Source organism: Hyperoodon ampullatus (assembly GCF_949752795.1).
Source record: "Hyperoodon ampullatus genome assembly, chromosome: 6".
NCBI lineage: Eukaryota > Metazoa > Chordata > Mammalia > Artiodactyla > Ziphiidae > Hyperoodon > Hyperoodon ampullatus.
Genome location: NC_136919.1, coordinates 121,183,562 through 121,255,650, shown reverse-complemented (window position 1 = coordinate 121,255,650; position 72,089 = coordinate 121,183,562). Strand labels below are relative to the sequence as shown.

The following is a 72,089-nucleotide window of genomic DNA, read 5'->3' as shown; positions in this document are numbered from 1 at the left end:
CATCGGCAGGCAGACTGTCAACCACTGCGCCACCAGGGAAGCCCGACATTGGTGAATTTTTAACAAGAAATAAATCCAGTATCTTTCATCTCGAATTTAGATGTGGATTTGTTAAAATTTAGTTGGATAACACATCATATGCAGGTAAATAAACCGTACTGCTCATTATACTCAGTGTCACTCTGGGTCAAATATTATAACAAGGAAGAGACTTTGTATAAACCCTATTTTTTAATATCATAGCCATGTTAACTAAAATATTTGGCCTCTTAAACATTCCCCAGCTTCACAAACCAACATTGCACATGGTTTAATGATTTAATGAAGGTGATCTCATGCACTCACACACACACAAACACACATACACACACCCTTTCTGTCTCCCCTTGACTTTTTAGATAAGCCTGTGGGCTAGTTGAGTTTGAGAAATGAAATGACAGAGTTTAGTTCCTCTGAGGACTTCTTACACTTCAAACTATTTAAGAAAAGGGAAATATAAACCTATTTAAATTACTGTGTTTAACCTGAGAATAACCCATAAAAAAGACCCAGATAGATATGTAGAAATTGACATATAGAGCTACAGATATTTATATATAGATACGAATGTATATGTAAATAAAACCCACTGGTAGAATCAGTGGGAATATCTCTCAGTGTCTTACCAATGATTTTAATCTGAAATGACATTTTCCCATCTGATATTAACATGAATTATTGAGGTTAGGATTTTAGTCAAACTCTGAGTTTTATAGTGATATTAATTTTAAAAATTGACTTATTATATGGACTTGTAGTCTCATAAATAGAGCCACTGTTAACAAATTACCCACTAGCAAATACGGAATGCAGAATTAAAGTATAAAATTATTATTTCTGGTTCCATCTAAACAAATTCATTGCTTTTGAAATTAGTGTTGAGTCATATAATTAATAAAAAAGCAAGTTCATTTTTTGATGTATAAGCAATCTCTTCATAAAAATTGATTACAATAATCATGCAAAAATGAAAACAGGAGCTTAGAATTTAGCATTATTTTCTAATTTACTCTATGATTTATTATAATCTCCTAACCACTCTACACAGCTAATGATCAGCTGACTTTCCAGAGAAAATGGCTTTGTTTAAGACACAGTACTGGAAAATACTTTAGATTCAACCAAAATGGTAGGAAAATCGCATAAAAACCAGCTGCTGCTAGGTTCTGATGTCTTCTCAGAGATGTGGAGAAATAGTGTTTCCCCCTCCCTTACAATAAGAAAAAACCTTGAAAAATAGAAATTAATAATTTTTTCTATTAGATAATAAAAATTTCAATGGAAAACATTTTAACTAAAATCAGGAATGTGAAAAGCACTCTCGGGGAGAAGCAGGATCCAGCAATTTTCTTAGTTGAGACATAAGATGCTGAGTGGCATATAAGCTGGTAAGAAGAATCAACCAGATTTTAACTAATTGCTCAAGTCTGAGGGTAGGTGAGCCTGAGAGAGACACGAGCAAATTAAGTTTGTACCCTTCTGCAAACTCCCCCTCCAGGAGCCCCACAGGTACTCACAGGGAAGACTGGAAAAAAATCCTAAGGAAGTTTCCCTCCAGGTGCTGTCTAGGGAGTGAAACAGGACATACCAATATCCAAATACCAAATACCTAATGTCCACCCATCTCATCTTTCTTATCTGCCCTATGGAAACAAAGCCTTAATATGCAAGGTCCTCAAAACCTGATGCCCAAGGACACAGATGGGAACCCACTATAGTTATAGAAAAACGAGGAGAAAAAAACCCCTACCCCTTGTGAAGGGTGAACTCATACTAAGCCCAGCATTACCTCTGGAGAAGGGCCAGGATCACTCGTGAAGACCTCAGATCTGGGTCCCGCTGTTTATAGTACCTGCTTAGGACTGCAGCTTAAGGAGAACATCAGAGAATGGACCTTCCTGCCCGCCCCCCTGCCCCAGCATCCAGCTACCATACTCACAAGATTTGAGTAAAAATAAAAGTGGAATATAGCTGAGAGAGAGGCAAGAGAGAGATCCTTTCTGGTGAGAAAAAGTGAAGAATAAAATGTGAAATTTCATATAGAAAAAGAGTAAAGCTAGAATTTGACAGTAAAACTGTATTAAATCCTGCTTAGCAAAGGCAGGAGACTATCCTTGAAAATTCTTTCTTAAAGACTCTTCCTTAACTCCTCAAATGTGTACACTTTGAACAGAAAGGGTATTGGAAAAATAGTTGCACCATTTTTTTAGCTAAGATACAAAAGGAAAAAAAAATAAAGTGGGGCAATTAATGAAGTTTCTCCAAGGGGGAATCAAGTGACCAATTTCCTTTTATTTCAAGGGCCAATTTCTCTAAATACTAAAGAAAAATCTTGCAAATTTTTGACTAATAGGCTGTATGACATCTGTCATATTTCCTGAAACTCTTACCCAGCCTCTCACAGGGAACCAACAGCTATCATGTGCTAGGTACTTTCAATACCCTTCAAACACTTTGCCTGGCCCAGCTTGTCAACCTCAGACCTTTAAGAGAGAAAATTCTTTCCTCCTTTGTGATATCACACCCACTAACTAGATGGGGTGAGATGAAGGATTTACTTTAAAATAGATGCTCTCCTGATGGCCTATTCCTGGACATTCCTGAGGACTCCTTGATCATAATCAGGTCAGAGATAATTTAAACATTGGTTTCCCTGTACCCTTAATAGAAATTAAATGTCTAAGGAATAATCATACTTCTGGGCATAAATTATGCTGATTTTCCAACATTATTTGAGCTGAACCTATCAGACTGAACTCTCCAAATATCTCCCCAGGTTTGGACCATACCCTCTAAAACCAGAACCAAAAGTACTAAAATCAAAAAGATAAAAACCTAACAGAGAAATGAATCATTAACCCTTGTATCATTCTTTGTAATACTTCTATTCTCTAAGTTAAAAAAGAAAAGGAAAAAATAATCCAAAGGGCAGGGATATAGATCTGTTCAAAATCTCAGGAGTATAAATCTAATAATCATTTCCTACTTCCTTATAGTACCAAACCCAAATATTCTTTTATTTTGGTGTATATGTTATAGCTATAAATCTGTTTTCTGTTCTTTAACATCTTTTTTATTTAGTTATTTCTTTGCTCTCTCTTCGGAAAATCAATAAAGTCCTCAACCAAGACCTGAGTTACATTCCTTATATTTTTATCTCATATCTTGGTCATCTTTTTTGGACTCAAGTTCAGTTGAGCTCTAGAACTGACTCCATCTATCTATTTAGTGTTTCTTCTCTAATAGGCTATACACTTCCTGAAGAGAAGTAAAAATTCTGTCAAAGTAAAGTGTATTCCTTGGGTCATAATTTATGTCGAGGAGGCAAATTTCTCAATTCTGAAAAACTGTAACAATTCAGAATTTTTCCTGGTTAGTAACCAACATACATTTATAATATCACAATGCCCATGGATTAGGAATCCAGGCACAGCTTAGATGGGCCCCCTGCCCAGGGTCTCACAAGCTGAAATCAAGGTATCGGCCACATTGCTGTTCTTGTCTGGAGCTGGAAGGCCTCCTCCAAACTCGTTAGGCTATTTATAGGATTTAGTTCCTTGTGGTTATAGCATTGATGTCCTCAGCTCTAGAGGTTGGCACCCTCCACTGGCAGTTTTCAACCTGGCTGTTTCTTTCTCTTTGAGGAAGAGCCTCTTGCTTTTATGGCTTTCACCTGATTAGGTCAGTCCCACCCAGAATAATGTCCCTTTTGAATCACTCAGTCAACTAATTAGGGATCTCAGCTACATCTGTAAAATATTGTCCCCTTTGCCATATAACAAAATCTAGTCACACAAGTGCCATTTATCATGTTCACAGGCCCTACCTACATATAAGTGGGAAGGACTATACCACGGTGTGAACATCAGGGAATCTGCGGGAGGGGCTATTTTAAGCATTCTACCTACCACACCAATTTACAGGAATTGCTCCAATACTGTATGACTTAACCATGTCTTTGTTAACCAAATCTCTTACCTGGGAATTTAAACATGAATAGGCAGTTTGTGCTTTAAAAAATCAGCTCTTCAACAGCCTCTCACTATGGGCCTACCTTGTCATAAATCTTGTTACCTATTTGTACATAAGAGATTTGGACAAGCCCTTGGTGTTCTGACTCAACTTTATGGAATCATCACAGATCAATACCAGGCAACTGTTTTTCTAGTATTAGCCCAGTATCAAAGTCCTCCTCATTTAAAGCTGATTGCCAACATGGTGGAGACTACTGCTAACATAATTTCTTTTAGGGTCTGTCTTAAACCTAATGGTTTACATTGCCAAACTTTGCCACCCACTGAAACAATGCAATATTTACCAGTAAGAAGGCTTATTTCCTATCAAGTCATATTTCTTACTGCATTTCCATTCATCCTTGTAATACTTTAAATTCTACTTCTCTTCTTCCACAGAAGGGAAGTTCATGACTCCCTAACTGCTGTTTTTCAAATATCTAATAGATTTATCAAAACACTCCTAATAAGTTTATTAAAACATCCCTAGAAATCTAGATTTAATCTTACTCTTCAGTCATCTCTTAATAACAGAGCCAGAAAATATCAGGCTGAATATATTATAGCAGATCTCAACTCACCACTAGAATATGACTCCTTTCCAGAGGCAAAATCTGCCCAGGTGACAGAACTTGTTGTGATCCCAATAGCTTCCTGGCTAAATAAAAAGAATAGGATTTTATATATACACTAATAGTAGAAATACTTTGGAAATAGTCTATTATTTCTGAAAGCTTTAGAGAAAAATAAAGGTGCTTAACCTAAGTAGGAACCCTAATTTAGAATGGTCAGCATATTAGGGACATTTTAATAGCTATAATTTTTTTTTAAGGAGTTGGCTGTTTTCAAGATAGAAGCCCATTCAAAGAGAGATAGCCAAGCAAAAGGAAATGACCTTGTCGATCACTGTGCCAAACAGGCAGTCACCACCAAGATCCCAAACCTCACAATACTAAAAGAGACCATGACTTTGGAGAAGTTCAAAGAGAATATTATGAAATACTATATGATGCCAGCCTTTGGTCCAGAGTAAGAAAAAGCCATTTATTATGTGGAAGTAACTCTTTCCACACTTAGAGTGGCTGCCTGTGGCCTCAGAGAAAATCTTGAAAAATTTTACATGATATATATTACCCACACATCTAGGATAAATTGGCCACTGTACTCAATCAACGTCAGTGAGGAAACAAATTTCATTGCCTGTTGTTAATGAGTGGTACACAAAATTTAAAATACTTCTGGACAAACCCATGAGGGCGTTTTAATAAAAAATCGTTGAATGCTCCCCAGCAACTGATATTGAGTTGGGAGTACAAAAGCCTACTGGCTATAATCCAAATTATTATCCAAAAACTGAATACGGATGTGTTACCTTGTTAAAGATGCCTGCCTCAAGGACAGTAGCTGAGGACATCACCCAGCATCCATTTTAGCTCATCAATTTCCACTCTCAGAAAGACTTAGTTAAATGAATTCAAGAGTGAGATAATCTGGACCTGGATTTTAGGACCAAAATCTTAATCACCTAAGGGGAATTTTGGATTTTTCTTCTCTGCTCAAGCCTCTTCATTTCATGCTTTACAAAACAACCAGAAATAGGATGAATTCCACATGCTACGGTTCGGAGGCTAGCCAAGGGCAACTAGACAAAGCCACCAACTCTTATTCAAAAATGTCACTCAGTTGGACAGGTGGGTAGTAGTTGAGAATACAGCCACTTCAGATATAATAGTGGCTTTTGAGGGTGAATCTATGTGATTTGAGGAGAAAATGTTTGAATCCCTACAAATCTCTCTGGCATTTTTAATATTACTAAAATAATCTGAGAATGAATGAAGTCCAGCAAGGAAGTACAGACGGTTCCCAATTTATGATGCTTTGACTTATGATTTTTTGACTTTACTATAGTGAGAAAGCCATAAACATTCAATAGAAACTGTATTTGAATTCTGAGGTTCGAACTTTTTTCAATATTTGGTCTGATCCTCTCTTGTGATGCTGGGCAGTGGCAGCCACAGCTCCCCATCACCCACGTGATCACGAGGGTAAGCTAACCGAAACCTACCTACCACCATTCTCTACCCACACAACCATACTGTTTTTCACCCTCAGCGCAGGAGTCAATAAATTACATGAGATATTTAGCAAATGGGCATTGTGTTAGACGGTTTTCCTCAACAGTCGGCTAATATAAGTGTTCTGAGCATGTTTAAGGCAGGCTGGGCTAAGCTATGATGTTGGGTAGGTTAGGTCTGTTAAATGCATTTTTGACTTAAGATGTTTCCAATTCACAGTGGGTTTCTCAGGACATAACCCCATTGTAAGCAAGGAAGATCTGTATTTTCTTTAAAGACAAGATTTATATATGAGAATGTTCTGGAAAGAAACTTATTTTTTTTAACAGTGGGGGTGATTTCAAAGTTAAATATATATATCATTGCTCAAAATGAAATTGTGAAGAATGAGGTTAAAATAAGACTAAAAAAGGTGAAGAGCATGTTTGATGATGTGATATCATTTTCAAATATAGGATATTTGACTCCCAGAAGCCACTTTAAAGAGAAATGGTTAATGGTCCTTAAAATTCACTTCTACATAGTGTTATATTGTTATACACTTAACTGTAATACTTTTTTCATATTAATATGTTATATGGTGCTTTTCCACAGAGTACTAAAAGATATAGAGTGACATCAAAAGACAAAAGTTACAAAAACTACTATTTATTATACTAACTACATACATGTTCCTGCAGGAGTAGTTGTTATGGTTTTAGTAATTATTTATTAGAGACTAATGTAAGCCACAGAGCAACCAAGGCTCTCCCCAAGTGTTCCTTTGACTCATTCTCTAGCCTCAAATCTCCTAGACCCAGCACTTTGTACTGTCATACTCAAATACTTTCAATTTTCTATTCTTGCCATTCTTTTTTTTTATTAAGGCAAATTTTATTTTATTTAAGGTTGTTATTTTTACTTTATTCATCTACTTTATTTATTTTTTACTGCATTGGGTCTTCGTTGCTGCACACGGGCTTTCTCTAGTCGCGGCGAGCAGGGGCTACTCTTCGTTGCAGTGCGCGGGCTTCTCATTGTGGCGGCTTCTCACTGTGGAGCACGGCTCTAGGTGCGTGAGCTTCAGTAGTTGTGGCACACGGGCTCAGTAGTTGTGGCTCATGGGCTCTAGAGCACAGGCTCAGTAGTTGTGGTGCACGGGCTTAGTTGCTCTGCAGCATGTGGGATCTTCCTGGACCAGGGCTCAAACCCGTGTCCCCTGCATTGACAGGCGGATTCTTAACCACTGCACCACCAGGGAAGCCCAAGGCAAATTTTATTATTTTTTTAAATTGAGGTATAGTCAATATAAAACATTAGTTTCAGGTATACAAAATAGTGATCTAACGCTGCAAAATGATCACTACAATAAAACTAGTTAACATTGATCACCATACATAGCTGTAATTTTTTTTCTCGCAATAAGAACTTTTTTTAAATCTATTTATTTATTTATTTATTTATGGCTGTGTTGGGTCTCTGTTGCTCTGCGCGGGCTTTCGCTAGTTGCGGTGAGCGGGGGCTACTCTTCGTTGCAGTGTGTGGGCTTCTCATTGCGGTGGCTTCTCTTGTTGCGGAGCACAGGCTCTAGGTGCGCGGGCTTCAGTAGTTGTGGTGCACGGGCTCAGTAGTTGTGGCTCACGGGCTCTAGAGCACAGGTTCAGTAGTTGTGGCGCACGGGCTTAGTTGCTCTGCGGCATGTGGGATCCTTCTGGACCAGTGCTCGAACCCATGTCCCCTGCATTGGCAGGTGGATTCTTAACCACTGTGTTACCAGGGAAGTCCCGCAATAAGAACTTTTAAGATCTATTCTCACCATCTTTCAAATATGCAATATGGTATTATTAACTATAGCAACAATGCTGTATATTATATCCCCATAATTTATTTATTTTGTAACTGGAAGTTTGAACCTTTTGACTCACTTCACCCATTTCATTCATCCCTCACCCCCTGCCTTTGGCAAACACCTATCGGTTGTTTTTATCTATGAGCTTCTTTTTTTCTCTGTATTTTTGTTGTTATTTTACCTTCCACATATAAGTAAAATCCTATAGTGTTTATCTTTATTTGGCTGACAGTTCACTTAGCATACACACAGACACACACACACACACTTCTTTATTTGCATTTTCTTTATCCATTCATCCATCAATGAACAATTAGGTTATTTTCATTTCTTGGCTACTTAAATAATGCTTCATGAACATGGGAGCGAATCTACTTTTTGAGTTAGTGTTTTTGTTTTCTTCAGAAGTGGAATCGCTGGATCACATGGTAGTTCTATTTTTTGTTTTTTGAGTAACCTCCAAACTATTTTCCATAGCGGCTGGACCAATTTACATTCCCACTGACAATGCACAAGGGATCCCTTTTCTTCACATCCTCGCCAACACTTGTTATTTCTTATCTTTTTGATAACAGCCACTGTAACACATGTGTGGTGATATCTCATTGTGGTTTTGATTTGCCTTTCCCCAATGATGAGTGATGTTGAGTACCTTTCCACGTGCCTGTTGGCCATTCGTTTGTCTTCTGTATGTATGTTTAGGAGCTACTCAGTCAGTTTTTAGGTTTTTTCCAGAGGATGTTGTTCCATATGTAGCTGTACATTCAGTGTGTCTGTCAGAGGAGGTGAGTTCAGCATTTTCTTGCATTGCTGTCTTGAACCCCATTGTGAAACTTTTTTATATGCTCTGTGCATGAAATTTTCTTCAAGCAGAAGCTTCTGATAAATTCAATTTCTTTGACAGATTAATAGCAATTGAGATTTTCTATGTAATCTTAAATTACTTTTGATAAATTGTATGTTTCCAAGGAAATTATTCATTTCATGAAGTTATTCATAATATCCCTTTTATCCCTTTAATGCCTGTAGGGTCTGAAGCGATATCACCTGTTTCTTTCTTGAAACTGATAATATATGTTTTCTCTTTTATTTCTTGATTATTCTCACTAGAGGCATATCATTTTTATTAGTTTTTCCAATGAAGAAAATTTGGCTTTGCTAATTTTCTGTGTCTTTGGTTTCTACTCTTTATTATTTCCTTCCTTCTGCCTGCTTTAGGTTTAATTTACTCTTTTTCTTCCCTGACTGAGTCTTTCTTATTAGAAATTTCCTAATAATAGCATTTTCTAGTGTTTTCTAATAGCATGTGTCTAATATTTCCTAATAATAGCATTGCTTTAGCTGCAAACTACATAATTTAGATGTTTTATTATTCATTACCATTCAGTTTGAAACAGCTTTTAAATTTCTCTTGAGATTTCTTTATTGACACATAGATTATATGGGAGTGTACTGCTCAGTTTGCAAATGTTAAAGGTTTTTCTAGATATCTTAGTATTTTTTATTAGTTTCTGCTTTATAACAAATAGATATCTTAGTATTAACTTCTAATTTGATTCTGTTATAGTAGATAACATACTTTAACTATTTCAATATTTTGAAATTGACTGAGTCTCAGTTTATGGTCCTATATATGGTATATTTTACTGAATGTTCCATGCACACTTGAAAAGAATGTGTGTTTTTCACAGATAGGGCATAGTGTTCCATCAGTGTCAGATCAAGATGTTTGACAGGGTCATTCATATTTTCTATGTCTTTACTGTTTCTGTGACTATCAACTTCTCATATAAAGTACGTTTTCAGACCACTATACAGTTAAGCTAGAAATAAAAAATAAAATAGAAAATTAGCTGGGAAATTTCCAAATATTTGGGGATTTAAAAATTGCCAATAGCTCAAAAAGATGAAAAAAAAAGAACTTAGGTTTAAGTATAACAAAATATGTTCAGGATCTAAGTGTGAAAAACTAAAAGACTCTGATTTAAAAAATCAAAGCACATCTATGTAAAAAGAGAAGTATTTCATGTTTATGGATTGAAAAAACTAAATATTATTAAAATGTCCATTATTCCCAAATTGATCTATACATTCAACACAATTACAGTCAAAAACCCAAGAAGTTATTTTGTAGATATTTACAAACAGATTCTAAAGTTTTTAAAAAAGGCCAAAGACTTAGAATAACCCACATAATTTTAAAGAACAACAAAGTTGGAGGACTATGCTATCTGGCTCACTATAAAGTTATAGTTAAAAAAATAAAAAAGCACATGGTATTGGTGAAAGAATGTGCACATTAATGAAACAAAATAGAGAGCCTAGAAACAAACCCACACAAATATAGTCTACTGATTTTTGTTACAGTAAGAAAGGCAAATCAATGGAGAAAGATCATCTTTTGACAAATGGTGTTGAGAATACTGAACATCCAAAGACACAAACCTTACAACTTCCATAAGTATTAACTCAAAATGGATCATAAACATACATATAAAACATGAAACTATAAAACTTCCAGAAGAAAACATAAAACAATGTCTGGATGCTTTGACAACAAATTTTTAGATATAACACCAATAGCATGATTCATAAAAGAATAAAAATGACATATTGGATTTTATTACAGTTAAAAATTCTGCTCTGTGGAAAACACAGTAAAGAGAATTTTAAAAGTTAGTCACAGATGGGAGAAATTATATACAAAACATATGTATGATAGAAGATTTGATCCAAATACAAATCACCCTAAACACTCAACAATAATAATACAAACAACCCAATTTAGAAATGGGAAAAAAATCTGAACAAACACTCTATCAGAGAAAATGTACAGATGGCAAATAAGCAGAGGAGGGGATTCTCAACACCATTTGTCATGAGGAAATTGCAAATTAAAACAATGAAATACTCCTACATACCTGTTAGAATGAGTAAAACCCAAAAAGCAGACAATACAAATTGCTGGTAAGGACGCAGAGCAAGAGGAACTCTCATGCATTACTGGTAGAAGCACAATGGTACAAACACTTTGGAAGACAGTTTGCAAGTTTCTTGCAAAATTAAACATAGTTTTACCATAAAATCCAACAATTGTACTCCTCAGTATTTATGCAAGTAATTTGAAAATTTATATTCATACAAAAACCAGAACATGAATGTTTATAGCAGCTTTATTCACAATCACCAAAAACTGAAAGAAACCAAAATGACCTTCAATATGTGAATGAATAAACATACTGGTTTTATCAACACAAGGGATAGCATTCAGTAATAAAAAGAAATGAACTATGAAGCAACAAATAGACATGGATGAACCTTAAGTACATACTACTAAGTGAAAGAAAATCTGAAAAAGCTACCTAATATATGATTTCAGTTATATGACATTCTGCAAAAGGCAGTAAAAAAACAATAAAAGAACTAGTGGGTGTTAGGAATTTAGAGGAAGTGCATAATTCCCCCTTCCTTAGATGTGGGCTGTGCAAAGTGACATCCTTCCAAAGAGTACAACATGAAAAAAGGGAAAAAAAGAGTAACTGTACAGTGGAGAAGCTGGACAAACACGAACAAGCTAGATGATCACCATCAACAGTGATATCAAGTTGACAGGAGGCACACTTGATATGATGTGATGAAATGGAACTTTACCTCTGTGGCCTTCCTTACAAAAACATAATCTCAATCTAATCATTTAAAAAATCAGATAAGCCTCAATTGAGGGGTATTCTGCAAAACATCTGCCCAGTACTCCTCAAAACTGTCAGGGTCATCAAAAACAACAATGCCACAGCCAGAGAAATCTAAGAAGACATGATGTCTTATCATACATAACATGGTGTCCTAGATGGGGTCTTAGAACTAAAAACAGACATTAGGTAAAAATTAAGGAAATCTGAAATAAACATGGACCTTAATAATGTGTGAATATTGGTCCAACAGTGAAAAGTGTACCATTTAATGTAAAATGTTCCTTATGGGGAAAGAATCGGCATGAGCATATATGGGAACTCTGTACTATATCTGCAGTTTTTCTGTAAATCTAAAACTGTTCTAAAAAGCGGTTTATTTTTTTTAAATACTATTAAAATATCATGGCTGTCTTGCCTGTTTCATATGTTCATGCCTCCAAGGCTAAGAAATATAGAATTAACTAAATGGATCTTTTGTTAAAGATGAGATGAAAGGAAATACCTCACAATGAGACAGGGGAAATGACTTTAAACTATGCAGTTTTCCCTTTTAAAACTGTTCAACTCAAATGTTCTCAGAAAGATTTTGTTTTACATTATTAAATCTGAAAGAGTTTTCATACCTCTTGTACTTATGCCAAAATTAAGGAGCCAGGAAAAGTATCCATTTCAAAGGAAAAAGGAAGTGACTATCCAGTTTGTTATGCAAGATCCTGTGCTCCTGAAAAACAGAGAAGTGAACAAAACAGAAGATAAAATGTTAGAGGAAAATTGATGACAAAAATTACCTTAAAAGGCTTAGAAAAAGCTGGAAATTCATAGTGTGTATTTTCTGTTTTTCTTGCTTGCTGAAAAAGAAACAAAGTATTAAGGTGCAGATGTTTCTAAAGATACGGAATCACACGATAGAAACGCTGCTTCAAATAGACATTCTTTAATGAAAATCAGCTTCCCTCCAAAATCCATTTGTTTAGAAAGTTATTTCCTGTTCAGTATAAAAGAAAGAATATTTTGTAGACATAATTAACTAGAAACTTGTGAAATCATTTGTTGGTTTTATTTAAAAATAATAAAACTATTATTTATCAAACATTTAATATGATAGGCATTGTCCCTAATATTTAACCTGCGTTATCTCATTTAACCACCAAAACCATCCCAGAAGGTATACATTTCATTTCCATTTTACAAGAAAAGAAACCAACTCTATGAGAATTTAATCAACATATCTAGTAAGAATAAGTCCTGGTATTTGAACCTAGCAATAATGCTTCAGACTGATGCCCACTTTGTAACACTGTCTCCTAGTCATGGGTAAATAAGACTACTTAGCCTACAGAAGCTTTGCTTCAATCGAAAGAGGATATAAATTTGTAAATATTTATGCATGCATATAAATCTATAAAGCAAATATTAACAGACCTAAAAGGAGAAAAGGACAGCAATACAAAAATAGTAGAGGACTTCAATACCGCACTTTTATGAATGGGTGGATTATCCAAACAGAAAATCAAAAAAGAAGCACTGGACTTAAAAAGACACATTAGACCTATAGGCCAATATCCCTGATTAAGATAGATGTAAAAATCCTCAACAAAATATTTACAAATTGAATTTGGCAATACACTAAATGGATCATACACCACGATCAAGTAGGATTTATTTCTGGGATGCAAGGATGATTCAATATACACAAATTAATCAGTGTTTTACACCACATTAACAAAATGAAGGATAAAACTCATACGATCAACTTAATAGATACAAAGAATCATTTGACAAAATTCAACATCTATGTATGATAAAAACTCTCAACAAATTGGGTATAGAAAGAACACACTTCAACACAATAAAGGCCATATATGACATGCCCACAGCTCTTATCACACTCAGGGGTAAAAAGCTGAAAACTAAAAGCATTTTCTCTAAGATCAGGAACAAGACAAGGATGTCCAGTCTTGCCACTTTCATTCAACATAGTACCAGAAGTCTTAGCTGGAGCAATTAAGCAAGAAAAGAAATAAAAGGCATCCAAATAAGAAAGGAAAAAATAAAACTATCATATTTGCAGATGATATATTATATGTAAAAAATCCTAAAGACTCCACCAAAAATTGTTAGAACTAATAAGTAAATTTGCAGGATACAGAATCAATACACAAAAATTTGTTGCATTTCTATACACTAATAATTAACTATCAGAAAGAGAAATTAAGAAAATCTCATTTCCAATTACATCAAAAAGAATAAAATACCTAGGAATAAATTTAACAAAGGAGATGAAAGACCTGTACACTGAAAACTATAAAGACATTCATGAAAGAAACTGAAAAAGACAAAAAAGAAATAGGAAGGTATTTTATGCTTATGGATTGGAAGAATTAAATTGTTAAAATGTCCACACCACGCAAAATGATCTATAGAGTTGATGCAATTCCAATAAAAATTCCAATGGCATTTTTCACAAAAATAGTACAAATCCTAAAATTTTTATGGAACCACAAAAGACCCACAATAACCAAAGCAATCTTGAGAAAAACAAAAAAGCTGGAGGCATCACACTTCCTGATTTAAACTATATTACAAAGTCATAGTCATAGTTTTCAAGAACACAATGGGGAAAGAACAGTCTCTTTAATAAATGGTGTTGGAAAAACTGGACAGCCACATGCAAAAGAATGAAACTGGACCACAATCTTTTACCATACACAAAATCAACTCAAATTGGATTAAAGACTTGAATGTAAGACCTGAACCATCAAACTCCTAAAAGAAATCATAGGGGGTAAGCTCCTAGACATCAATCTCGGCAATAACTTTTTGGATTTGACACCGAAAGAAAAGACAATAAAAGCAAAAATAAATTAGCGGGAGTGCATCAAACCAAAAAGTTTCTGTACTCAAAGGTAACCAATAAAATGAAAAGGCACCCTACTGAATGGGAGAATATATTTGCAAATCATATATCTGATAAGTGGTTAATATACAATATATATATAAAAAACTCATACAACTCAATTAAAAAAAACAACAACAAACAACCCAATCTAAAAATGAGCATGGGAACTGAATAGACATTTTTTCCAAAGAAGACATACAAATGGCCAATACATACATGAAAAGGTCCTCAACATTGGTAATCATTAGGGAGATACAAATCAAAACCACAATGAGATATCACCTCACACCTGTCAGAATGGCTATTATCAAAAACACAAGCAATAACAAGTATTGGCAAAGATGTGGAGAAAAGGGGACACTTGTATACTTTGGTAGGAATGTAAATTGGTATAGCCACTATGGAAAACAGTCTGAAGTTTCCTCAAAAAATTAAAAATAGAACTACATAATCCAGTAATTCTACTATTGGGTATTTATTCAAAGAAAACAAAATCACTATATCAAAAAGATATCTTCACTCTCATGTTCACTACAGCATTATTTACAATAGCCAAGGCATGGAATAGTCTAAGTGTCCATTGATGGTTGAATTGATCAAGAAAATGGATGTGTGTGTGTGTGTGTGTATCACACACACACACACACATATATATATATATATATCACACAATGGAATATTTTTCAACCATAAAAAAGGAAGAAATCCTGCCACTTGTGACCACACGGATGAACCTTGAGGGCATTATGCTAAGTGAAGTAAGTTGAGAGAAAGGCAAATACTGTATGATCGCACCTATATGTAGAATCTAAAACAAACAAACAAATGGAACTCATAGATAGCGAGACCGAATTGGTGGTTGCCAAAGTCAGGTGGTGGGGTGTGGGCAAAATAGATAAAGGCTGTCAAAAGTTACAAACCTCCAGTTATGAGATAAGTAAGTCCTGGGGAATAGTGTGCAGCATGGTAACCATGGTTAACAATACTGTATTTTATATTTGAAAGTTGCTAAGAGAGTAGACGTTAAAACTTCTCAACACATGCACAGAACTTCTAAATATTTGTGGTGATGGATGTTAACTAGACTTGTGGTAATCATTTCTCAGTATATACGTATATCGAATCATTATGTTGTATGCCTGAAAGTAATGTAATATTAAACGTAAATTATATCTCAAATTTTAAAAACACTTTTACTAGTTATTAATAGGATTAAATTATGTCAATACTATTTATATTGTTCAAGTTCTGAATATGAGGTATATATTTAGCTATGAAGTTTTGATCATGTAAAATATGAGTAAATATAATTGTTTCCCATTAAAATATCAGTTTTTAAACTCAGAGAGTATTGATAATATGAGAATTTAAATTTATTTAATAATAATAGTGATAGCCAAATTGATTGTAGTATTATAAAACTGTAAATGAGGTTTTTTTTGTAGAGCAAATTGGGAAAACAGTAGTAAGAACATAAGAATGCACATCTACTCTTTACGGTATATAGTTCTATAGATTTTGCAAAATCCATAGTGCCATTCATCTACTACTGTAGATGAATGAACTACAGTAGATTGAACTGTATACAGAACAGTTCAATCCCTCCAAAAATTCCTTCACGTTGTGATTTTCTGGTCAATTACTCCCCACACCCTCCAGCTCTTGACACCCACTGATATGTTTTCTATCCCTATATTTGTTGCTGTTTTTGGAATGTTATATAAAGGAAACCATATACTATGTAGCTTTTGGGGTCTGGTTTCTCTCACCTAGAAAAATTCATTTAAGATTCATCCATGTTGTTGCATAAACATTCAGTGCTCATTTTCTCATTGCAAGCATGCTCCATAGTATATTTAACCTATTGAGGGCATCTGTACTGTTTCAGTTTTGGGTGACTAGATATAAAATCTAGTATAAACAAACATTCAAATACAGATTTTTGCATGAACTTAAGTTTTCAATTCATTACAGCAAATACCTAAAGTAGGGTGGCTGGGTTGATGGTAATTATATGTTTAGTTTCATAATGAACTGCCAAACCATTTTCTAAAAGGGCTGTATTATTTTGTATCTCTACCAGCAGTGTATGAGTGTTCCACTTTTTCTGCATCCTTGCTAGCACTTGATATTTTTGGTATTTTTTAGTCATTCTAAGAAATGTGTTGTGGTATCTCATTTTGACTTACTTTGCATTTAACTAATGAATAATGATACTGAGTATCTTCCATATGCATATTTACCATCTATATATCTTTTTTGGTGGAATGTCTGCTGAAACATTTTGCCTATTTTATAATGGGTTTTGTTTTTTTACTGTTAAGTTTTAAGAGTTCTTGATATAATCCAGATACAAATCCTTTATCAAATACATTATTTGCAAATATTTTCTCTCAGTCTGTGACATGACTTTTCATTCTCTTAACAGACTTTTCCAGAGCAGATGTTTTTAATTTCATTAAGTTCCAATTCATTGTGTGTTTGGTTTTATTTTACAATCATGCTTTTGTTGCTGTATCTAAAAACTGTTTTCTAACAAACAATTCAATCAAAAATGGGCAGAAGACATATAAATAGACATTTCTCCAAACTAGATATACAGATGGTTAATAAGCACATGAAAAGATGTCCATCATCACTAATCATTAGAGAAATGAAAATCAAAACTATATGATGTAACACCTCACACCGGTCAGAATGGCCATCATCAAAAAGTCTACAAATAACAAATGCTGGAGAGGGTGTGGAGAAAAGGGAACCCTTCTACACTGTTGGTGGGAATGTAAATTGATGCAGCCACTATGGAAAACAGTATGGAGGTTCCTCTAAAAACTAAAAATAGAGTTGCCATATGATCCAGTAATCCCACTCTTGGGCATATATCCAGACAAAACTATAATTTGAAAAGATCCATGCACCCCTATTTTCATAGCAGTGCTATTTATAATAGCCAAGACATGGATACAACCTAAACATCCACTGACAGATGAATGGATAAAGAAGATGTGATACACACTTACATACATACATACACACACACACACACACACACACACTGGAATATTACTCAGCCATAAAAAATAATGAAATTATGCCATTTGCAAGCAACATGGATGGACCTAGAGACTATCATACTAAGCGAAGTAAGTCAGAAAGAGAAAGACAAAGACCATATGATATCACTTATATGTGGAATCTAAAATATGACACAAATGAACATACCTATGAAACAGAAATAGACTCACAGAGAGAACAGACTTGTGGTTGCCAAGTGGGGGTGGGGGGGAAGTGAAGGATTGTGAGTTTGGGATGAGCAGATGCAAACTATTATATACAGGATGGATAAACAACAAGCCCCTACTGTACAGCACAGGGAACTATATTCAATATCCTGTGATAAACCATAATGGAAAAGATTATGAAAAAGAATATATATATATATATATATATATATATATGTATTATATAACTGAATCACTTTACAGCAGAAATTAACACATTGTAAATCAACTATACATCAATAAAAATTTTTAAATAAACTTTTCTAAATTCAAGGTAACACAGATATTTTCTTCTAGAAATTTAAAATTTTTACATTTTACATGTATGTCTGTTTATGTATATTACATTTTATTGGTTCTGTTTCTCTGGAGGACCCTGATTAATACAGTCGTCTTATCAACATTTACAAAATCTTGCTAGGATTTTGATTGAAATTGTGTTGAAATCTATACATCTAATTTGGGAGAAACTGAAACAACAATATTGAGAAATTATAAGCACGGCATATGTATCTATTCATTATGTCTTCTTTGATTTCTTTCATTAGTGTTTTGTGCTTTCAGTTTGCAATTTTTTTTTTCTCATTTCAGGTAGAATACAAAACAAATTCTCCCTTCAGTCTCATGATTTGTGAACAAAAACTAAATGAAAGCTCAGAGGATGACTCTCTCAGAAAGTAACTTTGCAATACTCCTGTGATTGTAAGAAGACAAATTTGACTAGACAAATCTAGTCCTCTCTGTGTGGGCTCAGACCTCTTTGGCAGTGGAAAGGAGCAGGTAAAGCAAACGAGCAGAGGGTAGCAAAGTCATTAAAAACCACACCCACTAAGTGTACGCTAACATTTGTTACTTGAGGGTTACTTCTAAATAGCATTGTCATCAAGTAGGAGAAATAAAAATGTGAATAAACACATATTTGGCTTATTGACATGGGTCTAACCATACATACATAAGAAACAAAAGGCAAATATCAGTTTCAAGATATTGTTCAGAATTTTAATTCTCAGATGCAAACTTCTTTTTAATTCAAAATTCAAACTCCTCTGTTGAATGTATCCTGTAGGCAAATTCTTCCCAAATTTAAACCTAGTTCCTTCCTTTCTCTTAGAGCCACATGAATATATACATATATATTTTTCTCATACCTAAGTCTCCAAATATCGTTGACTGATTTTTTATTGACAAAAATGGTTTTTTGACAAAAAATGTTTATCCACATCTCCTAATTCCTACATTGTATTTGCACCAACCAAAATTAACCAAGACCACATACATATTTCCTTTTACACTGGGAATCCCTTAAAGTCTAAAGTTCCATATTTTGTCATTAATTGCAAGTTTGTCTCTATTTTAATTTAAAAATCTCTCATGGTTAGTACTCATCATCATTTATACATAATCTCTCTCTCTCTCAAAGTGAGTGAATATGCATCTATGTGTGTTGGGGGGCGGGGAGAGGAGAGAGAGAGAAAATATTTTGGTGAATTAATGTGTTTTTCTCCATTTATATTTTATTTTATTTTTTCCACATTTCCTTTCATTGAGATGACAGCTATGTTGGTTGGCTTCAGCACCTCATGAGGAAAGAGTATAATCAGAGAGTAAAGATGTAAAATTCTTAGCTTATAACTTCAAATGTTACAATTCAGGGGTAAACTAAGTAAAGGTTTGTTTTTTTTTAATGTTTTCAGGACTCTCCTTTTCCTTTTTGAGGATATTTAATAATGTTGATTTTGGCTCCTTGGCCTAACCAATCTGCCTTGTCTGTTATAGGCTGTTCAATTTGTTTTATTTATTTATTTATTTTGGCCATGCCACGGGGCTTGTGGGATCTTAATCCCCCACCCAGGCATGGAACCCGGGCCCTCGGTGGAGCCCCACCCACTGGACCGCCAGGGAATTCCATGGATTTTGAATGATATTAAGCAGAACTATTTTTCCCAACATTCTCTTCCCCTTTGTCTCAAGCTAAATGGAAAACTTCCAATGAGATGAAGGGAAAAATTTGAGGAGGACACAAAAGGGTTAGATACTACTAAAACGTGAGAAAGGAGTTCCTCCATTACAAAATTAGCCAGAAAGCATGGAGCAATAAAAAAAAAAAAAAAAAAACAGGAATCAAGAATAGGTAAGACCTGAGCTTCCCTGGTGGCGCAGTGGTTGACAGTCCGCCTGCCGATGCAGGGGACACGGGTTCATGCCCCGGTCCGGGAGGATCCCACAGGCCGCAGAGTGGCTGGGCCCGTGAGCCATGGCCGCTGAGCCTGTGCGTCCGGAGCCTGTGCTCCGCAACGGGAGACGCCACAACAGTGAGAGGCCCGCGTACCGCAAAAAAAAAAACAACAAAAAGAATAGGTAAGGCCTACGGTCCATTCATAACTGACGGTCCAGGAAAACTGAAAGTCTCCACAAATCCCCTAGGCTTAACCAGATGGCCTTGGTGCAACCTTACAGTTAGATACTATATGGTTTGAAGAAGAATCTAGAAAAGAAAGCACATCGGATCATAAAACTAGTGGCCAGACGGGGGTTGGTGGGTTACGTCAGGTGATATTAAGAGGGTCTCTGGCTGAGAATGAGGAGCATAAGAACCAGGAACCAGCAGTGCACAAAACACAGTCACAGAACCAAGCCTTTGTTCCCTCCTCACTGTGCTGAGCCATCTACAAGCCGCTTAGAATTGGGAGAAAGTTCCAGAGAAAAGGAAGGGGGCAAAATATTGAGTCCCCTGAGTGGAAATTTGAGATGAGAGAAAACACTGAAGTAGCTAAGTGTAATTTGAGTTGCCTACAATTATCTCTCTGACATGAGGGAGAAAAAGCCCTCGAGATATCAGTGCAATTATAGAAAATCAAGAAGTCACATGCCTACCACACTATTCTTTTTTGTTTTGTTTTGTTTTGTTTTGTTTTGCGGTATGCGGGCCTCTCACTGCTGTGGCCTCTCCCGCCGCGGAGCACAGGCTCCGGACGCACAGGCTCAGCGGCCATGGCTCACGGGCCCAGCCACTCTGCGGCATGTGGGATCCTCCCGGACCGGGGCACGAACCCGCGTCCCCTGCAATGGCAGGCAGACTCCCAACCACTGCGCCACCAGGGAAGCCCGTGCCTTATCAATATTTAAAAGCAAATTCTGTGCAGTTTCTAGAGTCATCCCTTGATCAAAACACTAATCACTTTTGTTGTATGACTTTCTATTTCTCCCTATTAGGCCCTTTTCTAATCACCCCCATCCATGTTATATTTTGTTTTACTTGTAGGGCTTATGCTCTAATGGTTCAACTCTGCCAGAAGACAGATACTTAATGATAAGCTCTGAACACTAAGCAGCTCAGAATAAGGAGCCAGACCATCTGTGACTCCCAACCCTGCCTGCCTTCTTCTCTGGACCAATAATGGTAGCTTCATAATGACTGTGATTAAAGCCCTGTTGTACATGAGGATCATACTCTTGCTATACTGGCTTGGGGTGTTGCTGTCTTTTTCAGGACACACCCGGGCTGAGCACCCCCAATATCACAGTCCTCCAGAAGTGGTGATTCCCTTGAAGGTAACACACACTGGCAGAAGCATGAAGCCTCCAGGCCAGCTCTCTTACAGCCTGCATTTTGGGGGCCAGAGACACGTTCTCCACATGAATATCAAGAAGCATTTGCTGCCCAGACACCTCCCAGTGTTCACCTACTCAGACCAGGGTGCTCTCCTGAAGGACCAGCCTTTTGTCCAGAATGACTGCTACTACCATGGTTATGTGGAGGGGGACCCAGAATCCCTGGTTGCCCTCAGTACCTGTTCTGGTGGCTTTCGAGGATTATTACAGATAAATGATGTTGTTTACGAAATTAAGCCCATGATTTTCTCTACCAAATTTGAACACCTGGTATATAAGATGGACAGTGAGGAGACCCAATGCCCAAACATGAAATCTGGTTTTACGCAAGAGGAAACTGTACACCAATTTGAGTTTCAAGAGATTGGTGATTCTATTCTGAAACAAAGTCATCATGATGGCTGGTGGATCCATTCATTCTTTGTTGAAATTGCACTGGTGGTGGACAATACTCTCTATAATCATTTTAAAAGGAATGTCTCGAAGTTGCAGGAGGATGTATTTCTTATTGTAAATATCGTGGATTCCATTTATCAGGTAATGGGTATGAAGGTGCTCTTGTTTGGTATGGAGATCTGGACTGAAAGAAACCAGGTTGAAGTGGATGCTGTAAGGAGGTCTCTGAGAGATTTCTGCCATTGGAAGGCGAATACCATCGATGCCCGCATGGCACATGATACTGTACATCTTTTTATAAATAAGACCTTGAGAGGATTAAGTGGTTTAGGCTATGTTGCAGGAATGTGTAGGTCACACTTTAGTTGTGCAGTTGTTACTTTTGCAGACAAAACCTTGGCCATTATTGGAATTGCAGTAGCTCATCATATAGGTCATAATTTGGGTATGTTTCATGACAATGTATTGTGTGTGTGTTCTGCAGGTTCTTACAGATGTATAATGCGTTATGACAACCCACCAATAGCCCAATTTAGCAACTGTAGTTATTCTTATTTTTGGGGATATTCTGTACAGCAGGCAAAATGTCTGCAGTACACTGTATACACAAAGGACATGTTTTCAAGGAAGCGCTGTGGAAATGGTGTGGTTGAAGAAGGAGAAGAGTGTGACTGTGGATCTTTTCAGCATTGTTCAAAAGATGCCTGTTGTCTGACAAACTGCAGTCTGAGTTTTGGGTCTACTTGTGCTTTTGGGCTTTGTTGCAAGGACTGCAAGTTCTTACCATCAGGAGAAATGTGTAGAAAGGAGGTCAATGAATGTGATCTACCAGAGTGGTGCAATGGATCATCCCATATGTGCCCAGACGATGTATATGTGGAGGATGGAATTCCCTGTAATGACAACGCCTACTGCTATGAAAAGAGGTGTAATGACCGCAATGCACAGTGTAGGCAGATTTTCGGCCAAAAAGCAAAAAATGCAAATGACAGTTGCTACAAACAAGTAAACACTCAAGGTGACCGCTTTGGTAACTGTGGAGTCGAAGGCCCTACATATCTAAAATGCAGTATGGTGGACAGCTTGTGTGGGAGAATTCAGTGCGATAATGTGGCAGAAATTCCCCTTCTGACAGAGCATTCTACTGTGCATGGGACTCGCTTCAACAATGCCACCTGCTGGGGTACAGACTACCACATGGGGATGACCATGCCTGATATTGGTGAAGTGAAAGACGGCACAGAGTGTGGCCCAGAACATGTCTGCATCGGAAGGAAGTGTGTCCATCTCTCTCGCTTGGATAGTAATTGTTCACCTAAGTTCTGTAACATGAGGGGGATCTGCAACAATAAACATCACTGCCATTGCAACTATTAAGTGGGACCCTCCCAACTGCCTAAAACAAGGCAATGGAGGTAGTGCTGACAGTGGCCCACCCCCTAAGAGAAAGAGGATAAAGAAGATTTACCTGGCCCTACCATGTCTTATTTTGTTGTTAATTCTATTATGCTGTCTTCTATTTCTCTGTATGAGGAAAAAACCTAAGAAAAAAAAGGAAGAAGTTCAGCCTCAACCTGAAAAACCCAAGCAAAAGACTCAGACTCAACATGGGAAATAAAAACAATTAGTATCCAAAAATGTATCTGAATAGATATGCATTAAAAAAGGTTAACTCCTATCATGTTTCTACTTATTCTTCTTTATTTTAAACAATTAGAAATTTTATTTTTCCTGAAATGTATTTCTTTATATTTTCTAGAAAAAGGCATGGTACCTGGGTGGTGTACCAGTTTTTAAGTTACTGCTTTTCAGTGTCAGAGCCCCTTCCCATTTTGTGCCCTGCATTATAGGAACCACACTGCTGTTGTATCAGCCCTCTTTCTACAGAGATCTGCAGTAGGGCGAGTGCAAGGGGATTTGGAAATCTGGGAGATCTGCTTCCTGTATGTCAATCTTAATAACACATTTGACACTGGCAGTTATACTTAGTTTCAATATCCTTTTAAAAAAACATTCAATCCAGACCAACCTCATTGTCAGTCTAAAAGATACCAGCATAGCTGTCTGGGTCTGAGCCCCAGGTCTTTGATCTCTCTACCAACGTCTCAGATCCTTGCACCAGCTTAGCGGTACCTGCTGTGAGAGTTTTGAGTCTCATGTTTGAGATTCATGGGGCCCCAGCCCTACAGTTCTCCAGATTCAAGGGACCCTACTTCTTCCCTTTGCTCTTCAGCTCCATGAATGAAATCACCTTCTTGCAATTAGTATTTTGTGGTTCTTAACCAGTTACTAGCACAATGCCTCCCTTAACTTGCTGTGTTCTTTAGTAGCTGGTTACCCAATGCCTTATATTTAATTCCATCCCCCTAAAATCACTGACTTTTTTTTTCTGACTGAATTCTGTTACAGTACTCATCTTGGTATGATGAAGTACTTATTCATTAAGTACCATTCATTGGGAGTGAGGAGATATCAATTTTTTTTCTTTGTTTGATTGAGTTTTTCTTTACCACTGCCCTTAACCATCTTGGGAAAATTACTTAAATTTACTGCAAGTTTCCAACAAAATTTTTAAAAGTACAGAATGATAATAACAGTTGTCTCTAAATTTCTGGGTTTCTTTGATTATAAAATAGGGTAAAAAAGATACTTTCAATTTTAGTTAGGTCTATGCAGACAAGGTCTATTCAGACAATTTTTCTGAAAATGACAGCTATACAATGCCAAGAACATTTCTTAAAATTTTATTTTAAAAGTATCATAGAACTGTGGAGGAAATGAAGATTAGAAGACTTAAAAATTACAAGAAAGGGAAAACAATTTAAATTATCAGTATTTTTTCCCCTGGAACAAAAATCTTTGTCCCCTGTAACATGATGGTTTTGAATATAAATTAATGATCAAGTTTGGCCTACCCAGTTAGAATTCCTCTGTTGAAGAAAGAGAAACCTGAAAAACTCTTAGTGTGCAGAATAGACTAGATTGATAAATTAGGCACTTAAGGGCATCAAATTCAAAATCAGCTTTTCCCACACCACTTTTGCTGAGTTTAGATCCATTTGCTGGGAAATAGGTTAAAGTCTTTAAAGACAAAGATATCTGGAAACTATTGTAGTTAGGAAGCAAAGACCTAGTGGAAAGGAGTTTGCCTCAAGGACATGTAATGCCTTCTCTTTAAAACATCTGGCTGATTTTGAAGGAGCTTGGAATATAAGCTAGAGAACTTGGTTTTGAAGATTTGAGTATCAGAACATAGTCACCCATTGCTTTCAGAGCTGAGAAAATAGAGGCTTATGGGCTCCCAGTATAAAGTCCAGTAAGGTATACGTGTCTCACTGAAACTACACTATCTCTGACCAAACTCAATTCCTTATTGAATTAAAGTCATCAGTCACTCAGACTAACTTCCAAACAGAGGAAAGACAGAAACTTCTCAAGTTGAAGGTAAGTCTACCTTGAACTCCTATGGTTCCTTCTATAGAACATCTAGCATACAATAAAGCATTATCACATATATCAAAAGGAAGAAATTACAGCCAATAATAAAGGGAAAACAACAAAGATAGTGAAAGAAAAGATAGAAGCCAGCTAAAAGATGATCCAAAGAGTGGAAAAGATGATAATGAACAAAAATTCCCTACGGCTAGTATTTTAGAGAAACTGGAAGAAAAATGCATAGACCATGTGAAAGAAGGTAGATTCATTTCACCAGAAAATTGGCATCTATGTGAACTTGCTAAATTCAGAAAATCAGTAAACAGTTTGAATTATAGACTGCATTATATAATTAGCTAAATTAGTTAACTATAAGAAAAGTTAGTTAAAAAAAAGTCAACGACTGACATAGAAAAAAGCATTAAAATAGAGAAGTGATATGTGAAACACATCAATAAATCTGAAATCATTCAAACAGAGTATAATTTGAGGAAGAAGAGAATTGAATAGAAGTAATAAAAAACATATAATGGCTGAGAATTTCCCCAAAGTATGGAAACATATTATGCCACTGCTTTAAGAAAATCAATGAATTTCAAGCAGAATAAGCACATGGAAATACACACCTAACCATCATAGTAAAACTGTTGAAAACCAGAGACACAGAAATCTTAAGAGCAGCCAGAGATAAAATATCCATATCTTAAAAGAAATGACAATAAAAATAGATGGTTGACTTCAATAATTGAATGAAGACACTGAAATAACACATTTACTCAATAAATTGTAGTTGCCAAACTAGAATTCTTTAGTTTGTGAAGATAACATTCAGTAATGGAGAACAAAACTTTCCTTTGGCAAACAAATCATTGCCAGCAGGCCAGCACTAAAAGAAATATCATTTCTTTTTCAGTCAGGAGAAACATGATACCAGAAAGAAACATGAATGTGCAGGTGGGTGTGAAGTACACAAGAAGCAGTAAATATGTGGGTAAACTAATTAAAATTAACTGTACAAGGATACTAGTAGTATCTTATGGATTGTAAATATATGCAGAACAAAATGCAAATATATTTGTCACAAAAGCTGGGAGGTATGTAAATAGAGATAAAAGGTCTAAACTTCTAGCAATATTGGGAAGGGGTAAATTAATGATGTGGATTATACTATATGATGTTGCAGATGCATGTTGCAAATCTAGGGTAATCATTAAAATAACAAGAGTATGTACATATAAGAAATTCATTGAAGGAACAAAAGACATAATAAATGATATTTGTTTCTACAAGTATAAGCAATTGAGGAGAAACAAGCATAATGCAGACATGAAAATAAAAAAAAAACTGGTAGATACAAGATCTATGTAAAATGGATTACATTAACTAAGTAGAAGGCTGACATATTTCAGAGTGAATAAAGTATAAAGTCTAGCATTATGCCATTGTTTACTAGAAACAATTTAAAAATAAAGATGTGGAGAGTGTAAAAACTTAAAAGAATTTTCATGCACATATTAACCAAATTAAGTTAGTGTAATCTTTTTAATATCTGATGACAAAGACTTTAAGGCACAAAGCATTACTATAAATAAGGAGGAACATTTTGTAATGATAAAAGGCAAATCACTAGAAGATATGACAATCTTAAACGTGTATGCATTCACTAATAGAACTTCAAATATAGAGGAGAAAATATAGAAATAGACAAATCTACAATTACCAGTAGGGATACTTTTAGCCCACTTCTCTCAGTAGTAACAGAAAGAGTAGAAAATAAATCCTGCAGGATCAGGAGACTTTCAATACATAATTAACAAACGTGATATAATAGGTATACAAAGAGAAGGAATAAACCCAATAGTGGATAAATTCACTTTGGTTCATCTGCGTATGGACTACTACCAAAGTCTACCTTATGATGAGCCAAAGAGAAAGCCCCAACAAATTTCACATGGTTTTAATGAAAAAGAGTGTATTTTCTCTAGACCTTATATAATTAAGCTGGAAGTCAATAGCATTAAAGATAACTAGAAAAACTCCAATTGCCTGGTACAGTTCTGACTCTGATCCCACATCTGACACCAACTAAGATTCTGCACCCAATTTCATTGTGTGTTTGGGGTGTTCCTTACACCTCCAAGAAATTCTCCTACACCAGCTGGGTGTTCTACAATTCAACTCAATTCTAATACTACCTGGAGATAGTGTCAGATCCCAGAGGTTAAGGGCTCAGCCCAACATGACTGCTCTCACCTCTTTCAGATACCAATCACAAGTCCAGGTTGTCACCTGTGCTTCTGACCAACAAGCTATAGGTTAGAGGTTCCAATGACCCCCTACTTAGGTTCAGTTAATTTGTCAGAACAGCCCACAGAACTCGGATAAACATTTTACTTACTAAATTACAAGCTTATTATAAAAGGATATAACTCAGGAACAGCCAGATGGAAGAAATGCACAGGGCAAGATACGTGGGAAGGGTGCAGAGCTTACACACCCACTTCATGTGTACCTCTCTCCCTGCATCTCTACGTGTTCACCAACCCAGAAGCTCTTCAAACTTCACCCTTTTGGTGTTTTATGGAGGCTTCATTACTTAGACATGATTCATTAAATTATTAGCCATTGGTGATTGAACTCAATTTCCAGTCCCTCTTCCCTCCACGGAGGTAGGGAGCAAGGGAGGTTGAAAATTCCTACCCTCTAATCACATGGTTTGCTCCACTGGCAACCAGCATCCTTCCCTAGGCGGTTTCTAAAAGTCACCTCATTAATGGAACAAAGGACAACTTTACTGCTCTCATCACTTTAAAAATCCCAAGGCTTTTAGTAGCTCTGTGACAGAAACAAGGTTGAAGCTCAAATGTATATATCTTATTATAAATCACAATATCACAACTGGAAATAAAATATATATTTCTAAATAATCTATATGTCAAGGAGAAATCAAAATAGAAATTAAGAAATAATTTGAATTGAAACACAAATAACTACAATATATGTAAATTACATAGTATTCAACTAAAGCAGTGTTTTAAGGAAAATGTATAGTCTCATATACCTATGTTAAAAAAAAAGAAAAGACTGAATATGCACTGATTTAACTTTATATGTCATGAATTTAAGAAAAGGAGGGCTTCCCTGGTGGCACAGTGGTTGAGAGTCCGCCTGCTGATGCAGGGGACACGGGTTCGTGCCCCGATCTGGGAAGATCCCACATGCCGTGGAGCGGCTGGGCCCGTGAGCCATGGCCGCTGAGCCTGCGTGTCTGGAGCCTGTGCTCCGCAACGGGAGAGGCCACAACAGTGAGAGGCCCGCGTACGGCAAAAAAAAAAAAAAAAAGAAAAGGAATAGCTCAAAACTCTATGAGACTTGGGGTAACTTAATTCTCAAACCTGACAAGGGCATTACACCCCCAAAATTTTCCTACCAATTTCTTTTATGAAAAGTAGATATTGTAAAAAATAAATAAATAAACAGTAACCTCAATTAAATAGAGTTGGGAGACCAGAAGGAAGAGTTCTCATACCCTGAATGATAGCAGAACTCAACAGGAAGAAGAAAGGTCCTTCTTCTTTCTTGGCAGCAACTCAGCTAATGAAACACCATGGACTCTTTGTTTAGTATGGCCCACCCAACTTCCTTTTCCTATCTACAAAAGAGTTCTCCTTCCCTGTTGTGTGGGAGCTTGCACATGGCTCGCCATGGTTGCAGACTCTGAGCTGCAATTCTTTGATGATCCCAAATAAACCCAATTTAGCTAGAGAAAAAACTGGCAGTATATTTGTTTCAGGTCAACAATATTCTTAAAATGTAAAGAAAATAGATTTCAGCATGTTTTGTAGACAATAATGCATCCTCATGATCAAATGGTTTATATTTTAGGTATTTCTAAATTATCAGAAAAGCAATCTCTATAATTCACATTAACAGAGTACCTGAGAAAATCATATCTCAATAAACACAAAAATTATTTCACCAAAGTCTACATTTATTAATAAAATTGCTTGGTCTACATGGAATAGAGGGAGATTTTCTTAATATAATCAAGTATATCTGTAAAAAAAATGACCTAAAATGTCCCACAGGAAATATCATACATAATGGTGAGCTGTATGAGACTTTCTAAGGATACTGATGAAGAGACAAAAATGGCACCCTGTCGCTACTTCTTATGAACATGTTACTAGATGTGCTAGACTGAATAAAATTAAAAATAAAAGAAATAAAATGGTATAAGAATAAAGATGGAAGAAATAAAACTGCTATTATTCACAAGTGGCATTATACTATACCTAGAAAATACAAATTAATAGAATAACTAAGTTAATAGAGCAAGGTTGCTGATTACATGGTCAGTATTCCATGCTCATTATCTAACTACCAGTAACAAGCAGGTAAAAATGAAATTGAAAACTCATTTCATTTGCATTAGTATCAAACATAACATTTCACAATATATATCAAATCATTGTTATACACCTGAAACTAATGTATTATATATCAGTTATATCTCAATTTAAAAAAAAAGAAACCAGCTGAAATTTTGCCAACAGTATAAGCTGGTGGGAAAGACTTGGGTCTGCAAGGATTCCAATCATAAAAATAAATGACTTAGGCCTACATCCCACTCCTAAGATTGCTAAGAAAGCAATAGTAGAGGAAATACTTTGGTAAGTAGAGAGAATGTGATTAAATCTTGATCTTTCTCGTGGTGCTTAGATTCCTGGGCCCTGCTGAAGTTGAATCCAAGGGCAAACCAAAATGTTCTAAACTATAGCCCATCACCTTCTAATTTAAACATTGACACCCCCACCCCCAATTCAAACATTGACAAGGTCACAGAGTTTAGTCCTTTGCAAGAGGTCAGGAGTTGTGTTAAGTACCAGTGAACTCAAATATGGCAATGGAAAGTTAAGCGAGGAACTGAGCATTCACAATCCTTCACAACTTGAGTTGAGATGGTGTTGGGCTACAGCTTTAATTAGAGTTTTATTTAGTTTAAATTAGAACATATTTGAAAACATAATAACTGAAAACTCTCCTAACCTGGGAAAGAAAATAGATAGGCAGGTTCAGGAAGCACAGACTCCCAAATAAGATCAACCAAGAGAAGACCACACCAAGACACATTGCAATTAAAATGGCAAACATTAAAGGAAAGAACATTAAAAGCCGCAAAGGAATAGCAACAAGTTATATACAAGGGAACTCCCATCAGGCTATCAGCCGACTCTGTAGGCCACAAAGGAGTGGCATAATATATTTAAAGTAATAAAAGAAAAAACCCTAAAACAAAGACTACGCAGCAAGGCTATAATTCAGATTTGAAGGGGAGATCAAAAGTTTTCCAGTCAAGCAAAAGCTAAGAGAGTTCAGTACCACAAAATTGGCTTTATGAAAAATGTTAAAGGGACTTCTCTAAGCAGAAAAAAAAGACAATCTGAAATATGAATATTATGAAAAGAAAAATCTCATTGGTGAAAGCAAACACAGAGTAAAATAACAGATCAACCACTTATAAAGCTAGTAAAAAGGTTTAACAGAAAAAGTAGTAAAATCATCTATAACATCAACATAAAACATGAAAGGTTGAGTAAAAATGTAGTGCTTTTAGAATGTGCTACAACTTAAGCAACCCACAACTTAAAATACTGTTATATAAATAGGTTATTATATATGAATCTCAAGGTAACCACAAACCAAAAATCTATAACAAATACACAAAAAATAAACAGAAAGGAATACAGACATAACACTAAAGAAAATCATAAACTCATGGTAGAAGAGAAGAAAAGAAAAGAGGAACAGAGAAAACTACAAAAACAACCAGAAAATAATTAACAAAATGGTAATAAGTACATAACTATTAATAATTACTTTAAATATAAAGGGACTAAATGTTCCAATCAAAAGACAAATTGGCTAAATGGATTAAAAAAACAAGACCCATATATATGCTGCCTACAAGAGACTCAATTCAGACCTAAGGACACGCACAGACTGAAAGTGAAGGCATGGAACAAGGTATTCCATGAAAATGTAAGTTAAAAAAAAAGCCAAGGTAGCAACACTTATATATACAAAGTAGACTTTAAAACAAAGTCTGTACCAAGAGACAAAAAAGGACATTAAATAATAAAGAGATCAATCCAAGAAAAAGATATGACTGTAAATATATACACACCCAACATAGGAGCACATATATACATACAGAAAATATTAACAGACATAAAGGGAAAACTTGTCAGTAACACAGTAATAGGGATTTTAACATCCCACTTATATCAATGGAAGATCTTACAGACAGAAAATAAGGAAACACTTGTCTTAAATGACACATTAGATCAGATAGAGTTGATATATGTAGAACATTCCATTGAAAAGCAGCAGAATACACATTCTTTTCAAGTGCACATGGGACATTCTCCAGGATAGATCACATTTTAGACCACAAAAAAGTTTCATTAAATTTAAGAAGACTGAAATCATATCAAGCCTCTTTTCTGACCACAATGCTATGAGACTAAAAATCAACTATAAGGAAAGAAAAACTGCAAAAAACACAAACGTGTGGAGGATAAACAATATGCTACTAAGCAACTAGTGAGTCACTGAAGAAATCAAAGAGGAAATAAAAAAATACCTGGGACAAATGAAAACAAAAGCACAATGTTCCAAAATCTATGGAATGCAGCAAAAACAGTTCAAAGATGGAAATTTATAGTGATACAAGCTGCCCCAGAAAACAAGAAAAATCTCAAATTAAAAACCTAACCTTACACGTAAAGAAACTAGAAAAAGAAGAAAAAACAAAATCCAAAGTTACTAGAAGGCAAGAAATAAAAAAGATCAGAGCAGAAATAAATGAAATAGAGACTAAGAAACAATACAAAAGATCAACGAAACTACAAGCCAGTTCTTTGAAAAAATAAACAAAATTTATAAACTTTTAGCCAGACTCATCAAGAAAAAAAAGAGAGAAAACCCAAATCAATAAGATCAGAAATGAAAAAGGAGACGTTAACAACCAAAGCAACAGAAATACAAAGAATCAGAAGAGATTACTACAAACAATTATATGTCAATAAAATGGACAACCTAGAAGAAATAGACAAATTCCTAGATATGTACAATCTCCTAACTGAACCAGGAATAGAAAATATGAACCGACCATTTACCAGTAATGAAATTGAATCAGTAATAAAAAAACACCCAACAAACAAAAGCCCAGGACCAGATGGCTTCAAAGAAGTCTACAAAACATTTTAAAACAATTAACACTTATTCTTCTCAAACTATTCCAAAAAATACCAAAGGAAGGAACACTTCCAAACTCATTCTACAAGACCATCATCATCCTGTTACCAAAACCAGACAAAGATATCACAAATAAAGAAAATTACAGGCCAATATCACTGAAGAACATAGATGCAATATTCCTCAACAAAATATTAGTAAACAAAATTTAACAACACATTAAAAGGATCATACACCATGGTCAAGTGGGATCTAATAACCCAGGGATGTAATGGTTTGATATTTGCAAATAAATCAATGTGATACACCAACATTAACAAATTGAAGAATAAAAATCACATGATCATCACAATAAATGCAGAAAAATCTTTTGACAAATTCAACATCCATTTATGATAAAAAAAAAAAACTCTCCCCAAGTGGGTATAGAGTGAACATACCTCAACATAATAAAACCCATATATGACAAGCCCATATAAATTATAATCAATGGTGAAAAGGTGAAATTATTTCCTCTAAGATCACGAACAAGACAAGGATACTCTCACCATTTTCATTCAACATAGTATTGGAAGTCCTAGTCATAGCAATCACTAACAACAAACTATCAGAAGGAGAAATTAAGAAAACAATTCCATTTGCAATCATATAAAAAACAAAATACCTAAGAATAAATCTAAGTAGGTAAAAATACCTGTACTTGGAAAACTATAAGAGAGTAAGAAATTAAAGACAGCAGAAACAGTTGGAAAGCTATACCGTTCTCATGGATTGGAAGAATTAATATTGTTAAAATGATGATAATCCCCAAGACAATCTACAGATTTGATGTAATCCCTACCAAAATGCCAATAGAATTTTTCACGTAACTACAACATCTAATTCTAAAATTTGTATGAAAACACAAAAGATCCCAAATAGCAAAAACCATCTTAAAAAAAAAGAACAAAACTGGAGATATCACACCCCATGATTTTAAACTATACTACAAAACTACAGTAATCAAAACAGTATAGTACTGGCACAAAAACAGATACATAGATCAATGAAGCAGAATAGACAGCCCAGAAATGAATCCACGCTTATATAGGCAATTAATCTATGACAAAGGAGGCAAGAATATGCAATGGGGGAAAGACAGCCTCTTCAATAAATGGTGTTGGGAAGACCAGGAAGCTACATGCAAAAGAATCAAACTGGTAAAAGAATCACACCATATATAAAAATAAACTCAAAATGGATTAAAGACTTAAATGTAAGAACTGAAATCATAAAACTTCTAGAAGGAAACATAGGCAGCACACTCTTTGACATTGGTTTTAGAAATATGTTTTGGATCTGTCTCCGCAGGCAAGGGCAACTATTTCACTTAGTGTAATATCTTCAAGGTTTCACCATGTTGTAGCATGTGTCAGAATTTTATTCCTTTTAAAGTCTGAATAATTTTCTGTTTTATGTATACTCCACATTTTGGTTATCCATTCATCTTTTGATAGACATTTTTATTTTTCTACCTTATTAGGGTCTTTTTTTTTAATCTAACAAATACTTAAAAGGATATGTGAGGTAGTCAGCCAAAATGATCCCAGAGATTAAGTAAAAGATCAGGCATGAAAACATAAATATGAAAGTCAGGGCATAGGTCTTGATGACATCATATAGAAATAGAGTGTGGTCACAGGGACCAAGTTCAAGCCACCAGAAATACCTTCCCTGGTTCCTGATTTCACAGAAGAGAGACAAGATATTTGTGTGAATACTGACCAACAAAGACTGACCCAGTCCTTTAGGAGATTTTGCCTGTGTGGATACTTTGACTCTCAACCTAAGGAGTCAAATTTCTTGGGGATTGCTCTAGTCCTCATGCAGGGTTATTATTACACAAAAATGGTGCTTGCTGAGCCAAGAAATGGGAAGAACTGGTTGTATTTACTCTTGTTTCTAAGAGTAATTGTGGTTCCTGGGACATATCTGTGAGACCTGCTAAGAGCTAACATTAGGCAGCATCAACTCCTGGCCAAAAAGAGAGTCCAATCCACCATGTATGGCCCAGCTGAATCCAGGTCCCCTCAGAAGCAAAGTAAATTTTAGAAATCAATAATATTAATGTCATTTTTGAGTACTTACTATGCACCAGGCGCTCTATAACAGCTATATCTAATTATCACAAGAGCCTTGTGAAGTAGGGATACTGACTGGCATATTGTAAGTACTCAATAAATACTACCTAGTAAGGAAAGAGGAAGAGGGAGAGGGAGAGAGAGGGAGAGAGAAACAGAGTGTGGTCAGCAGACAAGGGTGTCTTGTTAGGAATATTCAGGAACTTCAACATGAGATCAAGAAACAGCTATTATGTCCTGGCACTGGTGGGCACCATTTTTGACATTCATCATCTACCCTGCTAGCACTGCTCACCCCACCCTGGTGTTCCCCTGCAGACTTGCCCATCCTGACCAGCACCTCTCCAAAGCAGCTGCCCCCTGACACATCCAGTGGGCGGCCAAAGTGGCTCCTGCCCCACCACATCTGGTGGGTGGCCACAGCTGGAACAGGCACCGCCTCCAAAGAAATTCTTGCTTTGCACACACAGCAGACAGCCTAGGCCTGTCAAGTGCCTCTCCAAAGCAGCTCTTACCTTTCATACTTAGCAGGCAACCTTGCCAGAGACTGGGTCCCCTCCAAAGTGGCTCCCACCCCACCCAGGGCACCCAAATAAAAACCACCTTGAGACAAATGAAAATGGAAACCCAACCTGTCAAAACCTATGGGACACAGCAAAAGCATTTCTAAGAGGAAAGTTTATAGCGATACAGACCTACCTCAAAAAATAAGAAAAATCGCTAGTAAACAATCTAACATTACACTTAAAGGAATTAGAAAAATAAAAACAAACAGAGCCCAAAGTTAGTAGAAGGAAGGAAACAATAAGGATCAGAGAAAAAATAAAAGAAATAGATACTAAAAGAAAACAATAGAAAATATTAATGAAACTAAGAGCTGGTTCTTTGTTTATCTGAAAAGATTTAAAAAACTGACAAATCTCTAGTCAGACTCATAAAGAAAAAAGAAAAAGGGCTCAAATAGTAAAATCAGAAATGAAGAGAAGTTATAACTGATACCACAGAAACATAAAAAATCATAAGAGACTGCTGCAAACAATTATACACCAACAAATTGGAAAACCTAAAAGAAATGGATAAATTTCCAGAAACATACAAATTCCAAAACTGAATCAGGAAGAAATAGAAAATCTGAAGAGACCAATTACTAGTAATGAAAATGAATCAGTAATCAAAACAATCCCAACAAACAGAAGTCTAGGACCAGATAACTTCACAGGTGAATTCTACCAAACATTTTAAGAAGTGTTAATACCTGTACGTCTCGAACTATTCCAAAAAACTGAAGAGAAAGAAAAATTTTCAAACTCATTCTACAAGGCCAGCATTATCCTGATACCAAAACCAAAGACAATACGATATATATATATACGTATCTCCAGTATTTTTGATGACATTGTTCCAAAATTACTCATCCCAATATTAGCAAACAAAATTCAGCAATACACTAAAAGAATCGTACACCAAGGTTAAAGTGGGATTTATTCCAGGGATGTAAGTATGGTTCAATATCTGAAAATCAATCATTGTGATATACCAGATTAACAAAACGAAGGTTAAGAATCATATGATCATCTCAATAGACTCCTGTGTGATACTATACACAGGAAACCCTAAAGACTCCACCAAAAAACTATTACAACTAATAAACGAACTCAGTAAATTTGCAGAATATGAAATTGAGAGAGAAATCTGTTGCATTTCTATACACTGATAATGAACTAACAGAAAGAGGAATTAAGAAAACAATCCCACTTACAATCGCATCAAAATGAATAAAATACAGGACTGATGTCAGTATCTTGGTGGCATGAGATGTTCCCATTGTCTCACCCCTTCTATCTACAACCAGTAAAACATCCATAACTCAACAAAGGTACCTGTGCCCAACACATCAGGTCATGAGAAAATCCTGCACAACGTATATCTAAAGGTGGGTGAACTGGACCACACAGAGGAGGTGGGACCACAGAACAATGGAGGTGGTGCTTGTAATCCCAGACCCCCAGCAACGGTGGCTGAACCTGCAATCCCAGAGAGCTGGGCAGCTTCAGGGGAGGCAGCACACACCACACTGACCTCACAGCCAAAGTGGTACCTGCAGCCATGGGGAACCTGACAGCAGTGGCAGTGGAGCCTGCAACTTTGTCCCTCCAGTTGTGGAGGTGCCCATGACTCCACCCCCTCCTGCTTACAGTGGCAGAGCCTGTGAACCTGACAACCCTGCTCATGGCTGAGACAACTGCAATACTGGCTCCCCCTCCTTCTCTTCCTCCCCTTGCAGTGGCAGAGTCTGTGACCCAGGAGACCCCAGACAAGGTGGAAAACACCCACCAGCTTGGTGCCCCAGGCAGTGACACCTGTGACACCAGCAGCAGCGAGGCACCAATGACCTGCTATCACAAGCAGCAAGGAGGGCGCCAGGCAACACATCTGACAGAGGTGGGAGAAGGTAAAAGATGCCAATTCTAAAATATAACCAGAGGCAGCGCAGGTATGAGAAAATAAAAGCTTGTGCTATAGCACCACCTACCGGAAAACAAAAAAGGCATCCAATTACTAATCTGTTGAGTCAGTAGAATCAAGTTTAAAAAAACATATATTTAAGAAGAACATCGTTCACTACTTCAAATATGACAGTTCTCCAGGAACCAAATTGAAACTCATGGAATATTGCGATCCGAGAGAGAATTCAAAATAGCTGTCATGAAAAAAATCAAAAAGCTACAAGAAAACTCAGAAAGGCTGTTAAGGAAAATATTAGTGAGCAGAAGTAATACTTTACTAAAGAGATTGAAACTCTAAAAGAGAACCAAACAGAAATTTGGGGGCTGAAGAATTCAATAAGTGAGATGAAGAATGTACTAGAAAACAATGGAAATATTGCAGACCATATGGAAGAGAGAATTAGCAAGCTAAAAGATAGAAATCTAGAAATTATACAGGTAGTAGAGGAGAGAGAATTAAGATCCAAAAAACATGAAGAAATTCTATGAGAACAATTCAACTCTATTAGGAAGGGGAACGGTGAGAACTTCCTAATCCTGGGGAAGAAACTAGACATACAAGTCCACGAAGCTACAAAAACAACTAATTACCTCAACACAAAAAGACCTTCTCCAAGACATATTAACAACTGTTAAAGTCAATGGCAAAGGCACATTATATGAAAAACTGTCAGTGACAAAGGAAAAAATTTAAAGGCAGCCCGGGGAAAAAAAGGGTGGCAACCTACGAAGAAATCACCATTGGGCTATCAGCTGATTTCTCTGCAGAAACTATAGGCTGGGAGAGAGTGGGATGCCATGCTTAAAATATTGAAAGATAAAAGCTGTCAGCCAAGAATATCCAGCAAAGTTATTCAGATATGAAAGAGAAATAAAAGCTAAGGGAGTTTATCAACACTAGAGCTGCCCTACAGAGATAAACAATTGTTGAAAGGAGCTCTTCTACCTGAAAGGAAAAGGCAAAAGTACACAAAACTTTGAGTAAGGTGATAAATAGACAGAATTAGAAAATTGCGACTCTAACAGGTTATTAAACAATTATAGCATGAAGGCTGAAGGGTATAGACAGTAAAAATCACTACAACTGCTTCAATTTGATAACAAGCTCACAATATGAAAAGGAATAATTTGAGACAACAAAAACCCAACAGGGGAGGTCAAAAAGGATGGAACTCATATAGGCAAACGAAGATAAAACACTATCATGACAGGTAAAGGACTATTTTATCTATGAGATATTTTATAGAAACCTCATGGTAACCACAAAATATAAATCTAGAGCAGAAACCCAAAATGTAAAATAAAAAAGTCAACACTGAGAAAAACATCATAGAAAACCACCAAACTAAAATGGCAGACAGAAACACAGGGGGAAAAAATGGAGATATAGAGCAACAAGAAAAAAAACAAAAGATAAACTGGCAGTTCTAAACTGTCAGTTATCAATAATCACCCTAAATGTAAGTGAACTGAATTCACCAATCAGAAGACAGAGTGGCTGAATGGATTAAAAAACAAGACCCAACTATATGCTGTCTGGAGGAGACTCACCTCAGTTCTATAGACAATCATAGGCTCAAAGTGTACAGGTGGAAGACAATACTCCAAGCAAATGGCAACCAAAAGTAAATGAGTGTAGCCATGCTCATGTCTGACAAAATAGGCTTTAAGCCAATAAAGGTAACAAGAGACAAAGATGGACGTTATATAATGACAAAGGGGAAAATTCATTAAGAACGCATAACAGCTATTTTAATATATGTGCACTTAACACAGGAGCAACAAAATATATAAAGCAATTATTAACAAACCTATAGGGAAAAACTGACAGCAACACAATAATAGTAGGGGACTTTAATACACCACTTACATCAATGGATAGATCTTCCAGACAGAAAAGTCAACAAGGAAACAGCAGCCTTCGATGAAACATTAGACCAGATGGACATAATAAATTTGTATTGAACATTCCACCCCAATGCAGCAGAATGCACATTCTTCTCTCTCAAGGATAGACTATAAATTGGGACACAAAACAAGTCTCAATAAATTCAAGAAGACTGAAATCATATCAAGCATATTTTCCAAATACAATGGTATGAAACTAGAAATCAATTGCAGGAAGAAAGCTGGAAAAATAATAAATATGTGGAGACTGAAAAACATGCTACTGAACAACTACTGGGTCAATGAAGAAATCAAAGGAGAAATTTTTAAAATACCTGAAGACAAATATAAAGGAAAATGTGATATAGCAAAATCCATGGGATGCAACAAAAGCAGTACTAAGAAGGAAGCTTAGAGCAAAACAGAAAAACTGAGAAATAAGAAAAATCTCAAATAAATAATACAACCTTACACCTTAAAAAACTAGAAAAAGAATAAACAAAGCCCAAAGTTGGCAGAATAATAAAGTTCATAGTGGAAATAAATAAAATAGACACTTAAAAGACAACAGAAAATATCAATGAAACTAAGAGCTGATTCTTTGAAAAGATAACCCAAGTTGACAAAACTTTAGCTAAATTCACTAAAAGGAGACAAGGCACTGAGAAGTAAAATCAGAAACAAAAGAGGAGAAATAATAATGGATTCCACAGATATACAAAGGATTGTAAGAGAACATAATGAACAGCTGTAAGCCAACAGATTGGACATATGACTGGTGTCCTAATTAAAGAGACAATTTTGGACCAGGAGAGAGCATCATATGAAAACTGAATCATGCTGCCTCAAGGCAGGGAACTACCAGAAGCTAGGAGAGAAGCCTAGAATAGATCCTTCCCTAGTGGCTTCAGAAAGAATAAGACCCTGTGGACACTGATACTGGACTTCCAGTCTCCAGAACTGTCAGGCAATAAATTTCTGTTATATCACTCATTTTGCCTTCTTTGTTAGAACAGCCCTAGAAAACTAATAGAAAGATGAACAAAGTCATAGCCAAATTTGGTCGTTTCAGAAAGTAGCTGTGGGAGACGAGGGGAAAATGGCAGAAGAGTAAGACGCGGAGATCACCTTCCTCCCCACAGATACACCAGAAATACATCTACACGTGGAACAACTCCTACAAAACACCTACTGAACGCTTGCAGAAGACCTCAGACCTCCCAAAAGGCAAGAAAGTCCCCACGTATCTGCGTAGGGCAAAAGCAAAAAGAATAAACAGAGACAAAAGGATAGGGACGGGACCTGCACCAGTGGGAAGGAGCTGTGAAGGAGGAAAGGTTTCCACACACTAGGAAGGTCCTTCGCGGGCGGAGACTGCGGGTGGCGGAGGGGGGAAGCTTCGGAGCCGCGGAGGAGAGCACAGCCACAGGGGTGCGGAGGGCAAAGCGGAGAGATTCCCACACAGAGGATCGGTGCCGACTGGCACTCACCAGCCCGAGAGGCTTGTCTGCTCGCCCATCGGGGCGGGCGGGGCTGGGAGCTGAGGGTCGGGCTTCCTTCGAAGCTCAGGGAGAGGACTGGGGTTGGCGGCCTGAACACAGCCTGCAGGGGGTTAGTGCACCACGGCTAGCTGGGCGGGAGTCCGGGAAAAAGTCTGGATCTGACGAAGAGGCAAGAGACTTTTTCTTCCCTCTTTGTTTACTGGTGCTCGAGGAGAAGGGATTAAGAGCGCTGCTTAAAGGAGCTCCAGAGACAGGCGCGAGCCACGGCTAAAAGCGCGGACTGCAGATACGGGCATGAGACGCTAAGGCTCCTGCTGCCGCCACCAAGAAGCCTGTGTGCGAGCACAGGTCACTCTCCACACCCGCCTTCCAGGGAGCCTGTACAGCCCGCCACTGCCAGGGTCCCGGGATCCAGGGACAACTTCCCCGGGAGAGCGCACGGCGCGCCTCAGGCTGGTGCAACGTCACGCCGGCCTCTGCTGCAGCACGCTCGCCCCGCATCCGCGCCCCTCCCTCCCCCTGGCCTTAGTGAGCCAGAGCCCCCGAATCAACGGCTCCTTTAACCCCATCCTGTCTGATCGAAGAACAGACGCCCTCCGGTGACCTACACGCAGAGGCGGGGCCAAATCCAACGCTGAGCCCCGGGAGCTGTGAGAACAAAGAAGAGAAAGGGAAATCTCTCCCAGCAGCCTCAGAAGCAGCGGATTAAACCTCCACAATCAACTTGATGTACCCTGCATGTCTGGAATACCTGAATAGACAATGCATCATCCCAAATTGAGGAGGTGGACTTTGAGAGCAAGATTTATGATTTCTTACCCTTTTCCTCTTTTTGTGAGTGTGTATGTGTATGCTTCTGTGTGAGATTTTGTCTGTATAGCTTTGCTTCCACCATTTGTCATAGGGTTCTATCCGTCCCTTTTTTGTTTTTGCTTTTTAAAAAATTTTTTTTCTTAATAAATATTTTTTATTTCAATAACGTTATTTTATTTTATCTTACTTTATTTTATTTTTTAACTTCTTTCTTTCCTTCCTTCCCTCCCTCCCTTCTTCCTTCCTTCCTTCCTTCTTTTTCTCCCTTTTATTCTGAGCTGTGTGGATGAAAGGCTCTTGGTGCTGCGGCCAGGAGTCAGTGCTGTGCCTCTGAGGTGGGAGAGCCAACTTCAGGACACTGGTCCACAAGAGACCTCCCAGCTCCACATAATATCAAATGGTGAAAATCTTCCAGAGATCTCCATCTCAACACCAGCACCCAGCTTCACTCAATGACCAGCAAGCTACACTGCTGGACACCCAATGCCAAACAACTAGCAAGAGAGGAACACAACCCCACCCATTAATAGAGAGGCTGCCTAAAATCATAATAAGTCCACAGACACCCCAAAACACACCACCAGACGTGCACCTGCCCACCAGAAAGACAAGATCCAGCCTCATCCACCAGAACACAGGCACTAGTCCCCTCCACCAGGAAGCCTACACAACCCACTGAACCAACTTTAGCCACTGGGGACAGACACCAAAAACAACGGGAACTACGAACCTGCAGCCTGCAAAAAGGAGACCCCAAACACAGTAAGATAAGCAAAATGAGAAGACAGAAAAACACACAGCAGATGAAGAAGCAAGATAAAAATCCCCCAGACGTAACAAATGAAGAGGAAATAGGCAGTCTACCTGAAAAAGAATTCAGAATAATGATAGTAAAGATGATCCAAAATCTTGGAAATAGAACAGACAAAATACAAGAAACATTTAACAAGGACCTAGAAGAACTAAAGATGAAACAAGCAACGATGAACAACACAATAAATGGAATTAAAAATACTCCAGATGGGATCAATAGCCGAATAACTGAGGCAGAAGAACGGATAAATGACCTGGAAGATAAAATAGTGGAAATAACTACTGCAGAGCAGAATAAAGAAAAAAGAATGAAAAGAACTGAGGACAGTCTCCGAGACCTCTGGGACAACATTAAACGCACCAACATTCAAATTATAGGGGTTCCAGAAGAAGAAGAGAAAAAGAAAGGGACTGAGAAAATATTTGAAGAGATTATAGCTGAAAACTTCCCTAATATGGGAAAGGAAATAGTTAATCAAGTCCAGGAAGCACAGAGAGTACCATACAGGATAAATCCAAGGAGAAACACGCCAAGACACATATTAATCAAACTGTCAAAAACTAAATACAAAGAAAACATATTAAAAGCAGCAAGGGAAAAAACAAATAACACACAAGGGAATCCCCATAAGGTTAACAGCTGATCTTTCAGAAGAAACTCTGCAAGCCAGAAGGGACTGGCAGGACATATTTAAAGTGATGAAGGAGAAAAACCTGCAACCAAGATTACTCTACCCAGCAAGGATCTCATTCAGATTTGATGGAGAAATTAAAACCTTTACAGACAAGCAAAAGCTGAGAGAGTTCAGCACCACCAAACCAGCTTTACAACAAATGCTAAAGGAACTTCTCTAGGCAAGAAACACAAAAGAAGGAAAAGACCTACAATAACGAACCCAAAACAATTAAGAAAATGGGAATAGGAACATACATTATCGATAATTACCTTAAATGTAAATGGACTAAATGCTCCCACCAAAAGACAGATTGGCTGAATGGATACAAAAACAAGACCCATATATATGCTGTCTACAAGAGACCCACTTCAGACCTAGAGACACATACAGACTGAAAGTAAGGGGATGGAAAAAGATATTCCATGCAAATGGAAATCAAAAGAAAGCTGGAGTAGCAATTCTCATATCAGACAAACTAGACTTTAAAATAAAGACTATTAGAAGAGACAAAGAAGGACACTACATAATGATCAAGGGATCAATCCAAGAAGAAGATATGACAATTGTAAATATTTATGCACCCAACATAGGAGCACCTCAATACATAAGGCAAATACTAACAGCCATAAAAGGGGAAATGGACAGTAACACATTCATAGTAGGGGACTTTAACACCCCACTTTCACCAATGGACAGATCATCCAAAATGAAAATAAATAAGGAAACACAAGCTTTAAATGATACATTAAACAAGATGGACTTAATTGATATTTATAGGACATTCCATCCAAAAACAACAGAATACACATTTTTCTCAAGTGCTCATGGAACATTCTCCAGGATAGATCATATCTTGGGTCACAAATCAAGCCTTGGTAAATTTAAGAAAACTGAAATTGTATCAAGTATCTTTTCTGACCACAACACTATGAGACTAGATATCAATTACAGGAAAAGAGCTGTAAAAAATACAAACACATGGAGGCTAAACAACACACTACTTAATAACGAAGTGATCACTGAAGAAATCAAAGAGGAAATAAAAAAAAATACCTAGAAACAAATGACACTGGAGACACGATGACCCAAAACCTATGGGATGCAGCAAAAAGAGTTCTAACACGGAAGTTTATAGCAATACAACCCTACCTTAAGAAACAAGAAACATCTCGCATAAACAACCTAACCTTGCACCTAAAGCAATTAGAGAAAGAAGAACAAACAAAACCCAAAGTTAGCAGAAGGAAAGAAATCATAAAAATCAGATCAGAAATAAATGAAAAAGAAATGAAGGAAACGATAGCAAAGATCAATAAAACTAAAAGCTGGTTCTTTGAGAAGATAAACAAAATTGATAAGCCATTAGCCAGACTCATCAAGAAAAAAAGGGAGAAGACTCAAATCAATAGAATTAGAAATGAAAAAGGAGAAGTAACAACTGACACTGCAGAAATACAAAAGATCATGAGAGATTACTACAAGCAACTCTATGCCAATAAAATGGACAACCTGAAAGAAATGGACAAATTCTTAGAAATGCACAACTGCCAAAACTGCATCAGGAAGAAATAGAAAATATGAACAGACCAATCACAAGCACTGAAATTGAAACTGTGATTAAAAATCTTCCAACAAACCAAAGCCCAGGACCAGATGGCTTTACAGGCAAATTCTATCAAACATTTAGAGAAGAGCTAACACCTATCCTTCTCAAACTCTTCCAAAATATAGCAGAGGGAGGAATACTCCCAAACTCATTCTACAAGGCCACGATCACCCTGATACCAAAACCGTACAAAGATGTCACAAGAAAGAAAACTACAACCCAGTATCACTGATGAACATAGATGAAAAAATCCTCTACAAAACACTAGCAAACAGAATCCAACAGCACATTCAAAGAATCATACACCATGGTCAAGTGGGGTTTATCCCAGGAATGCAAGGATTCTTCAATATACACAAATCATTCAATGTGATATACCATATTAACCAATTGAAGGAGAAAAACCATATGATCTCAATAGATGCAGAAAAAGCTTTTGACAATATTCAACACCCATTTTTGATAAAAACTCTCCAGAAAGTAAGCATAGAGGGGACCTACCTCAACATAATAAAGGCCATATATTAGAAACCCACACACAACATCGTTCTCAGTGGTGAAAAACTGAAACCATTTCCTCTAAGATCAGGAACAAGACAAGGTTGCCCACTCTCACCACTCTTATTCAACATAGTTTTGGAAGTTTTAGCCACAGCAATCAGAGAAGAAAATGAAACAAAAGGAATCCAAATCGGAAAAGAAGAAATAAAACCGTTACTGTTTGCAGATGACATGATACTATACAGAGAATCCTAAAGATGCTACCAGAAAACTACTAGAGCTAATCAATGAATTTGGTAGAGTAGCAAGATACAAAATTAATGCACAGAAATTTCTTGCATTCTTATACACTAATGATGAAACATCTGAAAGAAAAATTAAGGAAACACCCCCATTTACCACTGCAACAAAAAGAATAAAATACCTAGGAATAAACTTACCTAAGGAGACAAAAGACCTGTATGCAGAAAACTACAAGACACTGATGAAAGAAATTAAAGATGATACAAACAGATGGAGAGATAGACCATGTTCTTGGATTGGAAGAATCAACATTGTGAAAATGACTCTACTACCCAAAGCAATCTACAGAGTCAATGCAATCCCTATCAAACTACCACTGGCATTTTTCACATAACTAGAACAAAAAAATTCACAATTTGTATGGAAACACAAAAGACCCCGAATAGCCAAAGCAATCTTGAGAACGAAAAACGGAGCTGGAGGAATCAGGCTCCCTGACTTCAGACTATACTACAAAGCTACAGTCATCAAGACAGTACGGTACTGGCACAAAAACAGAAAGATAGATCAATGGAACAGGATAGAAAGCCCAGAAATAAACCCACACACATATGGTCACCTTCTCTTTGATAAAGTAGGCAGGAATGTACAGTGGAGATAGGACAGCCTCTTCAATAAGTGGTGCTGGGAAAACTGCACAGGTACATGTAAAAGTATGAGATTAGATCACTCCCTATCACCATACATAAAAATAAGCTCAAAATGGATTAAAGACCTAAATGTAAGGCCACACACTATAAAACTCTTAGAGGAAAACATAGGCAGAACACTCTATGACATAAATCACAGCAAGATCCTTTTTGACCCACCTCCTAGAGAAATGGAAATAAAAACAAAAATAAACAAATGGGACCTAGTGAAACTTCAAAGCTTTTGCACAGCAAAGGAAACCATAAACAAGACCAAAAGACAACCCTCAGAATGGGAGAAAATATTTGCAAATGAAACAACTGACAAAGGATTAATCTCCAAAATTTACAAGCAGCTCATGCAGCTCAATAACAAAAAAACAAACAACCCAATCCAAAGCTGGGCAGAAGACCTAAATAGACATTTCTCCAAAGAAGATATACAGACTGTCAACAAACACATGAAAGAATGCTCAACATCATTAATCATTAGAGAAATGCAAACCAAAACTACAATGAGATATCATCTCACACCAGTCAGAACGGCCATCATCAAAAAATCTAGAAACATAAATGCTGGAGAGGGTTGGAGAAAAGGCAACACTCTTGCACTGCTGGTGGGAATGTGAATTGGTACGGCCACTATGGAGAACGGTATGGAGGTTCCTTAAAAAACTACAAATAGAACTACCATATGACCCAGCAATCCCACTACTGGGCACATACCCTGAGACAACCATAATTCAAAAAGAGTCATGTACCAAAATGTTCATTGCAGCTCTATTTACAATAGCCCAGAGATGGAAACAACCTAAGTGTCCATCATCGGATGAATGGATAAAGAAGATGTGGCACATATATACAATGGAATATTACTCAGCCATAAAAAGAAACGAAATTGAGCTATTTGTAATGAGGTGGATGGACCTAGAGTCTGTCATACAGAGTGAAGTAAGTCAGAAAGAGAAAGACAAATACTGTATGCTAACACATATATACGGAATTTTTAAGAAATGTGATGAAGAACCTAGGGGTAAGACAGGAATAAAGACACAGACCTACTAGAGAATGGACTTGAGGATATGGGGAGGGGGAAGGGTAAGCTGTGACAAAGTGAGAGAGTGGCATGGACATATATACACTACCAAATGTAAAATAGATAGCTAGTGGGAAGCAGCCGCATAGCACAGGGAGATCAGCTCGGTGCTTTGTGACCACCTAGAGGGGTGGGATAGGGAGGGTGGGAGGGAGGGAAATGCAAGAGGGAAGAGATATGGGAACATATGTATATGTATAACTGATTCACTTTGTTATAAAGCAGAAACTAACACACCATTGTAAAGCAATTATACTCCAATAAAGATGTAAAAAAAAAGAAAAAAGAAATCCAAATTGGAAAGGAAGCAGTAACTGTCCCAATTTGCAGATTTCATGATATTGTACATAGAAAATTCTAAAGACACCATCAGAAAACTACCAGAGCTTGTCAATGAATCTGGTAAAGTTTCAGGATACAAAAATAATGTACAGAAATCTGCTGCATTATTACACACTAACAATGAACTATAATAAAGATAAATCAAGGAAACAATCCCATTTACCATCACATCAAAAAGAAAAAAATACATAGGAATAAACATACTTGAGCACCCGTATGCTCCAGCAATCCTACTGCTGGACATACATCTGGAAAAGACTAAAACGTTAATGCAAAAAGATATATGCACCCCCAATGTTCATAGCAGCATTATTTACAACAGCCTAATACCTGTACTTGGATAACTATAAGACACTGATGAAAGAAATGGAAGGCAATACAAACAGATGGAAAGATATATGGTGTCCCTGGACTGGAATAATTAATACTGTTAAAATGACCATACATCCCAAGGCAATCTACAGATTCAATGCAATCCATATCAAAATACCAATGGCATTTTCACAGAACTTGAACAAATTTCAAAATTTGTAAGGAAACACAGAAGACCTCAATAAGCCTAAAAATATTCAGAAAGAAATTCAGAGCTGGAGGAATAACAACTCTAAGACTTCAGACTAGACTATGAAGCTACAGTAATCAAAACTGTATGGTGGGCTTCCCTGGTGGCGCAGTGGTTGAGAGTCCGCCTGCTGATGCAGGGGAAACGGGTTCGTGCCCCGGTCTGGGAAGATCCCACATGCCGCGGAGAGGCTGAGCCATGGCCGCTGGGCCTGTGTGTCCGGAGCCTGTGCTCCGCAACGGGAGAGGCCACAACACTGAGAGGCCCACATACCGCAAAAAAAAAAAAAAAACTGTATGGTACTGGCACAAAAAAAACAGACAATGGAACAGAACAGAGCGTCCAGAAATAAATCCATGTACTTACAGACACTTAATCTATGACAAAGGATGCAAGAATATACAATGGAGAAAAGACACTCTTTAATAAGTGGTGTGAGAAAAACTGAACAGCTACATGTAAAAGAATGAAATGAGAACATTCTCTAACATCATATACAAAAACAAACTCAAAATGGATTAAAGACCTAAACATATGACTGGATACCATAAAACTCCTAGAGGAAAACAGGCAGAACACTCTTTCTGACATAAATCGTAGCAATATTTTTTTCTGGATCTGTCTCCTAAAGCAAAGGAAATAAAAGCAAAAATAAACAAATGGGACTTAATTAAATTTAAAAGCTTTTGCAAAGCAAATGAATCCACTGACAAAATGAAAAGACAATCTACAGAATGGGAGAAAATATTTTCAAATAATATGACTGATAAGGGGGTAATATCCAAAATACAGAAACAATTCATAAAACTGATCAGGAAAAAAAACAAAACCAAACAACCCAATTAAAAAATGTGAAGAAACTGAATAGATATCTTTTCAAACAGAATATTATGACAGCCAACAGGCACATGAAAAGATGTTCAACATCACTAATCATTAGGGAAATGCAAATCAAAACCACAATATGAATATCACCACACACCTGTCAGAATGGCTATTATTAAAAGGAATACAAATAATAAATCATTGGTCAGGATGTGGAGAAAAGAGAACCTTCATACTCTGTTGGTGAGAATGTAAATTGGTGCAGCCACTGTGGAAAACAGTATGGAGATTTCTCAAAAAACTAAGTAGGGCATTAAGAGGTACAAACTATTATGTATAAAACAAGCTACAAGTACACAATGTACAACACAGAGAATATAGCCATTATTTTATAATAACTAAAAATGGAGTATAACCTTTAAAAATTGTGAATCACTATATTGTACACCTGTAACTTATATAATATTATATATTAACTATACCTCAAAAAATAAGTAAATAAAATAAAAAATTAAATAATATTAAAAAGTTTAAATGCATCTTAAAATATTTGTAAGAGTGGTAAAATATTATTCTCCCAACTGGCTTGTTTTCATCACAAAATGATCACATTATGTGTTTCAAGCATGCAAATCTCAATTAATTTAGATAAACAAGATAAACCAGAATTAAATTCTCCATGTAATTGTGAATTTCTTCTGAGTGTAGATTTCTATTACTGAATTTTTAAAGAAAAAGAAAAAAAGAGGACACACAACCCTCTGACAATGTGAAACAAATGACAAAACATTAAGAAAATTCTCATTATAAACATGCATATTAATTCTTGTTTGTCTTAAAAGTAAGGGGAATAACAAATGTAACCATACAGTGGGCTCTATGTGAAGCCCTTCATATAAATTTTTTCATTTAACTTTCACTACAGCCTCATGGGAAGGTAATTGTTTTCACCTTCTGCGTGTAAGGAACCTAAGGTCTAAACAGGTTTTACTCCTTCCTTAAAGTCATGCATTTACTAGGTGACAGCACTGATATATCTGATTCCAAAGCCATTCCAAAGCCTAAGCATTTATTCATCACCTACTACTTTTCTTAATAAAGGACTGTAACACTGGCCTCAAAATGCTAGGCTAAAAAATAGTAAACCTAAGGGAAATTAGGGGGCAGGAAATAATAAAAAGAAGCAAATATTAATGAAATGGAGGCTAAATAAACAGAATAGAAATGATCAACTGGATGGAAATATATTCATTTTAAAAAAAGCACAACAGGCCAACTTCCAGAAATATAGATGAAAAAGAAATAAAACCACCAGTAAAAATATGTCATGAAAAATTGTATTATAGTGTAGCATATATTTACAGCATTATAAATAAATGCTATGAACAAATTACTTAGATGGAATGTGTCATTTTAAGTAAAAATATAAATGAATAATATCAATTTGTAAAATATAAAAATCTGATTGACAAAATGAAATTAATAATAGATGTATTATTTTCCCTATATTTTACCCAAAGACAGCAGTCCCCAAAAGTAAACTGTTGAGTGTTGAACCTTAAGGAAGAGATCTTAATTATTAACATGCAGAAATTATTTTATAGGAAAAAACTAAAGGAAAAGGTATTCAACTAATATTATGGGTCTAGTAAAAATTTGGACAAGAACCAATACCAGAAAGAAAGACTGATTTCACAGAGATTAATACAAAAATCATAACAAGTATAACAAATACAGCAAAAATGAGGAAATAACATTTTAAGCAGGGGGGAAATAACATTTTCATAAAGTAGGGTTCATTTTTAAAAGGCGAGGGTAGTTTAATACCAGAAAATATAATTTCTTACTGGATTAAAGGAAATAAAACATATACTCATTCCAATACATGCAAAAAAATAATTAAATAACTTTTAAGCTCTACTGGCAATGAAAAGAATTTCTTAGCCAAGTAGGAATAAAAGGAAACTTTCTTAACCTGATAATAAATATTGTTGAGAAACTTAAAATTGAACCCTTTAAAATGAATTTTTCAGAGTTCACAATGAAATTGGGAATAAAGCAATGTTGTTCTTTATCACCACTTATATTAACTTTTTGTTTGAGGACCCAGACAAATTAGATTGAGAAGTAAAAACTATGGAACTGGAAAACAAATATAAAAACTGCCATTAAATGTAGCATACATGAATTTCTACATAAAAAATTCTAATATACAAATTCTAAAAGCTAAGAAGGAAATTTAGAAAATATAAAATATTATAAATAATAAATAAAGGATTCTTACAAATCAATATAAATGACAACTATAAATTGGTTTGTCATATATATTAAAAATCAATGAGTAGAGAAACGAGAACTCATATTAGAGAGAAAGGTAAATGCTTATAACCACTTTGTAAAAGTACTCGGCAATATCTCAAAGCTGGACATAAGCATATAAGCCATATATGCTAGTAATTCCAATCCTAGCTATATATCCATCCAAAATATGTATTTATATTCTCCAAAAACATGCACGTGACTGTTCATGGCAACACTATCCATTACAGCCAAGAACAGTAAAAACTCAAATATGAGCTATACAGATCTTCCTCAACTTACAATGGAGTTATGTCCTGATATACTTGTTGGAAGTTGAAAATATAAGCCCAAAGTGCATCTGATACACCTAACCAAATGAACGTTATAGCTTAGCCTAGCCTACCTTAAAATACACTCAGAACACTCACATTGGCCTATAGTGAATCAAAATCATGTGACACAAAGCTTATTTTATAATAAAGTATTGACTATCTCATGTAATTTACTGAATGCAGTGCTGAAAGAGAAAAACAGAATGGCTGTCTGCGTACAGAATGGTGTAAGTGTATTGGTGCCTATTCTCATGATCATATACATGGCTGACTGGGAGCTGCAGCTCGTTGCCACAACATGAGAGAATATCTTACCATGTATCACTAGCCTGGGAAAAGATCAAAATTCAAAGTGCAATTTCTACTGAATGTGTATTGCTCTCCCACCATTGTAAAGCTGAAAAACTGTCAGGGTGAACCAACGGAAGCCCAGGACCATGCACCTCAACGTTCACAGCAACACTATTTAAAATAGCCAGGACATGGAAGCAACCTAAATGTCCATCGACAGATGAATGGATAAAGAAGATGTGGTACATATATACACAATGGAACACTACTCAGCTATAAAAAAGAATGAAATAATGCCATCTGCAGCTACGTGGATGGAACTAGAGATTACCATACTAAGTGAAGTCAGAAAGAGAAAGACAAATACCAAAAGATATCACTTACATGTGGAATCTAAAATATGACACAAATGAACTTATTGCAGCTACAATCTACTATATATTAAATAGACAAGGTCCTACTGTATAGCTCAATATATATATCCAATATCCCATAATAACCCATAATGAAAAAAATTTTTTAATGTGTGTATAACTGATTCACTTTGCTGTACACCAGAAACTAACACAACATTGTAAATCAACTATACTTCAATTAAAAAAAAAAAGTCAGGGACCGTATGTATAACAAATGATGTTAGAGTAGTTAATGTCCATACAGAAAAACAAAATATAAGAAAACTAAAATTCCACCTAAGCCATACATAAAATTAATTCCTGGTAGGTTAAAGACTTAAATTTGAGAGACAAAAAAAGACTAAACCTTGGGGTTTTTTTAAAAAAAAAAGTGGGGAGGGGAATATCTGATCGGTCTTGGAGAATGGAAGCATTTCTTGAAAAAGATAAAGTAAAAAGTAAAGATGTATAAATTAGACTACATTAAATTAATGCGTGTTCAACTAAAGACACCATAAAATTAAAAGGTTAGTCACGTGGGAAGCTGCCACATAGCACAGGGACATCAGCTCGGTGCTTTGTGACCACCTAGAGGGGTGGGATATGGAGGGTGGGAGGGAGACCAAGAGGGAGGGGATATGGGGATGTATGTATATGTATAGCTGATTCACTTTGTTATACAGCAGCAACTAACACACCATTGTAAAGCAATTATACTCCAATAAAGAAGTTTAAAGAAAAAAGCTTAGTCACAAAGTAGGACAAAATGTTTGCAAGAATTATGTTATTATTGAGACTATATAAAGCATTCACATACATCAATAAAAAAGACACACAATCTAATAGAAAATCATCTCCAAGTTTTGGACAGAAATATGCAGAAAGAAAATTCTCATACACTGTTGCTGAAAGTTTGAACTGACACAGCTATTTTGTAGAGTTATTTAGCAATAGCTACTAAAAGTAATGGTTTGCATTCACTTTGATCTGGCCATTTAAAGTATGTATAGTACATCAGATAAACTGTTGCACATGTGCATATAAAAAAAGAGTATTTATTACAGAATGTTTTAAAAAAATGGAAACGTTTTAATTGTCCATTACCTGGAAGGGAATATACACATTTTTGAATACTTATATAATGCAACTTTGGTAAATAAATTAGAGGTGCATGTAGCAGTAAGGTTAAATGTCTGAAATTACAGCATTGTATGAAAACGCAAGTTGCCAATAGTTTGTACAGTATTTTGTCATCTATACACAATTTGAAATACACAAAACAAGTCTATACTGTTTCTAAATACATACCAGTGTACCATGGAATAATATGACTCCAAGTCACTATCAAATTCTTAATATTAGTTACTTCTGAAAAGGCAGAACACAGTGTGATGCAGTGAAGTAAGGGAGTGTCAGGGTATATATAGTACTCTGGAAATTCAGCCATCTCTAACTTATATTTGTTTTTAAAAACATGAAGCAATGTGGTAAAATGTAGAAACTTCATGGAAATATAGGAGGTGCATGTTTTATATACAATCTCTACATTTTCCAATAAATTACAATAATTTCATCACTTTTTAAAGAAAGTACTCTACTGAGATTTCAAGTAATTATTTGACTCGGGTCAGAAGGAACATAAAATTGTGTTACTGAAAACAACTACAAAAGAAGTAATTATAATTTGGGGTGATATTAGAACAATTTATTTGCATCAGTCCAGCTTCAATTGTGAAATAGAAAAACTTCTCTACTACATTAAAAGGGAATATTTAATACTAGGAATTGGTTGATTACCAAATTCACAGGAAGGGCTAGAGAAAGAGAGCCTAAGCTTGACTCTGAAGTGACTCACGGACCATAATCATGCAGCTGGGTGTAATAGGCAAGGTCCTCCTGAGAAACAGAACCAAGAGGAGGTACAAATATGAGTGAACCAGAAAAGAAATGAACATACTCTAGAGCTAGAGACAATAACAAATGGAATACCTAAACTTCTCGTTTTTTTGAGGTAGGGTGGACTCCAAACAGCCGCTCTCCTCAGAACTCAGCCCACAGGTTTCCCACCGGAAATTACACTTCCCGCTCTCGTGTTCTCGCGGTCTTTGACGGCAGAGCTTGCGGAATTGGTTACGTGAGTACGGAGAGCGAGAGGCCCCAAAACCTGCAGTCGGCAAACTGGAAAACAGAAGAATGAGCGGGAGAGCCCTTGGCTGGAGTAACTTCCGGTTGGGAACTCAGCCTGCTTGAGGACAGAGAAGAGCTGGTGTTTCAGTTCCACGACGAAGGTAGGACAGACTCAAAAATAAAAATCAAATATCCGGTCTGCCATTGTCTCTACCTCTGAGTAATGGTCGTTCCTTTTCTGAGTCACTCATAATCTCACCTTGACAACCTGCGTTCTCAGTACCAGATTATAAAGTTCACCACCGCCAATTCGCTGTATCTCAAAGTAGGAGAGAAGAGAAAGGAGGAAAAAAGGAGAATGCTGCTTAATTTATAATATATACAAGGATACCTAACACGGGGAGATATGTATGTGTATTAGGCTGAAAGAAATTCCTTCCGTTTCCATTTCTTGTTCTGCGTTCTCCTTGACCTCAGCCTGTGTCTCTGTTGGCTGGGACCTCTACGTCATGGGGTGACTCACTCAGAATTTTTTAAAAAGCCAGTTTTTGCCTGATGAAACAGTAGAATTTATGAATTTTACTGCATATTTATTCTTGGGTACATATCTTTTTATTATTTGGGGTGATAAAATGGGAAGATCACGTAAAGCATTTCTGCTGAACACTGAGGTATGATGGTTATCTTAAACAAACAAAGCACTCATGTGATTGAATTGCAAGCTGAGCTAGCTACTTTTTACAGAATTCAGTTTTTACTCGGAAGAACAGCAGACAAACAATGGTTACTCAGCCCCTGTTATCTGGCGGGTATTTTCTTTTTAAAATGAACAAAGCCTATCACTTCAATGACAGCAACCGACAGTAATTTTTTTTTCTTTTTTTTTTTTTTTTTTTTGGTATGCGGGCCTCTCCCGTTGCGGAGCACAGGCTCCGGACACGCAGGCTCAGCGGCCACGGCTCACAGGCCTATCCGCTCCGCGGCATGTGGGATCTTCCCGGACCGGGGCACGAACCCACGTCCTCTGCATCGGCAGGCAGACTCTCAACCACTGCACCACCAGGGAAGCCCCTGACAGTAATTTTTGCTAATGATAACATTTGAGCTTTCAAATAAATATTAAGTTTGGAAAATTTGGAACCACCACATCTTCTAACACAATGGCTTCCCTGATGAGATTAGTCGTGAAATTAAAAAATGATTTTTTTCTCATTTTATTGAAATGTATCAAATGTGGAAGTTCGTTACTTAGAGGAATATTTTCCAAAGTGGTAAAATATCCATCCAAAATGTAAGATATGCCAATAAATTCTAATATAACAGGATAAAATGGTTATTGATATGCTTTCAGTTTCATTGACTGCAACTAACATTTAAGAAACTACCACTCGTTGAGTTTTGAAATAGTACTGGAGAAAAATATCTATAATTATCCAAAAATATTAAGATACTCCTCTCTTTTCCAAGTGCATATTTCTGTGAGGCTAGATTTTGTTCATATACTTTAACCAATAAATCATATGGCAATAAATTAAATTCAACAGCAGATGCAAGAATCCATCCAGTGTCTCCTCTATTAAGCCAGACATTAAAAATGTTACTTTTCTCATTTCATTTTTGCTTTGGAAAATATAATTGTTCTTCATGAAATATATTAACATGTAATGGGTTTATTACTGTCATTTTAAATTAGCTAATACATATTTTCAATTCCTTAGTTTTAATTTTAATACAGTAAAGATCAATATATATATATGTAGCCCAGTGTTCTCAAATATATTAATTTTATATTATTTTTCAATATAACCTAAGAAATCTATCAGTAAGGATTAAATTCAGCTATTATAATTAATAGAGAGCTGAAAACAGTGGCTAAAACAAGATATAAGTTAAATTTCTCTTTCATGAAATATTGGGGATGTAAGCAATAGAGAGTTAGTATAAAGGACCCACAGTAGTTTAAGACTGGCCGTACCAGGTCAAGCTTATGGTATAGAACTTACTATCATTATGATCCAATATGGAGTTCCAGCTATTAACTTCTATTCCAAGCATCACCTTGAAAAAACGGGGAGAAAAACAGCAAACACTCATACCAGTTACCCTTTTTTACGGTACGCGGGCCTCTCACTGCTGTGACCTCTCCCGTTGCGGAGCACAGGCTCCGGACGCGCAGGCTCAGGGGCCATGGCTCACGGGTCCAGCCGCTCCGCGGCATGTGGGATCCTTCTGGACCGGGGCACGAACCCGTGTCCCCCTATCGGCAGGCGTACTCTCAAGCACTGCGCCACCAGGGAAGCCCCCAACTACCTTTTTTTTTTTTTGCGGTACGCGGGCCTCTCACTATTGTGGCCTCTCCCTTTGCGGAGCACAGGCTCGGGACGCGCAGGCTCAGCGGCCATGGCTCACGGGCCCAGCCGCTCCGCGGCATGTGGGATCTTCCCGGACTGGGGCACGAACCCGTGTTCCCCTATCGGCAGGCGTACTCTCAAGCACTGCGCCACCAGGGAAGCCCAGCCTTGGACAATTTTTAGGCTGGCATTAAATCTTATAGTTGTCCCTAGTTACACCAATAAAGGTGGAGAGGAAGGTAAAACATAAAAAACTGAGCATCTTTAGCAGAGATGATTCTAGAGTTACTGATTAGTGTAAGTCTAATTACTTGCTGTGATACAAAACCACATGCAGTTTTCTGTCTACTTGGGACAACTGGATATCAATGACATCATCATTGATGGCTTTACCTTCCCACATAAATACTGTAAAATTTTAGGCATTCCAAAAATATTCAGTAGTTGCACCTTCCTCAATTCACACATTATTGACCTGGTAAACCTTTTTAGACAAGAGAAACTGTTTGTGTGCTCATTAACTATATATTCAGGCTGCACAGTTGAGTTAAGGGATACATTAACTATGAAGTAAACACTTTTGATCTTGCCCTTAAGGTATCATAATAACTTTGCTGTACTAAATACGTAACCAGTTGTTTGCTCCCGCTTTATAATTTTGTCAGTTGGCAGTACTGGCCAGCATTGTTGCTGCACTTTTTTTGATACGTTTTCAGCATAAAACTTTGTTCAGAATGAACATATTTCTACCAAGAAGCCTGAAAATGTCTTGATCCACAACTTCCTAAATGTCCAAAATGTGCATTGAAATTTTGATACACAAAGTTTCCCCCTCCATCCCCTAAAGCTTAAAAAATTAAATCACAAGAGCGAAAGATGAGGGATGATCCATTTTTTCATGTCAGGAGTCTCGTATTTATTCTATTTGCATGTTTGTTCATTTATTCAGTAAATATTTATTGAGTTCCTATTATGTACCAAACACTGGACTAGGTATCAGGGATATGGTGCTGAACTAAATGCAAGTGCCCCCGCCCCACCAGTCCAGCTGAAGTTGCCATCTGATTAGACAGAGGTACTAAATTACTAATTAGTCAAACCAAATATACAATTTAAAATGATGGATATATTCTAAGAAGAAAAATAAATTAACAAAATAAAGAGGTATGGTTTAAATTTAGGGCTCAGGGAAAGCGTCACACACAGGTAATTCCTACTCTTGTTGAAGGTCTCTATGTATACACACGCTGTGCACACACATATTTGTGCGTGTTTTAAAATGTGTAGAGATCATATATATATATAAATATGTATATGTATATATATATAATATTTATGTACACACATAGATACTTTAACATAAGTAGGAGTTAGATGAGCAAAGGTGGAGAGAAGAGGAAGGAAGGAAGATACAGAATATGCAAGAGGCCTCGGGTCAGAAAGAATTGACAGAAGGCAGGTGTGGCTGGAGCACAGAAAGAGCCCACAGGAGGTAAGCCCAGGATGGAGTACAAGGCCAGATTATGCAGAGCCTTATTGGCTGTATTAGTGATTTTAAATTTTATACTAATGCAATGGGAAGGCTCTGAAGGGTCTTAAAATAGTAGAGCAGCAGGTTTCCTTTCACTGTAATGTATTAAATTATTAGGGTGGGCCTGGGAGGTAATTATGCAGGTGGGGAAACCAAGTATAAAATAGTAGGGACAAAACCTGCCAGTAGATGGCCAAGTTTTTAATACAGAAAGAGTGAATAGAAACCAGAACTTTTGGAGGTAAAGACAGGAAATTGTTATGGATTGGTGAGAGGTGAAAGAAAAGTTTCTGGCAAGAGCAAGTGGATGGGTGGATTTTTGAGGAAACACAATGGAGAAGGGAAAGATTTGTAGGGACACCGTGATGAGTTGAGTACATCCCTGTTTATTAATTTGAGATGCCTGTGAGCCACCTGGTAGAGATGTCGAGGAGGAATTAAATGTCTAAGTCGAAAGTGCAAAAGAGAGGCTTGAGATTTACATGTGGGTTCTTCTGATTATGTTTAAAATCAGGGAATAGATAAGATTGCCAAAGCTGAGAGTACTGATTGCAAGAGAAGACCCACCATCAACTATAAAGGAACCTAACATATAGAATAAGGGTTCTCATGCAAATCAAAGCTACAATGAGATATCCTCTCACACCGGTCAGAATGGCCATTATCAAAAAATCTACAAACAATAAATGCTGGAGAGGGTGTGGAGAAAAGGGAACCCTCTTGCACTCTTGGTGGGAATGTAAATTGATACAGCCACTATGGAGAACAGTATGGAGGTTCCTTAAAAAACTACAAAGAAAACCATAATTCAAAAAGAGTCATGTACCAAAATGTTCACTGCAGCTCTATTTCCAATAGCCAGCACATGGAAGCAACCTAAGTGTCCATCAACAGATGAATGGATAAAGAAGATGTGGCACATATATACAATGGAGTATTACTCAGCCATAAAAGGAAATGAAATTGAGTTATTTGTAGTGAGGTGGATGGACCTAGAGTCTGTCATACAGAGTGAAGTAAGTCAGAAAGAGAAAAACAAATACCTTATGCTAACACATATATATGGAATCTAAAAAAAAAAAAAAAAAAGGTCATGAAGAACCTTGAACCCATGAAGACGGGAATAAAGATGCAGACCTACTAGAGAATGGACTTGAGGATATGGGGAGGGGGAAGGGTAAGCCAGGACGAAGTGAGAGAGTGGCATGGACATATATACACTACCACATGTAAAACAGATAGCTAGTGGGAAGCAGCCACATAGCACATGAAAATCAACTCTGTGCTTTGTGACCCCTAGAGGGGTGGGATAGGGAGTGTGGGAGGGAGGGAAGAGATATGGGGACATATGTTTATGTATAACTGATTCACTTTGTTATAAAAGCAGAAACTAACACACCATTGTAAAGCAATTATACTCCAATAAAGATGTTAAAAAAAATAAGCGCTCTCAGTTTTTTTGTGTATAAAATTTCCCTGGGTATATGATAAAATACAGTCCACTCACAGAAAGTCTGGTCCAGTAGTTTTGGAATGGAACTCAGAAATATACATTTTAAAAATATTCCTTATAATTCTGAGGTAGTTGTTTCATTTTAACAATTCTGAGGTGGTTGCTGCATTGTTTTCAGCTTGAAAAAAACAGGAGGTTAAAAAAAAAAAAGGATCCTGCACAGTTCTATGTGGAATCTCTTATTTTCAAAATATGAAACACTAAAAGTCAATATGCCTGAAGCATGGAGAAAAGTGACCAAAAAATAAGGTTGGAGAAACATGCAAGGACCAAATCGTGTTGGGTCTTGTAGGCTATAAAAAGAATTTGGGACTTTATCTTTAGGATCAGGGGTAGGCATAAAAGGCTTCAAACAGAATTGATATGAGCAGATATATGTTTTAGAAAAAAATAACTGGTTGTAGAGATTGGTTTTCATGAAGAAGACTGAATGGAGGGTCCAGCTAATAGTTGCAATTGTCTTGGTAATTAGAACTAGGATAGTGATGGAGTAAATGGAAAGAATATAGGTTTGAGGAAAATGTGGAAAGAAAAATGGGCAGCATTTACTGATGTTTATGATATGAAAAGGAGTAAGAGTGAGGGAAATGTCAGGGAAATGTGAGGGTCAGCTCAACAAACCCAGTTTTGGCTTATCTACGTGTTTGGAAGATGGAGCCCCTCATGGTCACAGGAAATGCTGGAGGAGAAACTGGCTTTGGGGATGTCAGGTGGAGGAGGGAGGACCATGTGTGTTGTTTCTCATATGATGAGCTTGAATGAGACACCAAAAGAAGGACGTTAAATGGGCCCTACAGTAGAGATGCATAAATACGTGAATGTGCAGAGAGTTACTGAAGCTGTGGGTGTGTATATGACCATCTGTGAAGAAGAAATGGCAAAATAGGAACCACTCTCTGAAAAAGAAAGGGATTCCTATGGTGTCACCATCAAGAAGAGCATTGCTTCCCTGATAAATACCTATTATAATAGACTTATTTGTTTCAGAAACAGGAAAGCATTAAAAAGGACAGCCATAGAAATCCTCAATTATAACTAATGTATATGACAGTGATGTGAATTAATACTAGGAATTTTATCAGAATCATTCAAATCCAGCTACCTTTTTCTCAAGCAACATTAATTGACAAGGGAAAAGTTACAGTTTAAAAACTTTATTATTTTTCATCTATTTTAATGTCTATTTATCTGAAGTGCAAAACTTTATAAATCAGGTTTATATTGACCTCCCCCCAAATTACCATAAAACATTCTAAGTATATATTACATTTTATTACAGTTTGTCAACCCCTTAATTGTGGCTTGTGTGTCAGTTTATCTCCACAACTTGAATATAAATCTATTGTACCAAGAGCTAGATTATTTGGTTCTTTGAATCTTTTTAAACACTTGTCTCAATGCCGATTATATAATTAATATTCAGTCATTTTTATTAGTTTCTAAATAAAAACTATTAGAATTTTTAGTGCACTAAATGGAAAATGATGTGAGCTTCTCTTTTGACTTAATTTTATAAATTTAAGGAACCGACAGCCAAATTATCCCCTACTGTTAAAGAGACATATCTCTACTGAAAAAGGGAGAAACATTTTATTGATATAAATACATTTAATTTTTATTAAATTTAATACATGACAGGCACCATGAATAATTACTAAGGACTTACACTCTTTAAGAAAAATGGAAAAGCCTTTCTTTACCTCTAGTTAGGAAAAAAAGAAAGTTAATCTCTCACAGCACACACACAAACACAACCATACACACTATTTTAGGTTATGTGTTTCCTATTTGGGGTTTAAAACTATTGAGCAAATCACTGTCTCTCTCAAGACACCAAGACAATAACCAAATTATGGTGTTTTTCAAGATCCTAGAACAGCTCACTCTTAATTCAATTTATTATTTGGAGCCTGTGAAGAATAAGGTAAAAATTCACAAATCAGAAATACAGAGTTTTCGACCTCATAGGAATTCCAAGAACAAATGGCCGTGGAAGACAGGAAATAATAATTTTTTAAGAAAGAAAGTTGGAAGAAAAAAGGGAAGGTAGATAGGAAAGAAGGATGGAATGAAGGAAGAACTGGAAGAGAAATGGAAGGAGGGAGGGAAGGAAGAGAGGAGAAAGAGAAGAAGGAAAGAAGGAAGGAAGCTGGACCCCTGGACCCCTCCCTTAGTTCTCACCCTTCACAGAGAAGCTCACATCTACCACTGGTGCTGGCACTTTGTCAACTCCAGCTGAAGAACGCAGTTCACATGTTTCTTTTGGCTCCCTCCTTCCAGATAATTCACTATCCCTACTCCCTCAACCATCTCTCCCATTTCAATGCTGGGTATTCAGAAGAGACAAGGAAAACAGAACTTCCAGGAAGCTATGGCTATGTCCAAGTCCCTTACTGCCGATGAAAGGGACAGAACATAGTAACCAGGGGAGAGCTAACCTTTGTAAAGAAAATATGATAGAAAAATCCAGCCCCACGGTGTACATGAAATGGTCCTTTCTATGTTTCCTCCACATTAGTTCTCTCCTAGAGCTGTAAAGTAGTATCTGGTGGCTCAGACTAGTTGAGAATTTCTATGCACACCAGCTGCTCCTTAAATTCTTCTAAGAAACCCCTGGGATAACATTAAGTTTAAAGCTCACAATTCCCTTGTGCGCAAGAGCCAACAGTGCAGGGTTTCATCGTCAGAGCCTGTCTGAACCTGTGGGAAAATCCATTAACGTGTGGAAAGAGCAATATATATTGACTACAAATGGACAGCGCAGTGACCAAACTTACAGCTTATAGAGATCAAGGGGGAAAAATCAGGTTTTTTTTCAGAAGGCTGGTGCCAGAAAGAAAAAAAAAAACTAAAGAACATGTGTCTCCACATTCTCTTTTTAAAGATAAGGAAAAGTATCAGGGAGATTAAGTGCCCGAGCTGAGTTGACAAGTTGAGACCACAACAGTGAAGAGCCTCCTGTGATTCTCAAGTTAATATGCTTTCCACTGTATCACACTTCTCCAAACCTAATTTTTTACACATTATCATTGAGGAACTGCAGAAAAGACTATTGTCCTCTGTCATCATCATCATTACTGTGTTAAATACGGGTTGAGAAAAAATATTACAGAAAATATTTGTTAATTGCCTACTAGTTACTAGATGCTGGGTTAGGCTTTTAGAGGTGGGATGGGTAGGAAGAGCATTAAAATCATCAGATAACAGCTTATTTGGGAGATGAGAAACTGACAGCTAGAGGATAAATAATAATTCCAGAAGGTAAAGGGAAATCCCTAAGTGACCATTGTCTGTAGTTCCCTCAACTAAAGTCCAGAGAGGGCAGAAATCACTGCGGTTGGAATTGTCTTGAAGGACTTCATGGGCAAGCTGAGATCTCTGTACTCCGGGAGGCTGGGGAAGATGTGGATAAGCAGTGGTATTTACATAAACATAGCTTAATGAGTAAGGATGATACATGCAGAGACTTCTTTATTAAGCCTTCTAAAACCCTGACACTTGTGGAGTTGTCCACGTATGTCAAATGACAATGTAGAAGTGAAACTTTTTAAATGTTATAGTTCTTATCTATATAAAAAACGAATAAAAAAGAACAAAAGAGAGCAGAGGACATTTTTAGACTGGATAATGTAAGAACTTGGTAGAATATTGCCTCAGAGAAAGAGAAACTTTTATGCAAAAGGCATTGAAAAGCTTCAACACAGTGTCGCTGGGTATTCATATCAACTTGAGAAAGGATGTGTAGAGAAGAGGCCCTTCTATTCCCTCGATCTATTTAAGCAAACGACAGAGGAATTCTTTTGTACACTAGGAGAAAGGGCATTCTGGTGGCTTCAGAAATATGTGGGAAATAAGGTTTTTTTTCTCAAAATGACTGAAAACATTGCCTAAAGCAAAATAAAAATAAAAGTCAACTGGCTGCCCTGGTTTTACCTTTTGAAAGCAAATGAGCTCACAATCTCTCTCTTGATCTCACTCCCTAGCTTCTCCTTTGTTCCTTCGCATTTCCCTTTCATTCTTTCTTCTTTTCTCATAAATTTATGTATCATGTAATAATGGAAATTACATATTTAGAATGGTGCTATCATCAAGATAAATGCATCCAAATGCCAAAAAGAAAAAGAAACAAGAGAGAAGGAGAGAGTATAACACAATACACAGCGACAGCAGAGGCAGATAAGTTTTTATATGCATATTTATATGCAGATAAATCTAAATGCGTATTCCCATTCACCTACATTCGATTTGTGTGACTTGAGGACAGTTAATTAATCTCGTTGAGTTTTCTACTCAACCCAGGATGGTTACAAGAGGCCTCATGCAGTTCTGGGCTAGTACAGTAACAAAAATTTTAATACTTATTCTTGCCTCCTCACTAGAAATCAATAAATATTTCACATTTTTTCCTTTATGATAAAAAAGTAGATCCTTGTGAAATTTTGCTACATATTAGGTGCCAGTGAAAAGTTGTATTTTTAAACTAATCCACTGACATCAAAAGAAGACATTTTCCCAGTGGATGAAACACGGTGAATTCTTTTCAATGTGTATAAGTTAGTTTTGAATCAATGACACTATTTTCTGGGATCCTTTTTTTTTTTATTTTTAGAGAAGAATGAAAACATGCAGCTATTTTAACATATGCACACAGGCACTTGAACTAAACTCACACAACTCATTGAATGTTAATGTGAATATAAATGTGAATATTACAGAAAGCCAAGTTTAATTTTCCAAACATGCTTTGCCCAAGATACTCCTAAATTCAAAACAATGTCTATAGGGTTTCCCTGGTGGCGCAGTGGTTGAGAGTCCGCCTGCCGATGCAGGGGACACGGGTTCGTGCCCTGGTCCGGGAGGATCCCGCATGCCGCGGAGCAGCTGGGCCCGTGAGCCATGGCCACTGATCCTGCGCGTCTGGAGCCTGTGCTCGGCAACGGGAGAGGCCACAACAGTGAGAGGCCCGCATACCGCAAAAAAAAAAAAAAAAAAAGTCTATGTCATATAACTTCACTCTGAGTAAAAATAAAACCCAGAGTAATAGTGTCAATATCACACAAAAATTTTTGAATAGTCTTGTGAACAATTTCAGCTTTGGAAGAGTAAGTCCTCAGTATTATCTTTCATATGACAAACGTTCCATTTTTGTGAGCTTTTAGAAAGTTTAGGTATCATGGAATTTCATCACCAATAAGGAATATAAAGTGTCAATATCTCAGAGCTTTGTAGCCACTGGTATATAATATACTTTATATTCAGGATGATGGTCAAACCAGAAAGACCTGGGAAAAATTAAGTAGAAAGGAAAATCTGAAAAAGAAATGAGTCAAATATCTATATCTATATATATCTACATATATAGATATATCTCCATTTACTTTATCCAGGCAACCAAAAATAAATAAAAAGGTAATAGTTTCTAATTGAACTATATTTTAGAGGAACAAAGAAATTAACATTAAAATGGGAAACAACGATGCTGTAGGTTTGCTATTCTTTATCTGGATTCTGAGCTCCGTGAATTGGACAAATGAAATTTTCTGATGAAACAAAATCAACCACATTTCTGGTTCGTCCTTAAACAAATTCTGCCACAAAATTTAAAAATCTCATTATGCTAATCCAAATCATACTTTGCTTTAAGCTCTAAGGTATTACATATCTTTCTAAAGTATTAACAACTGAATCTACAACTACATGAGAATAAAAACCAAATAACTCAATAAAATACAATATGTCAGAATAATACTGTTTTTACAAAGTCCTTATTTCATTGTACTTGTATACGCCCCAGCGGTAACATGCACAGAAGTGGCCTGTAATGTAAAAAGCAATGTAATGATATTAACCATCATTTAGCCTATGTGTTCTTTCTTTTTTGTACTCCTTATTTTTCTTCTTCTATTTCTTTTTTTCTCTCTCTCCCTTTTCTTATTCATTTGGCACATATTGAATACCTACCTCCAGGCAGAGAACAGGTGAGAAAGCTGTGCGTTTTAACTTTAGAGATTTATTTCATCACTATATGTATTTTCTACTACTGCAAGGCCTCTTTTGGACTTGTTTTCAAAGGTAGTTTATGAGCCTTACAAGGAAATGACGCTCATAACTTGAGTTTGATCAAAATCTTATCCTCTAACATGATTCTATGTGTTTTTTGGATATTTCAAAAATTAAGATGCATCATTAAAGATCAGGCATTTTCCAACTTAGAAAATATGAAAGGTAATGTACAACAGATTCTGAATACAGTTCTATGTGAGTGATTCATGAAAACAGAAGTATAAATGTGTTATTCAAATGACTGATGTTCTGCACTGAATAATTATACCTCAATGAATTATATCTTATGCCTTTGAGGATCTATGCCTTTCTCAAAATGGAAGAAAATATTAGCAGTAATTATGTTGGGATTTATTACCATGTTTCTTTTTTAATTAAGTATCTTCAAATTCACCCAAACTCCGCTCATTCAAGCCGGTGGCCACAGAAACTCACCATTTTTCTTTGCTCTTCTTGACCTCATCATCCTTCTTTTTACATATAGTGTTCCTTGTTCCTAGACTGTATCTTTCCTGCCTTTCACTCAGAAGCAGTCCAGACTACATGGGCCAGGGCAGGGGGAAGAGAAAAAGAGTAAAGCTTCAGAGCTGCTGCTTTTCTACTTTCCCACACCTGGTTCATTTCTCCAGGTATCTCAACATATCCATCGCATAGACCTTTTCTTGTTATCCCACTCAGAATCCTCACCTCAGCCTTACAAACCACAACCTAGGCTGTGAAGACTCTTGAGTTGTGGTCCCCTCACTATGCTACAACTTTGTTATCTGCCTCATTCCCCCTCCTCCTAAAGCATTTATTGCTCTACTTGCCAACACCTTAAACCACGGACTTGAAGGGTTTTGGGACTACATTTTTGTTGTTATTTATCATTGTTGTTATTTTATCTTTAAAAAAATAATTATTTTTCAGTTTTAACCTACAAACTGCTTTTAACAGTCACTCCTTCAAAAATGTCATTGAAATGACAAGGGTTTTTATAAAAATAAAATTAAGTCCAAACCAACATTGGAAGACCTGGAAAGCTGCAGTGCAGTTACAATACCACAAGGTTAGAAGCAGAGCTGAGAAATAAGTGGGTCAAGGGGAGTCAAGTGGGCAAATAGACAGACTGTCATCAGCTACACTCCACATGCCCAAAGCCACACCCCCAGGGGATGACTGGCTCTTTCAGTTAGAATCAGGAGAAAAACTCTCTTGAGTGGGGTTTCTGCTGTAGAAGACTAGTAAGTTGGGCTTTGTGGAAAGATGGCCAAGTGACCAGAAAACCTATGATGACAATAAGAAATGGAAGATCCCTTCATGCCCTAAAGAAAGCCTTACCTCTTCTGCAACACCTCAGATCAGTAAGAAGATTTATGCTGTATAAAAGCAGAGAGGTAAAGGATATGAAAAAAGAACTCTACCAAAAAGTTGCCAATAAAAATAAGAGGGATACTTCAACAAGTAAACAAGAACATAATACTGCTATTACTATGACTATTCTTTAGTTTAAATTTACATATAGAATTTATTAGTGCCAGACATGGTACTAAGCATATTATAAGCATGAATTCATGTAATTATCACAATAATCATAGGTATTGTCCCCATTTTATAGATAAGGAAAATGAGGTCTAGAAAATTCTAATACCTTCACCAATGTCTTATAAAAAATACATGAAAGAGCCACAGTTTGAGCCACAGTTTAGCTGGCCTCTAGCATATTTGTTTTTCATGAATAAGTCATTTCTACATTAATATCTGCAACTCAGCAGTTTCTAGACTCTAGAAGCTTATATAAGCAAACAACTCCCTTGCTAGATCTCATTTTAAAAAAACATTTCTGCTAGCTATCCAGAATTCTCATATGTGATCTAAGTCAGTGCCTGAGCCTGAACTTTATAAACTTCCTCCAGTGACTCTCCTAATGGGGGCCCTGAAACCCAGCCTCAGAGATTGAACTCTCCCATCCTAAGGCAACCTACCATACTTGACAATATATGTGTATGCAACTTGATTTTTGAATAGAGTTTGATATTTTAATTTCCAGGTTGCCTTTGTCTGCTCAGGCTGTCATAACAAAATACCATAGACTGGGTAGCTTAAACAACAGAAATTTATTTTTTCGAAGTTCTGGAAGCTGGTAGGTTCAAGATCAAGATGTTGACCAATGCAGTTCCTGGTGAGAGCTCCTTTGCTACCTTGAGGACAGCCATCTATCTCCCTAGTGTGCCCTCATATGGCAGTGGATTAGAGCACACCCTATGACCTCATTTAAATGTATCACCTCCTCACAAGCCCTATCTCCAAACACAGTCGCATCGGGCTTTAGAGCTTCAACATATGAGTTTGGGGGGAACACATTCTGTCTATAACACAGACCCTATACAAATTAGAACAGGCGAACAGAAATTCTCAAGAATAGCTATTAGTGTCAGCTCTAGCCTTGGTGACACTCCTGACTTTGGAGAAACACAACTGTAGGTTCAGTATCATGGCCATGACTGTGCTGCAGATTTGACTCTGCTTCCCTGTCTCCCAATTCAAAATGGGAGGAAAGATCAAAACTATTTCAAGATAGAGTATACTCAAAATGTTCTTTTTTTTTGAGATTCAGTGGAGTTCCTTGATTTTCTTTTTTTTTACTTTCCCAAATAAACATAAATCCTTGGATCACAGGAAATCATTGTTTTTAGATATTTCTTAGAACTTTCTGACATTTTTCTTGCTCAATTAGTGATCCAATATGCATAATTATTTTTATACAAAAATGATGAAAACTTGCCCAAAAGTTTGAATTTAAGCAGTCGATACATAATTTTTTATCCATTTGTTAACCTGTTTACAAAATAATGTGCTGTTTTGCTAAATTCAACTAGTTTTGTTTTATTTTTTAATTTGCTTGCTTGTTTAACCACTGTGTGTGTGCAGACATAAAGACAGAAAAATCAAAAAGGGTAGAATAAAATCCATTTTAAATGTCCTAGAGTTTTTCCAGAGCCTCTAAAGGATTTGAGTATAAGAGAGAAAAATTGTATTTGTATTGCTTGGAAGTAGCTGCAATGGCAAATTTAAACAAAATAAGCCATTCTCTGTCTCTTCTCATTATGTGAAAGCGAAAGGAGTTGGGGGGAAAAAAAGATGTATCTCATGGAGAAGAGTCTTCTCTTTTCTCCTCATTATTTTAACAAGAATATCATTTTCTCATGGTGACTGTGAGAGCATGACCATGTGTTACCTACCACTTCTCATTATATATATATATATATATTTTTAATTTTATTTTTGGTCACATTGGGTCTTCGTTGCTGCGTGTGGGCTTTCTCTAGTTGCGGTGAGAGGGGGCTTAGTTGCTCTGTGGCATGTGGGATTTTCCTGGACCAGGGCTTGAACCCATGGTTCAAAAAAAAACTATACAATGAAGCAGTATTTTATTTTTACATAAAGCATTTTTTCTTGCTCTCTACCTGCTCTTTTGCCAAAAAACATTTTCCCTCACTGAAAACTCACTTACAGTATAGTGTTCATCCAGGAAAATAGCCTCAGCTATTCTTATACTTTATGACTGTGAATTCTATTTCACGAGGTTTTTTTTTTTTTTTTTGGCTGGGTTGTGTCTTCGTTGCTATGCACGGGCTTTGCTCTAAGTTGCGGTGAGCGGGGGCTACTCTTTGTTGTGGTACTTGGGCTTCTCATTATGGTGGCTTCTCTTGTGGAGCACTGGCTCTAGGCATGTGGGCTTCAGTAGTTGTGGCACGCAGGCAAAATAGTTGTGGCTGGCGGGCTCTAGAGCGCAGGCTCAGTAGTTGTGGCGCACAGGCTTAGTTGCTCCACGGCATGTGGGATCTTCCCAGACCAGGGCTCGAACCCGTGTCCCCTGCACTGGCAGGCGGATTCCTAACCACTGCGCCACCAGGGAAGCCCTCACCAGGTTTGTTTTAATCTATTCAGACAATATACATATTATTGTATAGGAATGGCAGGGAGGCCACCCAGAATAAAAACCATGTCATGTGGAAGCTTCAGCTTCCTCTTTAAACAACAAGCCATTTCACTGCCTTGGCTCTGGACTCATTGGTTTGTGGTCTGTATTCATGTTTGGTTTATTGCTTTGTTTCCCAGTTCATTCACTGCCCAGTCACTTGTTCTATGCCTCAAAGTCTCAGTCCATTTATATGAGTGAATTGAAGGCCCACAAATCTACTGTCCATTCCTTCTTGTGTATTTCCCATTTCAGTTATTCCATGTGTCAGCTCTGATTGGTTCTTTTTAATAGTTACTCTTTGCTGATGTTCTCACTGTGTTCCTCCATTGTTCTCCCAAGTTCAGTGAGCATCTTCATGACCATTGCTTTTAACTCTTTATCAGATAATTACTTATCTCCATTTTCTTAAGGTTTTTCCCTGGGGTTTCATTGTTCTTTCTTTGGCACAGATTCCTTTGTCTTCTCATTTTGTTTGACTTTCTGTGTCTGCTTCTATGAATTAGGCAATACAGCTGCCTCTCCCAGTCTTGAAGGTATGGCCTTGTGCAGGTGCACCCATATGTAGACTGCATATGCCCAGTGGTTTGGGCAACAGGGCTGGAGCTGGAGCCTGACATGGGCCAGGACTTTTCCTGGGGCCCGCCAGGGGCCGCCACCTTGGCAGAAGGGCTGGAGCTAGAGCCAGCTGTGGGCCAGGGGGCATGCTAGGGTGGTCCTGGCAGCCTGGCTAGAATGCCAGGTTCTTTTCCATCTGCTGCCTCTGAGCTGGGACTCAGAGCAAGTGAGTTTGTGCATGAGCCCATACAAGAAAAGTCTCAATTTCCTATAGCTCTCTGGCTCTCTCCCTAAGCCCCACTTGTTTTCAAGGCTCATAATCCGCTGCTCCTGAGGCTGCTGGGAGAGATTTCCCTTTCTCTTCTTTGTTTGCACAGCTCCTGGGGTTTAGCTTTGGATTTGGCCCTGTCTCTGCTTGTAGTTCACCTGAGGGCATCTGTTCCCCGCCCAGACAGGACGTGGTTAAAGTAGCAGCTGATTCGGGACTCTGTCTCACTCAGGCCAGGGGGAGGGAGGGGTATGGTAGTTATAATTGGAATGTGGGGAGAGCCTGCGGTGGCAGAGGCTGGCATGAAGTTGCACCAGCCTGAGGTGCGCCATGTGTTCTCCCGGGGAAGCTGTCCCTGGATCACAGGGCTCTGGCAGTGGCGGGCTGCACAGGCTCCCGGGAGCGGAGGTGTGGATGATGACCTGTGCTTGCACACAGGTTTCTTGGTGGCTGCAGCAGCAGCCTTAGCGTCTTATGCCCGTCTCTGGGGTCCGTGCTGTTAGCCGCGGCTCGCGCCCGTCTCTGGAGCTCGTTTAGGCGGTGCTCTGAATCCCCTCTCCTTACTCACCCCGAAACAATGTTCTCTTGCCTCTTTGGCAGGTCCAGACTTTTCCCGGACTCCCTCCCGGCCAGCCGTGGCACACTAACCCCTTCAGGCTGTGTTCACGCCGCCAACCCCAGTCCTCTCCCTAGGATCTGACCTCACCAGCTCTCGGGCTGGTGAGTGCTGGTCGGCACCGATCCTCTGTGCGGGAATCTCTCCGCTCTGCCCTCCGCACCCCTGTGGCTGTGCTCTCCTCCGCGGCTCCGAAGCTTCCCCCCTCCGGCCACCCGCCGTCTCCGCCCGCGAAGGGGCTCCTAGTGTGTGGACACCTTTCCTCCTTCACGGCTCCCTCCCACTGGTGCAGGTCCCGTCCCTATTCTTTTGTCTCTGTTTATTCTTTTTTCTTTTGCCCTACCCAGGTACGTGGGGAGTTTCTTGCCTTTTGGGAGGTCTGAGGTCTTCTGCCAGCGTTCAGTAGGTGTTCTGTAGGAGCTGTTCCACGTGTAGATGAATTTCAGATGTATTTGTGGGGAGGAAGGCGATCTCCACGTCTTACTCTTACGCCATCTTGAAGGCCTCCCTTATGGGAATATTCTTGATTTATTATTCTTACATCTTCTTTTACTCCTAGAAATACAAGTATCATAGTGAAATTTTTTGCTGACAGCTAAAATTCTTGCTTAGTATTCTATTTCCTGTAAAAAGGGATTAGATTATATAAATGTGACATGTGTCAAAAGGTAATTTCAAACATTAGAAGTATCATCTTAACTGGAGGCTACCACCTACCTGAGTTTAAAGAATAAAGTTTTTAATCATTTAATAATATTAAACATATTTTCAATTTCAGTCATTTTAAGTGATATCAAAAGCCATCTTTTCAGTGTTTGATATAAGATACAAATGTGTGAATGCTGTTTTTCAGCACGTTACCAGACGCCAAGTCACATTTTGTCCTTTCTGGGTCTGGATGTTCATAGCACATAGTTTTTGTCAGAATTAGAACTCCAAGTCTGTGTCCCACATAGTACCAAACCTGCAGAACAAACCATTCCAGCACATGAAATGCACTGATGACCTATCCCTGACAGCAATGATTTTGACACAGCAGAAATGAAGACAGCTAGGGCTGTATGCCCTT

The 72,089-nt window shown here is 37.0% G+C and overlaps 1 protein-coding gene across 1 annotated transcript; it reads left to right on the top strand.

The window, feature by feature from the left end:
* Positions 1–21,238: 21,238 nt before the first annotated feature.
* On the top strand, positions 21,239–54,229 carry ADAM29 (ADAM metallopeptidase domain 29; the record flags this gene model as incomplete). Its single annotated transcript, XM_079706765.1, is given in 4 exon segments — positions 21,239–23,206; positions 23,208–23,316; positions 36,848–37,102; positions 54,048–54,229. Coding segments are annotated over 4 exon segments (2,514 nt in total).
* Positions 54,230–72,089: the final 17,860 nt, after the last annotated feature.